Source organism: Mustela putorius, unplaced genomic scaffold, assembly GCF_011764305.1.
Source record: "Mustela putorius furo isolate JIRA1106 unplaced genomic scaffold, ASM1176430v1.1 tig00001162_pilon_pilon_pilon, whole genome shotgun sequence".
Classification (NCBI taxonomy): domain Eukaryota; kingdom Metazoa; phylum Chordata; class Mammalia; order Carnivora; family Mustelidae; genus Mustela; species Mustela putorius.
This window is the reverse complement of record NW_025421603.1, coordinates 28,660-100,538: the sequence shown is the minus strand read 5'-3', so window position 1 is coordinate 100,538 and position 71,879 is coordinate 28,660. Positions and strand designations below refer to the sequence as shown.

The window sequence follows — 71,879 nt, the reverse complement described above, 5'->3', positions numbered from 1 at the left end:
GTCAGTCACTCATTGGCTGTGGGCTGCCCTGGGTGTGCTGGGGTTGTAATATTCCAGGCCAGATGGCTCCTGGTCTGGCTGAACAACACTCTGAAGGGGACAGCTCTGAGCCATTAACCACCAACACTCCCAGCTGCTGGGGGTGATCTACTGGTCTGGTGAAGGCACCTGCATGATATCAATGGTGCTCCCACAGGAAGGATGATGTTGACTACTTTTCTCATCATGTAATATACAGTGCCTATCTATGTATTGGATAGCAGCTTTTATTTGATTAGCTAATTAATTATTCAGTTAGTTAAATGATATGACCAAAGAGCAAAACAGCAGTACTAGTAATAACAATCATCATGAGAGATGAATTAAACTTTCTTTACATCTTTTCCTAGGACCTTGGTCGTTCTTTTAGGAAAAATAATAATAATAAATTTAGGCTGCCAAAGTAAGCTGAGTCTTTCTCAACAATGCACAAGGTAGTGAGGGGAATTTAAAGGAATGAGGTTGAGTACTGTAAATTGTGTTTTGTCTCTGAAGAGTGCATGTCTACCAGGAAACCCATGCTTCCTAAAAAACGAAGCACTGATAAGGTCAGGACAATTACAGCCTTTAGTCATTTGTAACTGAAAGCTTGTAACAGAATAAAGTGGGAGTTGAAACCTCAAAATCCAATTTCTCACTAATGGACAAAAGATTATGTCTCTTGGAACATCCATTGCAGATAAACAAATGAGCAGTGTTGGTAAAAATTGTATTCTTGTATTCTTTCTTCAATTTAAAATGATTCTGTTCATTAGGAGTTGTATGTTTATTAAATGCAAAAACTTTACAAGGCATTAAGATGTCAAAGGATCAACTTTCCTAGAAAGGGAACTGGAAGCCCTGGGGGCCCAGGGTCTGCAGGTATGCTGCAGTCAGGACTGAGGCCTGGGAACCTGAACCCACTGTAGGAAATGGCCCAGTGAAGGTTTTGTGTTGAGGAACAGAAGTGATCACATACCTGGCTCCCCACCACACAGAGAGAACTTCTGCCAATATTACCATGACTTTACTATTTTCATCACATTTATTAGCATAACTTTGCCATGGCAAAGTACTTTCCTGGGCAGGAAAGTAACTTCAAAGTTAATTATATGATCCCCCCAAAAGACCCATAGATGCCCTACAGGAAGCATCAACAGACAGCTTACTTTCTAAAACTCTTTGAACCCCTCACCTCAGAACTTCTACCTTGCTGTTTTCCCCAATTCTAAACCATTATGTCATGATCTTTGTCAAATCCTAATCAAGCATCTCACTGAAAGTTTCGCTTTAAATAAAACTTCTATTCCTCAATAAGATCCAACTTTGCCTTTGCCCCTTGAAGACACAAAGTTCTGTTGCAGTTATGCTCTCACTTATCACAGCGCGCAATCAACTCAGCATTGTCTTATCAATCGGCTGTGTTGATATTTGGGGAGCTTGTATTTGACAGAGTTTAATAGCTGTAGCCTTTCTCAGACATGAAGCTTTGTGCTTGCTTCTCTCCCATCCTCAAACTTTTACTCCAGGGTCACTTGTTGAATCCCTCCTCTTAATATTGTGATATTTTCCATCTTACTCTAAACTCCCTCAAATGAAAAAAATAAGGATAGAAACAAATCTTAAGGGCAGGTAGAAAAATTACATATGTGAACATTTAAGCACCTAACATTAAAGCTTTGAAATCTGTCTGTAAAAAGGGGGGGGGGGGGGGGGGGAGGGGGGGGGGGGGGGGGGGGGGGGGGGGGGGGGGGGGGGGGGGGGGGGGGGGGGGGGGGGGGGGGGGGGGGGGGGGGGGGGGGAGGGGGGGGGGGGGGGGGGGGGGGGGGGGGGGAAAGGGGGGGGGGGGGGGGGGGGGGGGGGGGGGGGGGGGGGGGGGGGGGGGGGGGGGGGGGGGGGGGGGGGGGGGGGGGGGGGGGGGGGGGGGGGGGGGGGGGGGGGGGGGGGGGGGGGGAGGGGGGGGGGGGGGGGGGGGGAAAAATGATAGATATACAAGGACATATCCACAATCTTTATGACAAAATTAAGAATATCAGAAGTTGGGCGCCTGGGGTGGCTCAGTGGGTTAAACCGCTGCCTTCGGCTCAGGTCATGATCTCAGGGTCCTGGGATCGAGTCCCGCATCGGGCTCTCTGCTTGGCAGGGAGCCTGCTTCCCTCTCTCTCTCTCTGCCTGCCTCTCCAACTACTTGTGATTTCTCTCTGTCAAATAAATAAATAAAATCTTAAAAAAAAAAAAAAAAAAAAAAAAAAAAAAAAATATCAGAAGTTGACAGAGTAGATACAAACAAGAATATAGGATATTTGAGTAATAATTAGCAATGTACATTAAATATTATAGCTTCAAGACCAAGAATACATTCCCTCTCCTTGATTCACTTTCTATACCGAGCCTTCATGACCCATTCTTCTCTGTTTTCCTCCCACTTCATTGGTGCTTCTTTCTCAGATTTTTGCTTGTTCCTCTCACTCTCTCAGACTTAATGTGTGTGTCCCACATCTTGGTGCTGGCGCTCTTCTCCTCTCTATTTACACCCACTCCCTTAAAAAACTCATTTGGTCTCTTGGCTATAAATACCAACCTCCTATTAGCAGCTCCTAAATTTGTATCTCCATTCCAACCTCCCTTCTGAGTCCTACATTCACGGATCCAATTATGTACTCAACACACTTCAAATTTAGTATTTTGGAAATCGAATTCCAGATCTTCACCTCCCAATCTGACTTATCAATAGACTTCCCCACCTCGGTAGATGACAACTGTAGAAAGTCACACAAGTCAAAACCTTGGCATGATTCTGGACTCCAATCTTTGATTCCCATCGCTAATCTGCCAGGAAATGCAGTTGGCTCTGCCTTCAAAATATATCCCAAATCCAATTACTTCTCCCCACCTCTAAGACTGGTGATGCAAATCACCAACAGGTCCTATCTGAAAAATGGCAACAAGCTCCCAGCCACCTCCCTGCTCTTGGCTTTCTATAGTCAGTTCTCACAAAGTTATCGGTGTGAGCACTTAAAAAAAGCTAAATGAGATCATGATACTCCTCTGTCCCAACCCACTTTACTAGGAGTCAAGGTTCTACACAGCCCTACAAAGCCCTGCAGGAAGTGCAAATATATGCATGCACACACAGTTACCTACCTCCTCTACCCTCACATTGTCACAGCATCTTTTCAATGAGGTCTATCCTGACCACCCTATTAAACTGCAGTCCCAATCCTGCTTACCCTACTCTATTATTTTAGAAAACATCTGTCACTTTCCATAGTACATATATCATTATTTTATAATTTGCTTATTCACCAAGTATTGCTTATTGTCTGTTTCTTCTCGGCAGGATCTTTGTTGTGTTCACTGATGGATCCTAAGAATCTGAAGAAGTGCCTGGCACATAGTGAGCCCTCAATAAATATTTGTTTAATGAATATGCAGTTTTTCATGCTAAGATGGAACATTAGCAAATTTTGACTACACAATTAAGCCACAAAAGGAATGTTGACAAATTCCAAAGAGCAGAAATTAAGTCACATTTAATGACAAATTAACAACCAAATAATACTTTTAAAAATCTTTACACTTTGATACTTCATTTATTTATTTTTTAGGAGCACTTTGATATTTTAAAACACTTTTCAGCTTCTCTCTTTTCTTCCTCCCTTCTCTTTCCCTAGCCCAGCCTGCCGTGGAGCCCCCCAAGAAGCTTGTGATTTCCCGGTGATACTCTATGCTTTGTGCTACCAACATGCTCAGTTCTGAGCTGCAAGACTGTGGTAAAAGAGGAACCCTGCTGTAGAGCGCCACTACCAGATCAACAAACACGAACACATTCTGTCTGTGAGAGCATCAGCTCAATGGAGGAGAAAATCAGGCAATGGGGTACAGCATTCTATGCAATGACAGTGAGTACTTTGCAACTGATCTGAGATATGGTATGTCCCACTGTGGGCAATCAGGCAAGGAGCCCAGGCCTGGAGACCTGAGTTTTTCACACTGGCTATGAGCACTGGTCCCATCTCTGTGTTAAGTGAGTTTGGAGACACACGTGATCCATGTGTCTCCAAGACCGTTGTGATCATGGGACTTGGATATCTAATGTTCATCACATTCTCTTTCATTTTATTTTACTGAATACACTGTTTAAAGTTGAAGTTACCATGTGTTTAAAAAAAAAACAAACATACAGATCATAAGTGAAGAGCTCTGCTATGGACCGGATTGTTTCCCTCCCATCCCCCAAATTCATATGTTGAAGCCTTAACCCCCAATGTGACTGTGTTTGGAGATACGGCCCATAATAGGATGATAAAGGTGAAATGAGGTCGTAAGCGTGGACCCTAATCTCGTGATCTCATAATCAGGTGTCTTGTAAGAGGAGGAAGAGACACCAGAGTGCTTTCCCCTCAGCCCCTCTGCCATGTGAAGACAGAGGAAGAAAGCAGGCATCTACAAGCCAGGAATAGAGTCCAGAAATTGGCTGGCACCTTGACCTTGGACTTCTTAGCCTCCAGAACTACGAGAAAATAAGTTTCATTTCTGAAGCCGCTAAATCTATGATACTTTGTTATGGCAACCTAAACTGACTAACACAAGCTCAATGCATTTTCACAAAGTGAGCCCACACCCATGTAATCACCAGAGGGGGTCAAGATAGAAAATTATCAGCATTCCAGAAGTCCTCGTCATTTCCCCTTTACCAATCCCTCTCTTCCTCAAAGTTAGCCAATATACTAACTTCTACTAACCATAGATCAGTTTTGCTTATTTTTTTGGACCTAAATAAACAGAAGTATACAGAGTAAAAAAACCATTTTCTAAATAATTCCTAGGCCAAGGGCCAAGGAAAAAAAAAAGTAAAAGAAAGAAAACTAAACACTATTTTTTAAAGATTTATTTATTTATTTGACAGACAGAGATCACAAGTAGGCAGAGAGGCAGACAGAGAGAGAGGGAGGAAGCAGGCTTCCCGCTGAGCAGAGAGCCCGATGTGGGACTTGATCCCAGGACCCTGAGCCAAATATTAAAAATAAAAGCACGGTCTCTAAAAAACCTGTGATACAATCTAGTTATACTTAAAGGAAAACTTTTAGCATTACATGAACTTTTTAAGATAAAAAAAAAAAAAGATTGAAAATATATAAACCCAGTAATCTGTAAAAAGAGCAAGTGAGTGGGGCACCTAGGTGGCTTGGTTGCTTGGGTGTCTGCCTTTGGTTCAGGTCATGATTCCGGGACTGAAGTCTGCTTTTCCCTCTCCCTCTGCCTGCTTGCCCTCTCTGCTTGTGCTCTCTCCCTCTCTCTGCCAAATAAATAAATAAATAATCTTAAAAGAGAGAGCAAGTGACTCAAAGCAAAGAAATTAGAAGAAAGAAGTTAATAAACATAAAGGCAAAAAAAGATGAAATAGGAAACAAAAAAAAAATTAACATGGGGGCACCTGGGTGGCTCAGTTGTTAAGCCTCTGCCTTGGGCTCAGGTCATGATCCCAGAGTCCTGGGATAGAGCCCTAAATTAGGCTCTCTGCTCAGTGGGAGGCCTTCTTCTCTTTCTCCCCTTCCCTCTGCTTGTGTTCCTTCTCTCCATGTCTATCTCTGTCAAATAAATAAATAAAAATCTTAAAGAAAAAAAATTAACTTAGACCATCGAACTAAGTGCTTGGTCTTTGAGAAGACAGTCTTCACTGAATGACTTTCCTTTGTCCTTCAAGAGCCTTCATCTTATCAATCTGATTCTATGTTCTGAGATACTGATCTCTGTGTACTATACCCCAGAGTCCCAATTGGTCTTGGCCACTGGGAAGCACCATCTGGAGTTGGGAGAGAAAAGAGTCAGATTAGAACATTTATTCCTTTATTCCGTTTATCTCCTTGGCTGTGGACTGTGTCTGCCTGTGTCTCATTGTCAAATCGGAGCTTCTCCCAAGGCAACCTCCCCAGGGCTCTCTTCCAGGTTTTGGTCACTGCCTCCTCCCCTCACCCATTCCTGTCTAGGGGTGACAAAGCCACCCTACTGCTAACCCCTGGAATTTGCCTGTATCCTGACCACACCTTTGTAAAGTTTTAAACTTTTACAAAGTTTAACAAAGTTTGTTAAACTCCTCTCAAATTACCCGATTTGAGAGTGCCAACTATTTCCTGACTATAACAGCAGCCCCCAAATTTTTAAATTACAAATTAATTAAAATTTTAAAGTATTTTGGCAAGCTCATCAAGAAAAAAGAAAACACACACACTCTTAGGATCAACAAAGGAGAAATGACTGCAAACAGGGAGGTTTGAAAAGTTTATTTTAGTCAATTATATGAATAAATCAATTATGTGAAATTTTGTATGAATAGACCTGGAAAACTACAGAAAATGGATTATTTTCCAGGGCAGTATAGATGATTAAAATTGGTTTGAGAGGGGCGCCTGGGAGGCTCCATCATTACATGTCTTCCTTCAGTGCAGGTCATGATCCTGGAGTCCCAGGAGCAAGTCCCACATCATCAGGCTCCCTGGGGAGCAGGGAGCTGACCTGCTCCCTCTGACCCTCACCCCACTGACCCTCACCCCACTTGTGCTCTCTCTCTCTCAAAAAAATAATTTAAAAAAAATTGGTTTGAGAAAGAAAACAACCAAAAAAGAGAAGGCAAAGATCTACCTAAACAAGACACTTGGGGTAAATGATTAAAACAAGACAAGAGAATATCCATGTTACATAAATTGTCCTACAGCAGAGAAAAAGGTGAACATCTCCCCAGCTCATTTATGATTGTGGCATTAAATCTGACACTAAAGTTAGTAAATGAGAAGAAAGCAATTGGTCAGAGCACCTGGGTGGCTCCATCAGTTAAGTGTCTGCTTTCAGCTCAGGTCATGATCCCAAGGGTCCTGGGATTGAGGCCCACATCAGGCTCTCTGCTCAGCAAAGAGCCTGCTTCTCCCTCTCCCTCTGCCTGCCACTCTGCCTACTTGTGATCTCTATCTCTCTGTCAAATAAATAAATAAAATCTTTTAAAAAAAAAAAAAGGAAAGAAAGGAAAGCAATTGTCAATTCTACTTAAGAATATAATGAAAAAATATCCCAATAAAACACTAGTAAACTGAGTCCAGCAGTGAATTAAAAGAGTAATATATTATGGGTTTATTCCAGAAATGGAAAGATGATTTGACATTAAGACATGTATTACTATAATTTAGTGTAGTAAGAGATCAAAGGAAAAATATATCATCTTCTCACTAGATGGTGAACCACCATTTGGTGACATGAAGATTATTCCACATTATATTACTCTCAGCCCCACAGCAGAGGTTTTCACGAGATGGTGGGGAGAAAATGAGCAACAATCATCCGTTTCCCCATCCTGGATTATGAGAGAATAAAGAGTCATGTGGAGGGAAGCACTCCCCGTAGCCATGAGGGGGGTTAAAGGCAGGGAGGTGGGGAGAGCATTCCCAGGAGTGGTTGAGGCAGAAGACAACATAGCTTTTCAGGAAGTGGAGAACGGTGGTGACTGAGTCAAGGACAAAGAGAACACAACATGCATTATGTGACAGGTGAGACAGTAGAATCGCCTTCATCAAAACCGGGTCCCTGGGCTCCTAGGTGGTACCAAGGGATTTCTGAGAGCAGACAGGATTCCGGATCCTCACCTTCTTTATGAACTCCTTCCTAACACAAATCTCTCCGAGAAGAAGCTTGCCATCTGCGATTCCTCCTTCTATCGTAGACAAAGATCACTTCACACATCCAAAAGCTTCCCAAGAGAATTGTGCTAGGGCACAAATACCTCCAGGGCATCCAAAAACTGGACATGTCGCTCCTAGGGGAGACTCTACATAGGATCACTACATAGTGATGTAGTTGTAAAGGAGTGAGTATAACATATTTATTTGAATTTTAAATGCAGCAACTTCTGAGAAAAAGTAGACCTGGTCTAGAGGTTGGGTTTGATCCTGGGGACTGGCATTGCCAAGGAGACTGTACCCAGGTATTTTCATAATTTTAATAGGCTGAATCTGTGACTACAGTGTTTGGACAAAAAATATATTAAGATTCATATATTAAATGTGTACACTGGAGATCCTACCCTTCACAGGAGTCTATGCTTCATCTGATCTTAAAATGAAAAGAAGCAGATGTTAACTGAAAAGTGTATGAAGGGTACATAGTGATGATATATTCTTTAAGTCCAAGAGCTTGAAGAAAAGTGCAGTTGAGGTCTGGGGAGGTGGACACTGGCTAAAGAAAACAGATATTTTTCACCATCTCTTGGGGGTGAGGAAGGGCACTGTGGGGAGGGTTCATTTCACGTGCTTGGGTCACGGGGGATCCAGAAACCTTGCGCTTCGCAGCTATGGGAATGGGGGAGGGAGGGTGAGTGGAGGACATGGAGAATCTTCTGATGGAAACACTATTTTTTTGAAATCTCACTCTGCTTTCCACCTTTGCTTTCCTTTCTCGATGTATCTCTCTGCCCTCTGCCCTCTGCCTTTCTGTTTTTGTTGAAAACCTCTTCCTCCCCCACTCCTCCCCATTCCTCCCTTCCTATGTGAGGAAATAGGAAGGAAGGAAGCTTGTTGCATTTGCTTCCTCCCCCTTCCTCCTGTGACTGAATCAACATCAATCCTGAACTAATGAACATGCTCTACTGTTAATTCATGTTTTCGTGGTTTAGGCTTTTAGTTCTTCTGGAAATGGTGTGAGACGTATTTTATTTCTCTCTTTCCAAAAGTGTTATTCAGTTACCATTTCCTTGTAAATGATAGGTGCTTGCATTATTCTCTGTAGTTCAGAAGGTCTTGACAAGCTAGGAAAGAGCTCGTCTGGGCTGTATCACACTACACACTTTCCCTGCTTGATGCTGCTTTCCCTTCTCTTAGAAACTGCAACATGGGGGTCTCTGTGACCGTCCTCCCAAGGGCACAGCAAAGGTCAGGCCTCCCCTCCTTTCTTTCCACAGATTGCCCCTTCTTTTTTCCACTTTGACTGTGAGGGTCATGAGGGTCTTTTTCCTTTATTTCTGGTTGGTCGCACTCCCCGATTTCTACCCTCAGGGTTTCTGTTGTTCCTCCATCACTTCCTGAGGTTTTGATTGCCATGGCCTTCCTGCAGGCCGGCTTACACTGGGGGCCTGGAGTGTCCGGGAGGTTCCCCAACCTGCAGGACAGTTCCCTTCTCCTTGGCAGGGCTCCTCAATGAGTTGTTTCTTCTGTGAAAAGTCAAAGCATCCCTTTAGTCATGTTTGCAGAAACTTACTGTGAAAAGGTGTGCAGAATATCATTGTCTACACCTCTTTCACACCTTTAATAATCTAGTGCATGGGGGCACCTGGGGGCTGTCTGGTGAGGGTTGGATCAGGTCACGATCTCAGGGTCCTGGAATCGAGCCCCGCATCGGGCTCCCTGCTCAGAGGGAGCCTGCTTCTCCCTTTCCTGCTCCCCCTGCTTGTACTCTCTCTCTCTTTCTCTCTCTCTCAAATAAATAAATAAAATCTTAAAAAATAATAATACTGCATGGACCGTAACCAGGCTGGAAGCTGGTTTTCATCTCAGTTCTGCAAATACCAGTGAGATTCTGGGCTGGTTTCTTAATGTCACTGGGCCACGTCTGGAAGGATAATTTCTAAAGAGGACCAAGTTTGTGATTCCATCAAGTCCTTTGGTTAGTTGGCATCACAGCAAAATACAGAGTGTCTTGCTAATGAGCCCCTGTCAGCCTCACTCCTCCTCTCTGTAATTCCTGAACCTAGCCAGGCATTGACACATGGTAGGCCGTGAATGAAATTTGATGTTTGAATGAATACATGACAGATTTCAACAGACACCCCGGAGCCTGCTTGGGCAAGGACGTGGTATATGCCATGAAGATCATGGAGTTATAAGGACTTCTAAGGACTGGGCTGCTCTCCCCTCCTCTGCAATTAAACAAGACAGCCTTGGGGACGGTGTTGCTCCTCCCCACCCTGCCCTCTCAGGCTTGTCCTCCCACTGGATGTTCTGCTTGGGAATGAATCCTCAGGGCCCAGGGGAGAAGTGTTTAGCAAGCACTGGACAAAACACAGTATGCTTAATAACCAGTTAAGCTGCCTCCAAATCGCATCTTGTCTTCAGCAATATCTGTAATTGATGTCTAAGTAAACCAGCAGCTAAACTCACCACTAGCTCCGGGAGAAGGATCTACTGTCAAGATCAAGGACAGAACGTTTGGCTTGAAGTCAGCATCCTTCCATTCTAAAAGCAGCAGCAAATACAAGAAAATTAAAAGCAGGGCTCCTGCCTCTGAGAAAGAAAAGGGAAGTTGTAGTTATTGTAAATCTGTTGATTTTTAATTTAATGGCATGATTATTTTTTCCAGAAAAACTGTTACTAAAGCATCAGTATAGACTACTATGGGTGATGTGAAGGAATGATGACCTTCTATGTATTTGCAGCAAAAGTCACTTTATTGCATTGAGACTAAGTTTATTTTATGGCTGCACATCTCATCAGATTTTTTTTTCTGTCTTAACTCCTTTTATTATTATTTTTTTAAGATTTTATTTATTTGTCAGAGAGGGAGAGAGGGAACAAGCACACGTGGTGGGGCGGAGGCAGGCAGAGTTGGAGAAGTAGGCTCCCGCTGAGCACAGACCCCTCCCCTCCCTCCCCCCGCCCCAATGTGGGAGTCGGTCCCAGGACCCTGGGATCATGACCCAAGTTGAAGTCAGACAACTTTTTTAAAAAATTTATTTTCAGCATAACAGAAATTCTTGTTTTTGTACCACACCCAGTGCTCCATGCAATCCGTGCCCTCCTTAATACCCTCCACCTGGCTCCCCCAACCAACCTCCCATCCCCACTGCCCCTTTAAAACCCTCAGATTGTTTTTCAGAGTCCATAGTCTCTCATGGTTCACCTCCCCTTCCAATTTCCCTCAACTCCCATCCCCTCTCCATCTCCCTATGTCCTCCATGTTATTTGTTATGCTCCACAAGTAAGTGAAACCATGATACTTGACTCTCTCTGCTTGTCTTATTTTTCTCAGCATAATCTCTTCCAGTCCTATCCATGTTGCTGCAAAAGTTGGGTATTCATCCTTTCTGATGGAGGCATAATACTCTATAGTGTATATGAACCACATCTTCCTTATCCATTAGTCCGTTGAAGGGCATCCTGGTTCTTTCCACAGTTTGGCAACCGTGGCCATTGCCGCTATAAACATTGGGGTACAGATGGCCCTTCTTTTCACTCCATCTGTATCTTTGGGGTAAATACCCAGTAGTGCAATTGCAGGATCATAGGAAAGCTCTATTTTTAATTTCTTGAGGAATCTCCACACTGTTCTCCAAAGTGGCTGCACCAACTTGCACTTACACTTACTTTTACACTCCTACCAACAGTGTAATAGGGTTCCCCTTTCTCCACATCCTCTCCAACACGTTGTTTCCTGTCTTGCTAATTTGGGCCATTCTAACTGGTGTAAGGTGGTATCTCAATCTGGTTTTAATTTGAATCTCCCTGAGGGCTAGTGATGATGAACATTTTTTCATGTGTCTGATAGCCATTTGTATGTCTTCATTGGAGAAGTGTCTGTTCATAACTTCTGCCCATTTTTTGATATGATTATCTGTTTTGTGTATGTTGGGTTTGAGAAGTTCTTTATAGATCCTGGTTATCAATCTTTTGTCTGTACTGTCATTTGCAAATATCTTCTCCCATTCCGTGGGTTGCCTCTTTGTTTTGTTGACTGTTTCCTTTTGATCTTGATGAAGTCCCCAAATTTCATTTTCACTTTTGTTTTTTTTTGCCTTTGGAGATATATCTTGAAAGAAGTTGCTCTGGCTGATATCGAAGAGATTACTGCCTATGTTCTCCTCTAGGATTCTGATGGATTCCTGTCTCACATTGAAGTCAGACACTTAACCAACTCAGCCACCCAGGCATCCCATCTTAACTCCTTTTAAATTAATATGTTTTAATAACAACAATATATTGGGTTATGGACATTGGGGAAGTTATGTGCTATGGTGAGTACTGTGAAGTGCTATGGCGATTCACAGACCTGTACCCCTGGGGCTAATAATACATTATATATTAATAAAAAAATTTAAAAAATTTTAAAAATAGCAATATAAGTGAATTATTCTGGAACAACCCTTAAGGACAAACATGTTCATTGCTTATGTGCAGGGGATAAAACAATTTTTAAAAATGCTGATAAAATAATGCAGGCACATATTTTAACAATTAGTATAAAAGTTAGTTCTCTCCCCAACCTCCCCCTCCCCCCAAATCCCCCCTGTTCTTCTTCAGGAGCACCTGCTTTCAAGCCTTTTAGTGTTTCTTCTTGGACTTAGTCCCTTACTTGCAAATAGGATGCTCTTGATTTCCATTTATGGCATTTGTGAATTTAATTCTTACAGAGCATGGCCTCTGCTGCTGCTTCTTCTTATCGTCTCAATATGGTTTTATCACACTTTTTTGGTTGAACAAATGGCCAATGTCAGTATTGTTCACTGGTGAACTAAATAATTCTACGATGTACTTCCTTCTTTCACAGTATTCTGTTTTCCCCTAGTTTTTATTTGCTTAATTTTCTGTGTATTTTTTCAAGTGACCCCCTCCCCCGAATTTTTTTCATCCTCCCCATCCTGCGATTATCACTGCTGGTTATCAACAGCAACACCAAGATGCCTCACTCCTTTACTAAGAGCCTCCTCTGTTCCCACTTACTTTTCACTGAGACTGTGTTACCAAGACAGTCCTGTTTGGAAAAAGGTAAATTTGAGTTCTGTTTCCTCCAGGGATATTTCTGCCTTTTCTGGGGCTGCTGGAACACCCTGAATGTTTTTCCTGAATTCCCCTCCTCTGCCTCACAAAGTAAGCAGGGCTCAAGGTGTAAATTCGCCTGTTCACATCAGAATACAGATGGCTTCACCAGTGAAATCCAAAGAAGGACTTGTTTATGTGCCAGGTATCACAATGGATGCGGAGCGCCAGATATGTTCCCTAATGTCAAAGATACTGCAATCAGGTGTACCTAGTAGCATAGGGGTAAGACAGAACCAACAAGAAGTGCTATAAAAAGCTGACTTTTTTCCCTTCCCACCTCTGACTGATATTTTTGTCACCTCTTAAATGTAGTAATATTTGTAAATTTCTTTCCTTCTGTGTGTTTACCCTCTAGCCCTGTATGTCAGATAAGACATTAATGTCTTTTGCATAATTTTCATAATTTTTTGGAAACTCATTTGGCCTCCAAAGCTTGCTATCTGCATGACTGCTGACAAACTACTTAAACTCGTTGACCTCAATTTCTTTATATCTAAAATGAGAATAATAATGAAGAGTATCTTAAACCTTTGTTGTATTTAATGAGAAGATGAACGTGAAAAGTTTAGTCTAATACCTGACACCTGATAAACAGTCAAATATTAGCTATCATCTTTAGGTTGGAATTATCATTTATTACCATCCTCCTCATTCTACCTCCTTGTAAACGCCCATCGGAGGGTTTCATACACTCCATTAATTCCCGTTCCATAGCCTTCTTTCTTGTTTAATGGCTTCCATACCTCCAAGCCTGTCTGAGAAGCTGAATGGCTGTTCTTTCGTATTTTCTTCTATTATTTGCACTGTCTTCATTTTCTCTGAGTTCTTTTTTTCTGGCTTGTTTTGTTTTCACTGTTGTTTCTTGTTTTCTCCCACTCTATCATGCATGTTGGTGGCTTTTCTCTACTCCGTCTTAGCTATCAGATCAGACTTATCATTTAGCCTGGAGCTGAGTTCTTCAGTCATCACCAGAAATCTAATGAATCATCCAAACCAGACTCTAGAGTCTAGACTATTTGTAGGAGAGCCTCAGAACACCCATCTATAATCTCCTGTGGTGAAGCCATGAAGGGTTTGGTCAGAAGAAACTCAGCAAAACAGCCTGATCGTTTTTTAGACAGAGGGCCTAAAGGAGGCCTAAAGGAGGTCTTCAGACAAGACTCTGCAATACATCCCCAAGCACTCCTTTATAAGCCCCAGTCAAGCTCATGCAAACGTTTGGGAAGAAATGTGATCCCTATTAGCCAGTTTCCCTTGAATTTCTCAGCGCTCTCTGGCAGTTTTCCTCCCTAAATAGACATCACAGTTTACTCCATTTTTTTTTTTTTAATTTAAAAAAATAGTTTCTCTCCAAACCCAAACAAAAGCAGTAAAACAAGCAAGAGCATGCTTTCTGGGAAAAACAAACAAAACAAAACAACACCCAAAACAGAAATAGGGGTGTCGTGGTGGCTCAGTTGGTCAGGCACGGAACTCTTAGTTTCAGGTCAGGTCATGATCTCAGGGTCTTGAGAATGAGAGGGTTTTCAGGCTTCAGGCTCTTGAGCTCAGCAGGGAGTTTGCTTCCCCCCCCCCACACTCTCTCTCTGCCCCTCCCCCAACTCATAGCCACACATAGTCTTTCTAAAATAAATAAATAAAGCTTAAAAAAAAAACCAAAAACAGGGGCACCTGGGTGGCTCAGTGGGTTGAGCCGCTGCCTTCGGCTCAGGTCATGATCCCAGAGTTCTGGGATCGAGTCCCGTATCGGGCTCTCTGCTCAGCAGGGAGCCTGCTTCCTCCTCTCTCTCTCTGCCTGCCTCTCTGCCTACATGTAATCTCTCTCTGTCAAGTGAATAAATAAAATCTTTAAAAAAAAAAAAAAAAAAAAACAAAACAAACAAAATAAAACCAATGACACCAAATCAGAAGTATTTAAGGATCATGGATTAGGGCACAGGGCAGGAAGATGAGAACCAGAACTCAACAAGCTGACATTTAGTAGACAGGGTCCTGACCTGATACTCAGATACCCTAGCTCAAGGGGCCCTGAAAAGAAAAGTGCAAGGCATCAATTTGGTGGGAAATGGCCACCAGAAACCGAATATTGAATAATTCTGGGGAAGAAATTTGCATACTAAGAGATAAAGAAGAAAACTTTAAATATTAACAGTCAAAAAGGAGGTAGATATATTAAATTCCTTCCAAAATTTGAAAATTTTTCAGAAGAAAATTATGGGCAACATTCCCATTCCCATTAAAATATAGCATTCAGTCCATTAAGCATCTGCCTTCAGCTCAGGTTATGATCCCAGGGTCCTGGAATCAAGTCTCACATCCGGCTCCTGTCTCCCTCTGCCTGCGGCTCCCACTGCTTGTGCTCTCTCTATCTCTTCTCTCTGACAAATAAATAAGTAAAATCTTTTTAAAAAAAATACCACAATAAAATAAAATACACCACGTTGTTGGAGAGAGATTTACTTCCATCACACACCCCTTTTTTGCCAGACTTCTGTGTGGCAGAGACCCCACCAGCCAAGCAGGAACTGAAGGTCTGGAAGCTATGGAGGTGCATGACCTGGTAAGTCCCTGTGCCAGAAGGGAGGACTAGCTCAGCTGAGCAGCCTCAGGGCAGAATGAGCAAGAGAGGCCAGCCCTACAAGGCACAGCTTGGGTGTACTATCACAACATAGAACCTCCCCTTTCCTCAGGCCAGCTCAGACCCCATCTGGATGTGGCAACCACTCCCTTTCATTGAACAGAGTGGCAGGTGTGGGAAAGTAGAAATCAAAAGGAGGCGGGCAGTCCCCACAGGGCACTAGTGCATCCTGCAATTCACTCCCTGAGCTTGGCCACTGCTCTTGCAGGTGAAGCAGGTGTGGCAGTTTTCCCATGAATACTGACAGTTCTCTTGGCACAGAGACATGTCCACACCTGCTCTGAGTGCTTACTCTGGTCCACCTGCCAGATCCAGTCTCCAGGTTAAAGGAATGGCATAGAGGCAGGTGTCCCAGATGAAGGGGCATTTTCAGGAGGATCCCATTTTTCTGTGTGGTTCCAGTGAGTCTGTACAGGCAAGACATGTCCTGTGGGCTTCCTGGGACAGCCAGCATTCTTCCAGGGACTGCACTACTCATGCAACTTATCCCTAAGTCTGGCTTTTCTTTGTGGTACTTAAGCATCCCTCTGGACATGAGAAGGTCAGTTCTTGCCTGCAAAGTCCAAGGCTGGGTGCCACCATCACAGCTGCCAAGACCCAAAAGAGTAGCCACCGCGCTGTCATCGATCAGGCCATGTCAATTTGAATCCTGCAACAAACAGCCTAGGATTGTCAAATCCTCCCAAGATTCCAGCAGGTCCAAGCTCTCTGGACACAAACCTTATGTTTAATCCTTTACCTTTTCAGGGGCGCCTGGGTGGCTCAGTGGGTTAAGCTGCTGCCTTCGGCTCAGGTCATGATCTCAGGGTCCTGAGATCAAGTCCCACATCGTGCTCTCTGCTCAGCGGGGAGCCTGCTTCCTCCTCTCTCTCTGCCTGCCTCTCTGTCTACTTGTGATCTCTCTCTGTCAAATAAATAAATAAAATCGTTAAAAAAAAATCCTATACCTTTTCAAAAAAATTCATTTCAAAGATGAACAACCTAATTTAAAAAATAAAGCTTATGTATTCCCAGTTCACCAAAATGAACAAATGAAAAAAGCAAATGGCCAATAAAATATGAAAAGATACTAAAATATTTTGTCAATATTTGAATATGATTACATCATTCTGTCTTTGTAATAAGAATCAAGGGTGGAAACTAAAATTTTCTCCAGATCTCATATATTCATTAGTTTTTCGAAAGCCCATAGCCCATAAATGCCTTTCCCTTGGTTCATTCTGTTTTTTTCTTATATCAGAAGAGCAAGGTAGGCTCACAATTTCAAAATGAAAACTAACTCAAAGAAAGAAGAGCCAAAATATATTCACCTCTTTAGTAATGCCATCTATCTTCTTTGATTCCTATTATCCATGGTCTGATTTATTTAGGTACTGAGTTCATGCTAATATCTGAAGCTGATATAATTACTGACATAATTACTGATGTCATCTTACTGTGACAGTTTTAAAGCTAGAAATTTCTATATTTAAAAACAACATAACACCTCACAGTTAAAACGACACTTTTTTAAAAAGTATAGGCTAGCAGTCTACCTATCACGTTTTCTGACTCTGCTCTGATACAATTTTTAAACTGTGTTAAAGAAAGAGATGCATTCAGCTCTGTCATCTACAAAGAACAATAGGAGGCAGAGGCATTTAAAAACAGAAAAACACAGGGAGCGCCTGGGCGGGTCTGTCGGCTGAGTAACCGACTCTTGATCTTAGCTCAAGTCTTGATCTCAGAGTTGTGAGTTCAAGCCCCGTACTGGGCTCCACACTGGGCATGAAGCCTATTTAGGAAAAAAAAAAAAAAGAAGAAGAAGAATACAAGAGAAGTATTGAGGATGGAGTGTGGATCACGTGCATCTGAGGCTCATCTCCTTCATGTCTTCAGCAGGACTTTGGGGTAGGACCCCAAAGAATCAAAGTTGCATCTCGTCAACACCTAACATAGCCAGAATCTCTGGTTATAGGATATCCGTATGTCTGAGCTGTCTTAAGACCTTTGTAGGTCCCGAGCATTCTTACTTTGAAAGCCCCACCTATATTCTTAACAAATCCTTTAAAAGGCACTCATGTCATAAATACTTATTGAGCTTTGTCCTAGGCATTGTTGCAGAAATTTGGCATATAGTAGTGAACAAAACAAAGATCCCCACCTTTGCAGAGCCTTTATTCTACATAATTCATATACAACTATGGAGGAGTCAGGTTGAACTGAATTAAGTATAGTTGAATGGTTGGCACGTTACATTAGGTAAATGCTTGTACACAGTTTAGGCTAGACTCTGCTGACGTAACAAACAGTCCTGCAAATCTCAGTGGCTTAACAGAACAGAAGTGTTTTTCTGACTCACTACATATCCAGTGGAGGTTGGAGAAGCTCTGCTGACTTGGGAACCCAGGCTTCAGAAGGCATCATCATCCTGTAGCTGCACCAGTGAGAACATATGACCTCTTCAGTCTCATTAACTAGAAAAGAGTAACCTGGAGAGTCATGCACTGGCTCTTAAGTCTTTCATACCAAAAGGGACAAGAGCCACTTGCAGGCATAGACAATAGCAGAACCAGCCACAGAGTGCTGTCTAACTGCAAGGAAACTAGGAAATGCAGGGGAGCACAGGGTTATTCATGAGCAGGAAATGTCCCTGCCATAATGCTTATCTAATATTTATTGATCTTATTTCCTTTTATAGTATAGAGCTAGTCAGTGTTTTTTCAAGCCTCAGATATTTGCACAAAGTGCTCATAGACCTTAACCACTGCTGTTATAATGGTTCATATTTACCAAAACTTTGTTACTGTTCTACTGTATAAATACTGATAAAATAAGATTTATTTTATTTAATAAATCACCCTTTTTGGTGCTTTGTAGGCATGCATAAATGTGCAGCTCCTCTCCTCATCACAACAACCCCGTGACACAGGTAATTAATCCTGTCCCCATTCTATGGTTGAGGGGATGGAGGCACAGAAAGGAGTCGTCACCTGACCCAAAGGCACACAACTAGAAAATGGCAATGCCTGAGTGCCTACCACCTAGCTTCACTGCCTTTAACACAAGGAGAAGATGGCCTTGGGCCATGCAGTCTTTATCTTTTCTGCCTGTACCAACGCTAATAGTAACAATAATGAATGAAGAGAGAAGAGGACGGGGGATAAGCAAGATCCTTCCTGCCCAAATCAAGCCCAGTAGTGAGTAACTCTCATTTTCCTGTGGGTGTGTTTTTACCCAGCACAGTGCTGTAAAGAAATAGGAGAAGTAGGAGGTGGCCCATCCTTTCAAACCTACTACAGTCCACACTCTGGTAAAATGGCATAAAGCACTTACTCAATCAGTGCAGCCCAAATGAAGTTAATTTGGCTTTCAGATAAACATCTAATGTGATCAGAGAATAGAAGTTGTTAAACAGATGAAGTTCACTGAGGCAATGATTTTCATCATTGTGCCTGAAGCAAACATAAATGTAGTCTACTCACCCTAGATGTGGCCTTACCCCAAATGTAGCCATTAGAAATCTATAGCACATCCATGAGTCAGCACACGATTTCACCGTGCATGTTGATTATTTCTGGGTTTGTACTCGATGTGTCACCAAGAAAGGCAAACATGTCTCAGAGTACACAAGCATGTGTTAGCACACACACACCCATTACCTAGAGCGAGAAACGACACTTGAGGTCTGTACTGTGCCATTCCATCCATATACAGTTCCAGAAGTGGCAGAACTTATTTATGGTGACAGACATCAGATTAGTGTAACTCCTGAGAGGTGGCATTCTGAAGCAATGGAAATGTTCTAAATCTTGAAGTAAGTAGTTTACACATTAAAAATTCATCTAAGCACTTAAGATGTGTGCATGCATATATATATATATATATATATATATATATATATATAGTATACTTCAGTGAACTTACCTCACTGGAAATCACTAGTCAGGTTGGATAAAATTCCACCATAACAGGGTCACAAACCACACTTTTAGTTGGGTGATCTCGGCTAAATCACTACTCTCTACATTCCAATTTCCTTTCCTATAAAAAGGGTTAGTCACTGTGCCTACCTTCAGGTGTTCCTACTTATAGTCCTTTAGCCCTAGACACCAAATACTATGTTATCTTCATTAATTCATATGTTTGTCTGTATATAACTAGATCTATGTTTTGGTGCTTTAACCTTCATGGCCCATCTCTATGGGAGACAGAATCATTAGCATCCAACAACCGGTTCATATTTCCTAAAGACAGGAAGAACTTAACCTTCAAACAACCCCAGAGATGAGTTGAGGGGCAGGGAAAGTGACGGGTGGGGGGTGGGACTCAAAGAGGTACATACCTGGAATGCCAACCTTGGGCGTTGACCTCGTACAAGTTATGGATACAAAAAGGCAAGAAGTGGGGAGTAAAGGGAACCCTGCTGCTCTGGAAGCCTGTGCACCTTGCCAGGTCTGGGTCACTGTATTTAGCTTTGTAGGCTACACATTGCACAGTGCCAGGGCTGTAGTCCACGTGAATGGCGTCCCCTGCAGTTGAGTTGGGCAGGATCACTGTGAGAAGCTGTCAGAGGGCAGAGGTCTCACCTGCTGAATGTCACACCTTCTCCAGGAGAACCTCTCAGGTTAGATGGCACCTTGGCTGCTTCAACCTTCACCTGGTGATTTCTCAAGTGAGCAAAACCCATCATTGCAGTGGACTCTGTTCCAACCCTATCAGACTGCCCTGCTCCATTCAACTTCACTCTGTAGTGATCTAGGAACACCTAAACCCAGTGGAGGCCCTGGACAGCCACAGGGTGGAGGTGTGAAACTCTGAACTATACTTGAGGGAATTGGGGAGCCCTGATCTGAGTGGTGTGAGTCACACACATCCTCACTGTGTATAGTGGTAGCAGTACTAAGATGGATAAAACCCATAACTATAGCTATTAGGGTGCTCAGAAAGGTCTATGACATAGGATTGTGGTCTTATCATATCAGAATGCATCAATATCTGCATTTCTTAAATCTGTAAAACCTCAGAAAAACCAAATCCTTTATGCAAACTTTTTGGCAAATTTCCCCATCCTCTGACTACCAGATAAAGTTAAAAAGTGGTGAACCAAAATAAAAAACAAAACAAAACTATTTTCTCCTGGAAATACAATCCTGAATTTTACTGTCCATTCCAATGTTATAGCAGGGAGCAGGGAGGGACACATTTAGGGCTTACAGCCTCCTGGGGGGGACACTTAGATTTTTAGGCAGTACAAGATGGGGACCCAAGGCTTTGTGGAGCTAAGAGGGGGATGCTTTCTTCTTCCATTATAATCTGTTTTCTTCCTTACAGAAACATGTTAATTTTAGAAAATAGAGGAAATCAGGTTTGCCTCACCACAGAAATGAATCCAGTGGGACAGCTCATCCATTGTTCTTACTCTCTTATTTTCCCTTTTTATTCTTTTATAAAACTCTTAGTGGATTTGGTACTGAAGTTGATTATTAAGGCAATTTTTAAAAATTGTTCAAATTTTCATGAATATACACATGGATCCTACATCTACCCTGGGAAAATGAGACTTATAGCTTTTGGGGAATATACAGATTAAGGGAAGTGGGATAGATGTTGAAAATTCTTGCTTGGCAAGTTCTGCTTTTGTATTTCTCAAAGTATGTGTGTTAGAGTAGATGTGTGTATATAGTATATGTTTTATTGTTACTATTGTTGGGGAATAATAGTTCATGAAATAAGGGAGCCCCTTAGCCCTGGTCCACAGTTCAGAGAATAGTGGATATCTTGTTTTTTTATTTGGAACAAGCTGAATCCCTGCCTAAAATGTCCAAGGTCACCCTTTGTGAAAGCCTCAGATAAAATGGTTATTATAACTGGCCTCACCACGAGAGCAGGTGAACCTGTCTATTGGTGACATCAGAGAGGAAAAAGAATGAGTGTGGGCTATAAAAGAATAAAAAGGACTTAAGAGACGTAACAACCAAATACAATATGTGGACGTGGTTTAGATCCTGACTCAAATAAACCAACTATAAAAGACACCTATTAGGAATGCCTGGGTGGCTCAGTCAGTTAAGTGTCAGCCTTCAGCTTGGGTTATGATCCCAGGGTACTCGGACTGAGTCCCGCATCAGGCTCCTTACTCAGCAGAGAGCCTGCTTCTCCCTCTGCCTGCTGCTCCCCCTGCTTGTCTCGCTTTCTGACAAATTAAAAAAAAAAAAAAAAAAAAAAAGACACCCATTATATGATACTTTTACCATTATTCTGTTATGGGGAAGGGAACAGGAGCTTTTAATGTCTCTATCAGTTTACCAGTGAAATGATAATGTCTGATATTTGCTTTAAAATTTTTGCAGAACAAGTGCTGGCTAGGGGCATGTGGAAGCAACAAAGTTGCTTATTGAAACTAGACTGTATTATTGAAACTAGACTGTAGGAGTTTACAGCACTATTTTCTTCATTTTTGTGTATGGTTAAATTTTTGATAATAAGAAATTTTTAAAAAGAAGCAATGGAGGGGTGTCAGGGTAGCTCAGTCAGTTAAGCAACTGACTCTTGATTTCAGTCCACTGACTTATAGAAACAAGTTAATTTTAGAAAACAGCTCAGGTCATGATCTCAGGGTGGTGAGAGACTGAGCCTTGTGTCAGGTTCCACTCTGGGAATGGAGCCTGCTTAAGATTTTGTCTCTCCCTCTCCCTCTGCTCCTCCCCTCATCTCTCTCTCTCTCTCTCAAAAGAAGAAGAAGAAGAAGAAGAAGAAGAAGAAGAAGAAGAAGAAAAGAGAGAAGAAGAAGAAGAAGAAGAAGAAAGGAGAACAAATAAACTGATGAACATAACAATTGAATGAAAAAATAAGTAACTAAATCTCTTATACAGAAGAATATTAAATATTTTATGTAGATGCTTTGCTCTCCAGGAGGTAGAACATAGCTTCCCACCCCTTAAGTATGGGATGTTCATGGTAATGTCCTTCTAAGAAGCACACAATGGAAAAGAAGAAGAGTAACTTCAGATAGAACTAATGAACATGCTCAGACCAGGTGCTCAAGGTCAACATCATCAGTGACAAATCATGTTGACAGCATGTACCCCTAATAGATGTGATGAGAAGGGCACCTCACCTCTGTGAGCTTCCTCCCCTAAACCTATAATTACTGTCCAACCATGAGAACATCAGACAAACCCAAACTGAAGGGCATTCTACAAAACACTTGCATAGGGTATCTCAAACTTGTCAATGTCATCAAAAATAAGGAAAATCTGAAAAGTCTAAGAGGAGCCCAAAGAGAATGACCACAGGTAATGTGGTATCTGGATGGAATCTGGGGACAGAAAAAGGATGTTAGGTTAAAAACTGTAAATCTAAATAACTATGGGCTTGAATTCACAATAATGTATCAATACCAATTCATTAGTTGTGATCAATGCAGCACAGTATTAATAGGGAACACAGGGTATAGGGAATACAGAAACTCTGTGATATTCTGGCAACTTTTCTGTAAAACTAAAACCATTCTAAAACAAAAAACTTATTTTAAAAAAAATGACTACTTCTTAGGAAGTGAAAGATACAAATGTAAAAGTGATGTAATAGCAATACTGACTCCAGGTCACTTAAATCAAGATCAGCGGGGGTAGATGTCAGGCATAGTTTCTATAGTGCCTGAGAAAGAGACAGAGACACAGAAAAAGAGAGATGCATATGTAGATGTTATGGGCTGAATTGTATTCCCCAGAATTTGTATGTTGAGGCTCTTTCCCTAATTGTGACTATATTTGGAGATGGGGCATTAAGGAAGTAATTAAGGTTAAATGAGGTCCTAAGAGTGAGGCCTTAATCCAATGGGACTGATGTCCTTCTGAGAAGAAGAAACCAGATCGAGCTCGCTCTCTCTCTCTCTCCATCCCTCCCTCCCCATATGCACAGAAGAAAGGCCATGTGATGGTACAGTGAAAAGGTGACTGTCTATAAGCCAGGAAGAGAGATTTCACCAGAAACCAACCTTAACATCCCCTTGACCTAGGACTTCTGGCCTCCAGAATTGTGAGAAAATAAGCTCCTGGTGTTTAAGCCACACAGTCAGTGGTGTTTTATCGTGGTTGTCCCAGCTGCCTAATACAATAAACGCATGGCAACAGGAGTGGCAGATGGGAGACAGAAACACAGTGATTGCATTCTATAGACTGTGCATTGTTGGAGACTGAATTAAAGTTACTAATTATCTTCATCAAATGTACAATTTATATCTTCGTACATGTTAAAGAGTAACTTAAAGAAAAAAAATAACACTTATTTTCCTCTACACAACATTTGGTTCTGACACCAAATGTGTGAGAGTTTTCCCCACAATAATCTTCCAACTTTCCAGACACCAGCTGGGTGTCTTAGAATCCAATCATAGCATTAATTACCTGAAGTGAGTACAGACCCTGCAGGTTAAGGGCTTGATCCTACAAGTCTGCCCCCACTTCAGATGCCAGGGACAGGTTTCAGGCCATCTCTCATACTTCTGAAAAATTGACTACAAGTAGGAGGTTCCCTCAATCTCCTCCTCAAGTTCAATAATTTGCTATACTTACTCATGACACTCAGGGAGACACAGTCATTGTGAAGGAGATGATAAAGGATACAGACACAGCAATACAAGGTCCAGAAGTGTTCCATGTGTAGTGAACCTGGGATAAGCCACCCTCCTGGCATATAGCTATGTTCACCCAGAAGCTCTCTAAAGCCCTTGGTTTAGGGATTTTTATAGAGGTTTAATCACATAAGGATGATTGATTATTAACTCAATCTCCAGTCCATCTCTCTTCCTAGAAGGTTGGGGGCTGCACCTAAAACTTCAAGTTTCTAATAATGCTTGGTCTTTCTGGTGACTAGCCCCCATGCAAGGCATTAGAACAAAATATGCTTCTATCACCTAAGAAATTCCAAGGCTTTTGGGAGCTCTGTCACAAACCAGGGGTAGAAAACCAAAATATGTACTTCTTATTATGTCACAGTTAACAATGAAAGAACAATAATAGGATGTATACCATCAGAACTGGTGGATGGAAAAAACCAGGGAATAAAGATAGATTCATCTATCCAATGGAAGGCAGGAAGGAAAGGGGGAGGAAAGCAAAGACAGAGAGAAAAGCACAGTAAATAAAGGTCACTAAATAAAATGGTAGAAAAATGAATGAAAATATATCAGTAATCACAGATTCACGTTAAAAAAGAGAAGGCTCTGGGGGCGCCTGGGTGGCTCAGTGGGTTAAGCCACTGCCTTCGGCTCAGGTCCTGATCTCGGGGTCCTGGAATCCAGTCCCGCATCAGGCTCTCTGCTCAGCAGGGAGCCTGCTTCTCTCTCTCTCTCTCTCTCTCTCTCTCTCTGCCTGCCTGTCTACTTGTGATCTGTCAAATAAATAAATCTTTTAAAAAAGAGAGAGAGAGAGAGAGAGAGAGGCTCTAAGAGGCACATAAAATCTAGTGATGCGGCTGAAGTAAAAGGCTTCGAAAAAATCTACCACATGGATCCATCTGGGTCCCAGTGGAATCCAAGTCAGATGGTTCAAAAGATTTTAGGGACAACCCACAGAGGGAGGAAGAGGTAGATTCAGGGAATAAAAATGGAATGAGAAGCAGAGAGAACCTGTTGATACTCAGGGCGCCTGGGTGGCTCAGTCCATTAAGTCTCTGCCTTCAGCTCAGGTCTCGATCCCAGGGTTCTGGGATGGAGCCCTCAGTTAGGCTCCCTGCGCAGCAGGGATTTTGCTTTCCCTTCTCCCTCTGTCCCTCCCCCCTGACAACTTGTTCTGTCTCTCAAATAAATGAATAAAATTTTTAAAAAGAAGCAGCTATTGATACTCTCAGCCTAGACGGGACAAGGGGAAGACAGTTTTGCCAAACTTCAAAGGATGCCAGAGCCTGGGAAAAGAGATCTCCGCAGCCCTACAGTCATGGCCAAACACGGCACCTGCCAGATTATGCAGTTTAGTGTGAGGCGGGAGAGGCAAGAAATACTTGACCTCTCTTCTCCACTCTTAAGTCTCCTTCCTCCCCTTGGCAGCCTAACCATGGGCAGTCAACTAGGGGAGCCGGTGTGACAGTTTGTGGGCCAGCAAAGGAGAGAAGAGAGAAGGTGGGCAAAGGGCATGGCAGTATTCCATGCCCCGTAAAAAGAACTTGAAGACACAAATCGCTGTTAGGCAGGAAAAGGGGTTTTGCCTAATAATAAAAACAATTTATCTAGAAGATGTAACAAACCTGTAGCTATATGAATGTAACAACAGAGGTTTTTCAGTATATCAAGAAACTACCAGTGGGGGACGCGTGGGGTGGCTCAGTGGGTTGAAGCCTCTGCCTTCAATTCAGGTCATGATCCCAGTGTCCTGGGTCGAGCCCCGCATGGGGGGTGGGGGCGTCTCTGCTCAGCGGGGAGCCTGCTTCCCTTCCTTTCTCTGCCTGCCTCTCTGCCTACTTGTGATCTCTCTCTGTCAAATAAATAAATAAAACTTCAAAAGAAAAAAAGATAGAAAGAAACTACCGGGGGCACCTGGGTGGCTCAGTGGGTTAAGCCTCTTTCTTCAGCTCAGGTCATGATCTCAGGGTCCTTGGATGGAGCCCTACATCAGGCTCTCTGCTCAGCAGGGAGCCTGTTTCTCCCTGCCCCAGCCCCCATGCCTGCCTCTCTGCCCTCTTGATGAAGTTCCAGAACCTAAGTCAGGTTCGGTGGGGGTGAGGTTCGGAGCTGACGACTAAAGAAAGAATTCTTAAGACATCTTTGGTGCAAAATGGTGGTTTATTAAAGCACGGGGACAGGACCCGTGGGCAGGAAGAGCTGCTGCCCCGGGGTTGTGAGGAGTGGCTGGTTATATACACAGGAGTTGGGTAGGTGAGGACAAAGGGTTGTTCAGAAGGGCTATTGGGATAAAGAAGACTGTCAGGATATGGAAGGCCTGGTTACTATCAAGCCAAGGCCACTTTCCCTCTAATGAGGCACTAACATAAAGACAATTGGGAGTCTCCTGGTGGAATGTTACATTCCTGCTATCAAACGTCCTTGTTAGTGAGATTTAGGTCTTAAAAGAAATTTAACTTTATTTACTTTTCCTTCTACCTCCATCTCCTTCGGTTTTTTTTTATGGAGGGGAGGGTGACGTTAGGGCTTGAGGAACTGAGTTATGTATCTTTGGAAATTGGGCTATTGATAAGGCAACTTCTTTGTTGTAAATCTCAAGGACATTTGTAAACCAAGAGAGACTCCTGCCTTGCAGGATTGTGATCTCTGCAAGATAACCATTTGCTCTTCTTTTAGGGCAGTCAGGGGTGCCTGTGAAATGTCACACATATTACCAAGGGGAGTGGGTGGAGAGGGGGTGCAAGGTGCCAGCCCCTGCTCCATTCTCAGCCAGCCTCCTGCTCCCTCATCACTCTTGTGATCTTTCCCTCTGTCAAATAAATAAATAAAATCTTTTTTAAGAAAAGAAAATACCACAGAGGTTATACGGAAACAAGAACAAATATACCATCATAGTGGAAGGGTAACACACTCTCCCCCAGAAAGTGACAGATCCAAGGATCCAATACACAAGAATTTTCTAAGTCCACAGAAAATTTAAACAACACAATAAGCTTCATATAAGGGATGTGAGAGAATTCTACACCCAATACTTTAAAATAGTGTTCCTGAAAACCATACAAATGTCTTTGAGTTGGTGGATGAGTAAACAAACTGTGGTCTCTCCATACAAGACAAGACTATTCAGCGATAAACAGAAATGATTATGGATACCCGGAACAATGTGGACGAATTTCAAACACATTGTGCTGAATAAAAGAAGCCAGACAAAAGGTCAGGTACCTACAGGATTCCATTTATATGACTAGAGGCGGCAAAATTAAAGGTACAGAAAACAGATGAAAGATAGCCAGGAGCTGCGGGTGGGGGAAGGGTTTGACTGCAAAAGAGCAGTGGAGAGTGATAGAACCCATATGGCTCGGTCATGGCAGTTACTGGACTCTAGGCTTCTGCTAAAACTCCCAGAACTGTCCCTCCAAACCAGGAATGTTACTCCACACAAACAAACTTGTAAACTGAATTTTTTAAAAACATCCTCTGAATATTCAAGTTCAACCAGATAGCTACATAATTGACCATGTGCATGGTCACAGAAGGAATCTTTTTTTTTTTTTTTAAGATTTTATTTGACAGAAAGAGATCACAAGTAGGGAGAGAGGCAGGCAGAGAGAGAGGAAGGGTGGAGGGAGGCACCCTGCTGAGCAGAGAGCCCAATGTGGGACTCGATCCCAGGACCCCGAGATCACGACCTGAGCCGAAGGCAGCGGCTCAGTGGTTACTGAGCCACCCGGGCGCCCTCACAGAAGGAATCTTAAAGGCCGTGAAAGATCAGTATTATACACACCAGATCTTCTAACTACAGTGCAATAAAACTCTAAATCAGTTGTGAAAATTAGCTCCCAAACATCATCCCAAACATCAACTAAGAAAATACATTTAAAAAAAAAAATCAATAGGTCAAAGAAGATCGTAATGGAAATCACAAAATAGTTCAAGCTGAATAATGACAGGAGTGTTAAATATGAAAATGTGTGGCATGTAGCCAAAGTGGCCCTTGGAGTAAAGAGCTGACTCAGAGAAGACAGGCATTATTGTTGTTGTTGTTTAATAATAAGGTAACCATTTTGCTCAGGAAGTTAGAAAATGGACAATGACAATTTTAAAAATGGAAAGAAGGAAATAATACACAGGAAAACAAAACTCACCCTAATTGTAAATAGGCACACTGCAGAGAGGACTGGTAATAAAACGACAATAGGATTGTGGCCGCCAGCCAGATAGAGAACTATGAGAAGAATGCAGAATCTGATCAGGCAGAAAAAAAGATCAGTCGAAGCTGGTCACGTGGAAAAGGAAATTAGGTGTATTGGAGCGAGGAGTGCATCAGTTCAGCCCCTGAAGTCAAGTGACAAAAAATAGATTACAGCGACAATTGGCATCCAGGGAAAGCACTTATTAATAAATCTCAGCCCACCTGAATGGCTGTCGGGCCCGCCACACCTGCTGACCCTGGGATAGATAGGGTCATCCTGAGAAAGGGCTTAGTTATGTGCCTGATGAAGTTCTAGAACCTAGGTGCGTTTCGGTGGGCTGAGGTCCGGAGCCAATAACCAAGAAAGAATTCTTGAGCCCCGAGTTGTGAGAGATGGCAGGTTACATACCCTGCGGTTAGGGGAAGGTGAGGGGCAGGGAGGTTTCAATGGAGCTTTCATATGCTAAAGAGGGCCTACAAGGTGCCGATACCGGGAGGCCTACCTGAGGCCTTGCCCTTGAGGCTTGATCAATGTTGTCTTTAGGCCATCCATTAACATCAAAATAGTTGGGAGATTCCTGGTGGGATGTCACAATCCTGCTATCAAGCATCTTTGTTAGTGAGATTTAGGTTCAGAAGAGATTTAACTATATTTACATTCCCCTCTAACTCAGCCTACTTCAGTTTTGTTTATGGTGGGGAGGGAGACATTAGGGCTTGAGGAACTGAGTTATTTGCCTCTGGAAATTGTGCTATTGATAAGGTAACTTCTTCTTTGTTTGTAGATCTCTAGTGAACTTGTAAACCTAGGGAGACTCCAGTCCTGTAGGATGGTGATCTCTGCAAGTTAACTATTTGTTTACCGTTTATGGCAGTCAGGGGTGCCTGAGGAATGTCACACACTTTACCAAGGGGGAGCGGATGGAAAGGGGGGGGGGGGTGCAAGGTGCCAGCTTTTGCTTTGTCTTCAGCCAGCCTCCTGCTCCCTCATCAGCAAAAGAACATAAGATACCATACCATTTATGTAATTTTTTTAAGGTAGGAAAAGAATTAATTGGTAAAAGCAAATCTTTGAAGGCCAGCCTGAATTTAGACTTACTTCAGCAAGCAGTGAGCCCCTATTTTTGAATGAGTGAATCATCAAAAGATTTTGAACAGGAAACCCACACACTTCTGCTGTAATACCAGTCTGGTAGCTTCTTAACCTGGGTTCCACAGAAAGAATGCAGGGGCCTTGTATCCTTGCATGGGAGGAAAAAAAAATCTTTATTTTTAGGAAATGAAACATTTCCTTCAATTAAGTGTAGTCAACAAAGCACAATGCTATTGGCAGGACCTGTAACTTTGTCACAACAGAAATCACAGATATTTCCATATGACAGTATAGTTGTAGTAGATGTCTCTAAATATCCTTTAGTTCTTCATGCTTTGAAATTAAAGTAGGCTTTGGGGAGCCTAGGTGGCTCAGTCAGTTAAGGATCTGACTTTAGCTCAGGTCATGAGCTCAGGGTCCGAGGATTGAGTCCTACATCTGGCTCTCTGCTTCTCCCTCTCCTTCCACCTGCTTGTGTGCTCGCTCGCTCGCGCTCTCTCTCTCTTTCTCTCTGTCAAGTTTTTTCCGGCGAGATAAACACAACACCAGGCAAAGTGGGTGCAAGGCAAGATTTATTAAAAACACTCTCCGGCGAAGTTTCAGGGCTCAAGAGAAGGGGAGCCAGGAAAGTTGTGCCGGGAGGAGGTGGGCACCCTCAGGCGAGGTTCTGCGACTCTGGAAAGCAGAGTGGCGGAAGTCGCGCCCAAGGCAGGGAGGAGGGGGCTTTTAAGGGATCTTGGGGAAAGCTCAGGGGTCTTTTGGCAAGTTTCCCTTATTTGGATATCCCGCTGCTCATCGGGATCCCATTGGTTCACAGGAGCCCGGGCAGGGGTCTCAGATTCCTGCTTGGGCCTTTGTTCTCCTGTCCGAGCTCAGGTCTTGTGGCGGGAACTTTCACCATCTTTAGTAGCCCTTCCTGCCAGCCCAACACTCTCTCTGTCAAATAAATAAATAAATAAAATCTTAAAAAGAAATTAGAGTTGGCTTTAGATCTGCTGCTGAATCTCATTGCTTAATAAGGTAATAAAGAAACACATATATATTACATCTCAAATTTTATTTATTTATTTTTTTTTTATTTTTTAAGAGAGGGCACAAGCAGGTGATGGAGGCAGAGACAGAGGAAGAGAGAGAATCCCAAGCAGAGTCCATGCCCAGTGTGGAGCACAACGTGGGTCTCGATCTCACAACCCTGAGATCATGACCTGAGCCAAAATCAAGAGTCGGTTGCTCAACTGACTGAGCCATCCAGTCATCCTCCTAAATTTGATTTTTAAAACCTTTTGAAAATGCACTTCAATATAAAGGTTTCCTTTGTAATTCTGTGTCTCATTTTGTACATTTTAAAAAACAATTCTGGGACTGTTCATAAGCTTCACCAGAGTGGCAAAGGGGTCCATGGCCCCAGGCAAGTGTGGGAAGTCTGATGGCTAAGGGTGGGAAGCGGAGGGCAGATGTGTGAAGGCAGCTGCAGCAGTCTGATCTGGGGAACGCAGGGCTTGGATGGATGAGGGTGTGAAGGACACAGGGTATGCTCAGTCTGCAGCTCAGACCTACTCATTTCCAGCCCAGCCCCAGCACCTAGCCCAGTGCCGGGAACACAGAGACCCCCAAGTCACGTTTGTTACATGATTGGAAAATGCAGCCCAGTGAGTGGGCTTGTGAGGCTAGAAATGAAGAAGGATCAAGGGGGATAGAAGCTATTGCACCTAACTGAGCTGTGCTGTCGTGGGGTGTGGCACTGGAGCAGGTAGGAAGGATGGAGATGTGCAGTGAGCCCATCAACAGGAAAGGATATCCCAGAAGAGCACAACGGTCTTAGTTTTTAATCTCACTGATCTTGTTCCAGATTTGCCTTTTCTCCTTTTTACATGGGACTCTTCAGCTGTTGCCACAAAGTGCATTTGTCAGTCTTCCTGCATGTCTTTTCAGAAGCAAGTTGGGACAAGGCTTTTCCCAGCCCAGAACTTCTTTTGTAAAGGATGGTGTGCCTATATGACACCGCCCAGACAAGCCCTGAATCTGGGTCCAGCATCAGAACTAAAGAAAAGACAATTGGATTTCATATGGGTTAATTTTATGAGTCAATTAATGTGTCAATTTGACAGTCACGTGCCCAGGTATCTGGTTCAACAGATAGCAGCAGAATAAGGCGAGCTCACATTGCCTGTCTTCGAGATAGGACATCAGTCTTCTCCTGTCTTCAGACTTGGACTCAAACCGGAACTTATACCATCTGCTCTCTTGGTTCTCAGACCTTTGACTCACACTAGAGTCACACCACTTGTCAGCTGCTGATCTGGGGACTTTTCAACCTTCATAACCACAACTGATTGATTGATTGATTGATTGATTCTGTTTCTCTGGTGAACCCAGAGCCAATGGAAATGACCTTTGCCTATAACCCTCCACCAGTGAAAATGTTACAAAACAACTGTTACAAATATTATAAATTCAGAAAAAAAAATGTGCCTTGTGTTTTATTAAATTTGCTAAATCAACAAAGAGCATCAGTAAAAATGAGGTAATGAGCTTCAACAGAACTTAAGTTTGGCTGAAATGGTAGAAGGGACGACTGCCTTGGAGGAGAACAAGAATTAGGGTTGTCTGGAGCATGTGTATACACACACACACACACAAACATGCTCACGCACACGTGCACTCTATGTCCTTCTTGTGCATTCTTCACGACCTCTGGCAATCGGACTTCCACCCTGACACTCTACTCTTAGAGCTTTGCCCTTGATCACCTGTAGTCTCCAAACTCCAGCCATTCCCACTGTGCTAATGATGTACATCCCTAGCCTTGAGCTTTCCAAAATAGTGGAATCATCACAGGCAGTCTGATTTCACCCAGTACCTTCATATCACAGATTATAAAACTGAGCATCTTAGAAACCTAGAGCTGTGTCCAGAGTCATGTATGTGCTGGCAATTAGCAGAGTTGAGACTGGAAGCCAAGTTTGCTAAATACCACTCTCGCACTCACTTGGTTAACCTGGTTTTCTGTCTGGTCTATATCCTAGAGCGTTGTGAACTATTTTCAATTAGATAGCCTCAACTCAGACACTACAAGCCTCAACATACACTTATAAAACTGTTGAGTCTTGAGCAGACAGCTAGGGGAAAGTCTTTGTCACACAAGATGGTCAAGGGATTGATATTGTTAATTTGTAAAAAGAGCGTTCATTCAACACATGTTTTCATTGAGGGCTCACCAGGTCCAGTGTGCAAGACAGTGAGAAAACAATGGTGAATAAGAATAGCATGGTTTCTCCTTGCACAGACTTTACCGTCTAGTGGGCACAAATAAAACAATCTGAAATTACCACTGGGAAAGGCAGTCATGTGCCGCTTCTAGCTTCTGGCATAGGAGGGCAGCATTCCCTTACAAAGGGATAAAGAGCCCTTTTGACCGGTGATGGGTATCGCTCTCTGCTCTGTAATATCTTTTCCTATCCCATATTTGAACAGGTGTCCTTCTTTGTTCAGCGTGGGTCAAAGACCCTTGGGCAGGACCTCAGCTTTCTGCTCTTCAGACCCCATGGGGGAGGACATGGGGTCCTTGGCCAGAAATGCAAATGGAATCCGTGTGCAGACCATCTCCCCGTGTTGTCTGGGTGAGGAGACCTGCCAAGCATAGGAGACAGATACTGGCTATTGAAGGGGATCTTGTTCTGTCTCTTCTCCATGTAAGTAAAATGTTGTTCAACCCAGAGCCTGTGTGAGTCTTGTCTCTCCCAGCAACTCTGATACCTGCAAACTACGCAGGGAATCGACATACTGTTGCACCTGGTTGTAGGCAACAGGTGCCACTCACTGGACAATTATCGTAATAAAACACTAACTGAAGGAAAGGAATGCCTGTGGGGAAGCATGCCGCTGAGGGCCTGACTCATGTTGGTTGTGTGGCCCAGACTGGGGAGTGTTGGGAGCTATCCATGAAGTTCTGAGCTGAGAAGGAAAGTATAAATATGAGCTAATAAGGGAAGGATGGAAGAAGGGGCAGACACCACAGGTCACAGAAGTTCTGTGCAAAGGCCCTGTGACATATTTGAAAAATTGAAAGAAGGCTGATATACCCTCGGGGCATAAAGAGAAGAGCAGAATGTGCTCAAATGAGCTTGGAGAGGGAAGCAGGGACCAGACGGTGCAGGGCCTTCTAGGTCATCTTGAGGATTTGAATCTGTATCCACTGAGGAATGGACAGCACAGAAGTTTGCTAAGGAGAGGATGACATGGTGAGATTTGTGTTTTGAAGAGATGAGGCTGGTGGCAGTGGAAAAAATGGATGTGAAAGGGAGAAAGTTGACACTAAGAGCTAAGTGAGACCATTGCCAATATCTAGGAGAAAGAGAGTGGTAGTTTAGGCCAGTGGTTCTCAACCAGGGAAATTTCACCCCTCTGAAGATCCTGGGCAATCTCTGGAAACACTCTTGAGTGTCACACGGTGTGTGGGAATGTTATGGCATTTAGCAGATTAAGGTCAGGAGTGCCACTAAATAAACATCCTACAAGACACAAAAAGGACCCCCTAGCCTGAGATATATAAATAGTGCCTAGATTGACAAATCCTGGCTCAGGCTGTGGTGGTGGTGGAGATGGGACACATGGGAGAGGTAATTAAGAGGACAAAGCTAGCAATTCTTAGTGACTGATTGATGATGAGAGACGAGGGAGCGATTAGCAAAGAGAATTCTCAGCTTTCTGGCTTGCTCACTTGAATGACTGGGGGTGCCGTCCACTGAGACAAGGAACATTGGAAAAGTTGATAGTTTTCTGGAGGAGGATGAGGAGCTCAGCTGGAGACCTATGAAACTGAGATGCCTCTAAGACATCCAAAAGAAATCAGGCAATTCTCTAGGTCTACAGCTCAAGAGGAAAAGCCTGAGCAGAACACATGCATTTCAGAGGTTTCCTTAAGTAGAACGGAAGCCAGGGGCAGGGATGAGGTTACTGAGAAAGGGGTACAGAGTGAGGAAGAAAGAGGTCCCGGACAGAATCTTGAGAAACTCTTGGGAGAGGAGAACAAGCCAGCAAATAGCATGTAGGGGGCATCTGGAGAGGTGGGAGGAAAACCAGGCATGTCACCTCCCAGAAGCTTCAAGTGGGACTGTTTCCCCCATACCTTCTCCAACACAGAGCACTGCAGATATTTTTAAAGTTTGCTAAACTGATCAGTCAAGAAAAATCTAGTTTAAAGATGTCAAAGTTTTGCCATGTTGGGGTAAGTAATGAGATTAAGCATCTTTGCCATGTTTACTGGCCACTTACACTTCTTGGGTCATTTGTCCATTTTCTTATTCTAGATATTCCTATTTTTCTAGATTGGTTTGGCTTCACTATATATTGTGATTTTTCACCCTTGCTATCGCATTATTAAATATTTCCACACAATTTATCTTTTTTTTTTTAAAGATTTTATTTATTTATTTGACAGAGAGAGATCACGAGTAGGCAGAGAGGCAGGCAGAGAGAAAGAGGAGGAAGCAGGCTCCTGCTGAGCAGAGAGCCTGATGCGGGACTCGATCCCAGGACCCCGAGATCATGACCTGAGCCGAATGGCAGCGGCTTAACCCACTGAGCCACCCAGGCGCCCTATCTTTTTTATTTAAAGATGTCTTTTTCCATGCACTTATTTTACATTTTTTTTTCCGCAAGATTGCTGTTGACTTTATCTTCTTGCTTTGATTTCATGTTGGAATAGGGTGTTTCTTCCCAAGGATCACAAAAATGTTCTCCTATATTTCCTTAGGATATCAAATCCTTTTTTACATTTAAACTTTTCATCTATCTAAAATCTCTTTTTGTGATTGATGAATGATTGGGATTTTTTTTCTCAGTTCAATTGAGAAATGTGTTCTTCCAGTCTCCTCTTTCTGTTAAACTAAATCCTATATCCATTAATCTGGTATTGACCTATCTCTTTTGTTTTTTAGAGCTATTAGTATATTCCTGTGCCCAAACCAGGCTGTTTTAATTCCTGTAGCTTTTTGGTATGGTTTGATATCTGGAAGGTACATTTGTATTATTTTATTTTATTTTAATGATTTTATTTATTTATTTGATTAAGAGAGCGAGCAAGAGAGCACAAGCAGGGGAAGTGGCAGAGGGAGAGGGAAAAACAGGGTCCCTGCTAAGCAGGGAGCCTGATATGGAGCTCAATCTCAGGACCCCAGGATCATAACCCAAGCCAAAGGCAGATGCTTAACTGACTGAGCCATCCAGGTGCCCCACATTTGTATTATTTTATAATCAGGAAAACCCCCAAAGGTTTGCATAGATAGATAGATAGATAGATAATGTATGTTTGCTCCCATGTGTGGATGGTTGATGGGGAAGCATGTGTGTGAAAGCTGGCAACAAGGACTGATTTGGGTTATTTTTAGAATTACCACCAACTGTATTTGAAGGCCCCTTAGGCCCAGGAACCTTCTACCAGCTCCTGGGGAATCACTGAGGATGTTAAGGTCAGCCATTCACTTCTTAGAACCAAAGTGACTGACTCTGGTGTAGGTAGAGTATCAGCAGCTTTTCGTGGGTCTATGGCCACTGGGGAGCAGAAATCCCTCAGCTTTTGGTCAGATGCCTTACCTTTTGTTGCCCAGAGCTTTCAAAGAAAGTAAGTCTTGTAAATTCAGCAAGTATTCACTGACTGCCCCACATCCCCATCGCAGACCCTGTAGAAATCTCCCAGCAACGGTCCATTTCAAACAACTCACGGTGAGTGACTAGTGCTCCTACACACACACACACACACCCTTAACTAGGGGGCATTCTTCTCTGAAGTCACCCCCCCCCCCCAGCAACTGTCAGTGGGTTCGGTCCCATCTGCACAGGAAAGGAAACTAGTGGCATACAGCCTCTAGGTCTCCAGGGGAACAGGCAGACCCAGGACATAGCCCAGACCTTAGCTCTTCCTTCCAGCTATTCAGGACCACCCACGGGGCGGGGTCCTCCAACAGATCTCTACTTAGGCCTCTTGGTAGATCTTTCCAAGAGTCCCAAAGGGCCTGCTGATGCATTAAAAGCAAGACCCCTGGGGCACTTGAGTCGCTGCATTTCCGTCCTCTTCCAGGATTAGCTTGTCTTGAATCTTAGCCTTGAATCTTGTCTTGATACCCATATAAAATGGGGTTGGGGGAGGGTATTGCTGAGTAAACAGTGAGCTGATCCCTGGGCATGGCCAAGGCAGTCAGTCTGAAATACATGACAAGGAACGTCTCTGTATTACTTTGCTCTCCCGGCCCAGGTGATTCAGGGACCAGTGTGCCTGCTAGCCTCACGCCCAACATTACAGGTGGTTACCAGCCTCCACTCCACGGAAAGATGGGGCACAGGGCCCACCTGTGCACATACAAGCAGTGCCGGGTTTCTACACTCTGCCCTGCCTCCTGCCCCAAGTAGTCTTGAGGTGAGGATGGAGGAAACCAAAAGAGAGATCAAAGGGTCCTTGGCCTTGACATCGATGTTTGATGGACACGCAGTGGACACCCTCCCGGCCTTCCCCGGGTAGGTCCAGGCGGCATGGTGGTGCAGAGGACCAGAACGGATAAGATGAAGCAAAGGTGCTGGGCCTTGACCCGGCCGCGGGGGCGGTCCTCGGCCCGACTGCTCCGCCCCCGCCACGCCCCGGGGCCGCCCTGCTTCCCCTGCCTCCGCAGAGCCTCCGGAGCGTTGGCCGCTCGCTGCCACTGCGACAGCCCAGCTTGCCCTGCTGCCACCGTCTGCGCACAGGTGAGCACCGGGGACCCCGCGCCCGAGCCGCTGAGGAAGGATCGGAAAGCTTCGTGGGGCTGGGAGCTAGAAAGGCAGGAAAACAGATCGGATTTCAGAGAGGACTGGAGGGAGGGACCGAAGGGTGCGCGCCCCCCAATCCTGGGAGGCAGGGAGGTAGTCCCTGCCAAGCCCGGAGAGGTGGACGCGTCCCCACCGAACACATCTGCGACTCCGGAGATGGGTTGGCGCTTAGCTCTCCTGGCTGTGTGGAGACACAGTTCCACAGCGGGGCCTCCCAGATCCTGGGGCGCTGGATCCCGGGGGCCCGACATCCCTTTGCAATTGTTTCCAAACAGCAGCTAAAAATATCCCTCCTAGGTTTTTCAGGGGCGACTCTAGGCTCGCGGGTGCCAACACCCACAAAAATCTCCCTTGCTTCTGCGATTTGAAGAAAAGCCCTGCCTCAGTCCTATGAATGTTGCTAATAGGTGGAAGATTCCTTCTGCCCCAGTCGGTGTGTACAGGTGGAAAAAATCTGAAAGAAATGATTGACTTATTTTTTGGGAAAATTTTCTATTTAAAATTCAGCAAACCTGTTCTTCTCGTTGCATCTGGGGAGGTGACACTAGAATTTAAGCTCAGCTTTGGGTTTTTATCCAAAGGGCTCTGTTTCTCTGTCCCCCAAGAGGTTTTGATTTGGAAGAAGTGAAGTGGGTTTGAAAGCAGGTTTTGCTTCGTGACAGGCTTTCCGGCTGGGACAAGAGTTTGCTTAAGGTAGTCATTAGCTTTTTACCTGAAAACTGAGGAACAGGAGGCAGCCACGTGGCTGTGGTCAGGAGACTGCTATGTATCACTCCCCTTCCTCCCTGGACAGATGTTTTTTTAGTCCTGCCCCCAAACTGGGCTTAACACTGCTGGTTTCCAGAACTGAAGTCAGGGGCCAACGACACACCGTCATTCTGTGTTCTCTTGCCTACGGTTGGGAGGAAAGATGTTCACTGTGCTGACCCGCCAACCCAGTGAGCAAGCAGGTTAGTATCTCCAAGCAGGCAGCAGGTGTGGTATTCTCAAGTCACAGCCCATGCTTCAGCCCACAGTTCTTCATGCGTGGCCCCTGCCATTGAGTTTAACGTCTGTGGTTTGAGACTCAGTCACTTACTGAGCTTTCACCACCAGCATGCCTCAGGTAGAAGTAATGCTTTTGATCAAAGCTACGCAAAACAAGGACTAACATGCATGTCTCGCTTAAATGGTTTTTCCGGTTTGCCTAATCCATTAATTTGGCTGTTTGTGGTTTCCCTTACCAAGCTGCGTGTGGGGTTTGGTTGAGAATATTGTTGCTTTTGTAATGCATTGTAAAGTCCTTAGATCTTTCCTCTTCTTCCATCCCAGTGTTGTTGCTGGCACAGTGTCTACAGGTTCTGCACTCTGCACCCCCACCCCAGGTCCAGCGTCCTACCCTTGCTGCTGGAGGCACATGTGCAGAATTCTCACACACATGCACCCACACATACTGCCAAGCTTGCCCTACCTGCCTGCCTCTGGAGCACGTTTTACAGTCGCTCATGTGGAAGCCCAGAAGGGTCTGGCCTCTCCACTCTCAGGTAGACAGCTTGTAATTATAGTGTTTGTTCACTCCTAATGACAGCACAGTTCTGGACTGCATTCCCTAAACAAATGAGACCTGCTCTAGTCCGTTTGGCTTTGCAATAGGCTTTTCTGCTGGGGCCAGGATTTGCTGAAGGTAATCATAGCTATTTACCTGAAAAGTGCTGAAACACAGAGGACTTGGGAGACCAAACACACAACTGTGCTCAGCAGACTGCTTACAAAGCACACCCTCTCCTGCACCTCCTGGACAGATGGTCTTTAGTCATGCCCCCGAACTGGGCATTCTTGTCTTCCAAAGGATATAATTTTAGGGTGGTACGGGCAACTTAGACAAATCTTTTTTTGTAAAAGGAAATTGTACCTAAGGAGCTAGTTTACTTGGATTTTCAGGTTTTCCTTAAAGGACTTTGAAAGGTTTGATGAATTTTGACAAATGCACACACCCATATACCCCATAATTCTAGGAAGATATAGAGCATTTCTGTGACTCCAGAAAGTGCCCCTGTATTCCTTCTCAGTGAGTCCCTATACCCAACCAACACCCAGGATGGTCACTGCTCTGATTTCTATCACCTTCCTGTTTCAGAACTTCACATGAATGAAGTCATTTCAGTATTGAACAATATTTTTTTTTCTGAAAATGTATTTGCTACTTTATTTATAAAAATTCCATTAGCTCACACTGTTTTGTTAAGACCCCAGTAAATATCTGTTCAAAATCATCTAGTTAAGCAATATTAGTTTAACTTTAATACATAGACCTAGTCCATTATAGTAATTGTATACCTTACACAATTCAGATATAATCATCTTTCTTCAGAGGCTTTGTATTTAGTTGAAGATTATTCATAGGTTTCATTATTATTATTTTGCTTTTAAATAGTACAGTTTATATGTTACAATTAAAATACAAATGCCAGAGATGATATGACCCCTTTGAACACATGGCTTAGGGTCTAGCTGTTCTTTGAAGATGTAGGTGAGACCCTATGGCTTCCCTGTAGACATAGGAAAAGTGACTGAGGTTGACTTCTTTCTGGGAAACGTAGTGTTTTTAGAAATTCATATGTGTTACTGTTTGCAAGACGGTATATCACTGTGTACTGAACTTTATAATCATTGGTTATATCTGACGTAAAGCAATAATTTATTTTATCTGATATATATATTTTTTAATAAAATTATTTATTTATTTAACAGAGAGAGAGAGCGAGAAAGAGGGCACAAGTAAGCAGAGCAGCAGCCAGAGGGAAAAGAAGAAGCAGGCTCCCTACTGAGCAGGGAGCCTGATGTGGGACTCAATCCCAGGACTCTTGGGATCATGACCTGAGCCAAAGGCAGTTGCTTAACCGACTGAGCCACCCAGGCAACCCGATATTATTTTTAAATGAAATATTTTATCACCTGCTTAATAGAAAACCCATTTTTTAAAGTCTATATTAGAATAAATATTATTGTAAATCATCTCAGGGACAACTAGTAGTATTCTTAATACATCTGGGGAGATACCAGGAAACAAAACTATGCACACCCTCTCTGCAAATGATGTCTTAGTCTACTCTTTTGGAGAAAAGGTAAATGGCTATTGAAACCCAATCCCTGTTCTACCTTAAAAGTGTAGGTCTCACTAAAGCCACAGGAAGTGACAAATGCACACAGTTATGCACCCAATCTATGGATTCTGCAAAGAAAGCTGATGCCTCATTCCTACTTTCCGCTCACGTGTCTGCTGGGTCTTCCCATTTTAGGCTTCAAGGCTCTCTCCCGAACCCCAGCCATCATTGCCTTGGTGGTCTTGCTTTTGAGTGTTGTGGTGCTTGTGGCCATCACAGTCATCCAGTTTCACCACAAAGAGGTCCTCCTTCCAGGACTGAAGGTAAGTGGGATTGCCACTGAAGGGATGGGCTATGACATCAATTATTCTAAAGTCATGAGTTAGAAGAAAACCCTTTCTCCAACTGCCATGGAGGAAGACCCAAGGGAGAACCCAAGGGTCTTCGGTGCAAGAGCTGAGGGAGGAGCTTTGGACATACTGGTTTTGTGATGTTTGACACTAGAAAATGTTAATGGTGACAACTTCTCTGAGAACTATGTGGCCTTATTTTAACTTCTGACTGTGGAACCAAAGCTAAATTTTGTAGCCAAGAGTTGCAGATGACTACCAAAGATCTACCAACTTGTGCATTCCTCCAAGAACGCACAACCCTGATCATAAGTGGAAACAAGGAGGGGCGCCTGGGTGGCTCAGTGGATTAAGCCGCTGCCTTCAGCTCAGGTCATGATCCCAGGGTCCTGGGATCAAGCCCCACATCGGGCTCTTTGCTCTGCGGGGAGCCCGCTTCTCTCTCTCTGCCTGCCTCTCACCGACTTGTGATCTCTGTCAAATAAATAAATTAAAAAAAAAAAAAGTGGAAACCAGGAGACCCAGACTCCTCTTCTGGCCTAACCTTATAAGCAAAACATCAAAGACTTGAAAAGGTCTCCTTGGGCTGTATTTGTGCTACCTCTCTTGAGTCTAGAAGTGTCCCATGATCCCTCTAATTCTTCGCCTCAAAAAATTACTGAGAATCTTGTGCTCAGTTTCAGAGGCTACTCTTAGCTCTTGATAAGTCAGTCCCCACATGGCCTTTCAGATGATGTCTGACGGTCTGAAAACCATGTGTGTCACCCCACCCTTGGCTGTTAGAGTGAGGGGAGGTAATCCCATGAGGGACTTGTCAAATGAAAGAGAATCCTTTTGGTAGAGTTTGGCACACTTTCTGTAAAGAGCTAAATAGTACATATTTTAGGCTTTGAAGGTCATTTATAGTCTAGATCACATTTCTTCTTCTTCTTCTTTTGGTCTTCTTATGATTTTTTAAAAGTGTAAAAACCCTTCTTAGCTAGAGGGTCATAGGATCCAAGGAATTAAACTCTTATTTGAATCTCATTTATCCTTTGCCCTTGACCTCATGAGTACTTTCTATATCTTCCTGCTCTTAGTGACTGTTCAAAGGCTATATTTGAAATAGAAGTTTTTTAAAGTTTTTAAAGATAAAAAGGAAATGAGTATTGCCTCAGCTTTGTGGGCAAGTTTGACATACCATTCTGAGACTGCTCTTAAGATTAAAGTAAATCTCCCATAGATAATGGCATTTGGCTCTTTTATAGGACATTTTATTTAAGAATGTCAACACCCTCCCCATGAATAACACAAAGAAAAAAGAAACCTTCTACAACTGTCCAGTGATGAGGAAAAACAAATTATCTGGTTGTCCAAAGACATGAGCCAAGGCCTAGAGAAGCCATTGCCCCAAGCTCCAGGCACTGACTTCTTGTATTAACTATGGAAAATCAGGATTGCAACTGAAAGTAACACCATTTCGTTACACTTTGTAAATTGCAGTTTCAGTTTAGGGAACACTTTCCCCTGAATTATCTCATGTAACTCTTGTGATAGCTATAGCAGGGGGACAAAGCAAGCATTGTCACCATCATCTTGCAAATGAGAAATCATAGGTTTGACCAGTGGATGGCAGACCGGAAATGAAAACTTGTCTTCCTGTTCCTGTCTTCTTTTTCTTCACTCCCCTCCCTCTTCTCCCTGATCCTAAGTGCAGAATGGGGGACCCAGAAGAAGGTACTACCTCTGACAGGAGTACTTGTCCTCTTTTGCACAGGTGGGAAGGTGGGGAAGATGGGTGCAGATGCAGAAGTTTTGCTGAACTGAGAGATGGAGGTATCCCCCACATGGGGGCAAGCTAAATAGCCCTCTTAGACCCCAGTAATCACTCTTACAACCCATATTTCAGAGGAACCAGCTCTAGTTGTATTTTAGGGTTATCTTCAGAGCACAAGGGAATGTGCCTACCCAGAGCCATGCTTCCCCTTCTAGAACAACCTGTGGTGCCTGGGACTCCAGAAGCCAGGGTCTTTATGGGTCTCCTCCAGAGGACTGTCCTCACCAGTGGTCTGAGGGGTTGCAAAAGAGCAGCTCTTTGCAGCAAATGTAGACAGAGCAGAGATGTGGAGTCTGAGCTGTCACACTTTCTATAGACAATGTGTAAGTGCATGAGGCTCTTTATTCTGTGGATCTGGAGCCCAATCCCCGGAGCCCAGGGATGAGGACAGGTGGAAGTTGGGAGGGAGAGTAAAAGCCTGCATTTATAAAATTTTCCCTACAAAAGTTAGGGATGGGCTAGTTAGGGCATTTGCCAGCGCTGGCTTCCACTTGTTCCAAGAAGAAAGAGGTAACTCTTCTGTTCATACTGGAGGGACATGGAGGAATTGACAGAACACTAGAAGAGCAAACTAAATAGAGAGAAGTAGACCCCAGCGCAGTAAGGAGGCTACAGCCGAAGGAGGAAAACTCATCTGTTTCATGCTCCTGGGTCAGGTGGGTTCCCTTGGTCAAAGATGTGAGTAAAAGTAGGCCATTTGGAAATGACCCTAGGAAGCCTAGGTAGGGGGTGGGAAGGCAGCTGGTGGAGGGTCTGCCACCCAGTAGGTTACCCCTGCAGGCAGCAAGGGCTCAGTTCTGCAGGGAATCTCTGGGAGCCAGTATAGAATCCATCGCAGGGTTGTCTTCTACCAAAGGGCATCTAGAACCACTGCCTCACAGGTATCCCACTCAAGGACATACTTACACACTAACTTCTGCTAGTCATTGGTTGAGTGGCTACGCCCTGGAAGACATTCACTCCTTAGTGTTTCTGGCTGTTGTATGTTCAGGTGGGCTCAAGTCCCCGGAGAAAGCCTTCAGGCAGGTGGAAAGTGCATGGCCTGAGGGATGTGGTCAGGGAACCCTCAGTGACTATTCCACATAGATAGATTATTTTTATCCTCATTTTGCAGATAAGAAAATAAAGGAACAGAAAGGGCAGACAGCTTCTTACAATTAAATGGACTGGAAATAGCAGACGTGGTGCCCAAGAAACAAAACAGAGCAGAGAATGTTGGCCTTAAGCAAGGGTTTAGAAGGATCAGAGGACACACTTCTCAAATCCTGCTGCCAGGTCCTGGTCATCGTTGTAGGGGAAAGGAAGTTGTAGAGCATTGGAATACTGGCTCAGAAGACCCATTCTGCTTAATTGGGTGGATTTAATGTGAGAAAAGACAGATGTTCTGAGCCAGTGGAACCAAGAGCAGAATGGCCACTTGAAAGAACATTCCACATGTAGCTCATTTCAGAGTGAGGACAAGCCTCTTTTTTTTTTTTTTTGTTTTGCAGTGTGTGCTAAGGGTGGGAAGGGGAGTTGTGGGAGTGAAGCTGAGTGAATACAAGGGCTTTTAAACTGTTCTGTTTATGTTTCCATACCTTGAAGTTTGTTTTGCCTTGGTGTGCCACTGACAGTTGGTTATGAGGGGACAGCTCCACAATTGCCTATCTGAGGGTCCCTAGACTGCTCCTTAAGATCCTAACCATGATAATTGGCTCTTAAATCCAACCTTGGCCTACCTAACCTTGGTTCATTTGAGTTGAACAGCAGAACTATTAAAACTTAGTCAAGGATCGAAGTGTCCCCAGTTCCATTTTCATTGTTACTGGTCTGACCTGACCTACCAGCCTGAAGAATAAACATGATGGCATGATTTTTCTTTTTCACTCAGGCCCCCACTGGCTTTATTATCATTAAGTCTCTTATTGTCCTTTTGAGACCTTGTCCTCCCAAACCCCAACCACAACTGTCTAGAAGTCCTACGGCTTCCCAGTCCAATATGACCGGTATCCCATTGCCATTGCCCCTGATAGCCACATGACATCATTATTGAAGAGGGGCCTACATAGTCCCTCTCAGGTCACATTAGATCCCCATGTTGGGTCACTGTCCCATGCTTGGCCGTTACTCTCCAAAGCACAGCCACAGGACCAAGCTTGCTAAAACCATTCCCTCCTAACCCTTATTGTTTCTCAGTCATCAGCCTGGAGCTCTGGTGACTTGCGGCCTCTCCTTTGGAGAGTGAGAGTTAGATAATTGGTTTCCTCCTTTCCAGAAAGATGCAACTCCTTCATCACCTTGGTCCACCTCCTCTCCAGCCAGATCTGCACACTATTCAACTGCGAGTTTGCTTTTGAGGGACTTTATGTCTGAACAAAAGATCCACGAATGCACACCTTATTATGAAACAGTCAACCCTGGTAGACCTGGTTTCCTTGGAACTCAGTGAAAGCATGGCGGCTCTGTGAACAGGACTGATGTTCAGTTAGACTCGGGCTTGGGACTGTGGGCAATTATTTACCTCTGTGAGCCTGTTTCCCCATCTGTCAGGTGGGAATGATGACAACACCTGCCTTCTGAATGCAGTACTAAAGCACTTTGTGCAGTGCCTGACGTATTATAAGTACTCAGCAATTGTTTACTACTACTATTCCTATTATTATGCTAGTAGTGATGATGATGATGATGGTGATGGTGGTAAATCTAAGAAGCTGATCTTATGATCCTTGCTTTTGTTTTGTTAGAAGCTTACGTGGTCCTTAAGTTTTGGATCGTGCAGTTCATATGGAAGGCTGTTTCCTTTTGGTTAACCCACTGAGTACGTCTTCAGTTCCACATTCTAGCCATATTTTTTTCCTGACACTGCATTAAACAGAGGGTAACTTACTGCTTTCCATCTAGCTGAACTGAATGAAAATTAGTCCCCACCTCGTGCCCTCCACTGAACCACATTGAGTGTCACTGATCTAGGCAAATGTGCTCTGAAAACTGGCTAAAACCAATTTTCCCATTTTTGAAAATGTCAGGGGATGATGGTGGCTACTCAGAAGTAGTGCTGGGCTCAGGGCTTGTCCCTGTCAGTGCATTGGCAGGTGCCCAAGGGGCAGCCATTTCTCCAGGCTCATTGTGAAATGTCTCTGGCTGCTCCCACCATGATAACAACTGGATCCCAGCTGGGATGAGGATTGGAATGAGAGTGGCCCTTCTTCCTCCTTTCTGATCTTGGCCCAGCAGCCCCAAGTTCCCTTCACAGGGAAAACACACGGTTTGTGAAGTGTTTGGTTCCAGAAGATATGGGAAGAGTGGGGAACCTGTGGAGTGGTTGCTCTCGTCATGTACTCCCTCCTCTAGTCAGCACCAGGTGTGGAGGGTTCGGGGGAGGGGCGCTGAGGGGTCAGCAGCAGGTGGGAGGGGAGAAAGTGGACTGGTTGGGTGGCAGAACTCTTGAGTGCCTGGTTTCCTTCGGCTCCACCTGTGCGCTAATCTCCTTGGTGAGTTTCTGCCCAGAGCAGGCTGTGAACAATACCTCCCTTGTTTGCAGGGGGTATCGTGTCAAGATCCCTGTCAGCGTTCATCAGATTGAAGGCTGAGATTAGGAGGCTGTCCAAGTTCAAATACCAATGGACACAGGATGTTCCGTGTCAATATAATGGGGAAGCTGTGATTGAGGAGCTGGAGCAACATGTTTTTATTTGGTCCCATTTCAGATGAAACAAGCGCTTGTTAATAGTGGGAAGTGGAGGGGCGCCTGGGTGGCTCAGTGGGTTAAGTCGCTGCCTTCGGCTCAGGTCATGATCTCAGGGTGCTGGGATCGAGTCCCGCATCGGGATCTCTGCTCAGCAGGAAGCCTGCTTCCTCCTCTCTCTCTCTCTGCCTGCCTCTCTGCCTACTTGTGATCTCTCTCTCTGTCAAATAAATAAATAAATAAAATCTTTAAAAAAAAAAAATAGTGGGAAGTGGAACCCTCCCAGATGTCTAGAATCAGGGAATTGGTGAAAATGATATCAGTATTTTTACTGGCAGGGAGAGATGTGCATGATAAGCTTATTGAGTAAGAAAAGAGCATTGGAAAAGACTATGTACAGTGTAATCCTTTATCGAATTGATTTTAGTATATGTGCTGTCGAAGAGAGCACTCCTGTATGGAATTGAAAACATATGTCTAGCCACATATTCACATGCGTAGCTATAGACACAGAAGACCAGTAGAAAAGATACATAGTAAGATGTTAGAACAATGGTGGGATTTGAATTTGAAGGGTGTTATTTTCTTTTCTTTCCTCTTTTCCTTGCTTTGTAATTTTATTTATTTTGCTTTATTGATCTTTCTATATAGCCTGTATTTATTGAGCAAACATTAAGTATCAGATGTTTGGTCTCCTGTGGACTTCTCAAGGTTGAGTTGTTGGAAGATAAGAAAACCCACAGAGCTTAGGCCTCCTACCCAGGGACGTAAAGCAAGCATCCACCTGAGTCACCCTGCCTCCAGAACCCAAATTCATCTTCCTCACTGAAAGGAGCAGCCTAACCCAACAGTGGTAGAATTGGGGAATTGCTGTGACCCAGAAGTCTCTGCTGTCCTGAGCTGACTCCAGGTCCAAGCACTCACAGACCTCAGTCAGCATTACTCATTCTAGTCCCCATAGGCTGCTAACGCGTGCTCTTTCCTGCTCAGGCTTGGTCCAGGGCCTGGTCTGAAAAGACCCTCAGGGGACACTCCCTGGTGCTTCTCTCTAGCTGGGGAGGTGGTCCAGGGCTCCTAGCCAGCAATCCCCAGCACAGCTAGCCCTGGCAAAACCCTCCTGTCTGTTCATGTACCATGTTACCAAAGTGGGACAGTATGTCAACATTAGTTTGTATTGTGGGGTTTTTCTCCTTAATTATGAACACTTTCCTTCTGAAGGTTAATACAGGTATTAATGTGTCTCTCCCTTGTGAGAACTTCCTGTGTTTATTTGGGCAGCAGGTGACTGACTATTCATTTCCCTCCTGAGACCCAGGTGGCTTCTGTTCCCTACCTCAGAGGTCTGGGTAAGGAAGAAACTGGGGATGGGCAGGATCCTTGGAGTGCTGATTTTAACCTTGGCTTCATACTGGGTCACCACGAGAGCTTTAGACACTGCCGATGCCTTTGTCCACTCCGAGAGTCTGATTTAATGGGCCTGGGATAGATCTCGGAACTGGGGGCTTCAGAAACTTCCCAAGTGATTCTAAGGTGTGGCCAAAGCTGAGAACCAGGCCCCAGAACACCTGACCACCTCATCCCATCCCTTTCCCCCACAGTCCAAGGAGACGAAGTTGGTTTGGAGCAAATAATTTTTTCCCCTTGGTCAGCCCCTACCTAAATGATGTGGTGTGGAGTAAGCTCATGAGAGAATTCGGGGTTCTCAGTGACCCATTGGAAATGAGTCCTCAGAGAAGCCCAGCCCATTTCTGACTCTCCCTTTCCCCTTTTGTTCAGTATGGAGTCGTGCTCGATGCCGGGTCCTCCAGAACCACCGTCTACGTATATCAGTGGCCAGCGGAGAAGGAGAATAATACTGGAGTGGTCAGTCAAACCTTCAAGTGTAGTGTTAAAGGTAAGGCCCAGAGTGTGTGCAGGAGTCCCATAGAGAAGCAAGGGAGAGTCCCAAGGGCCTTCAAAGAAGCCTGGAGGGATCCCAAGAAGCTGCCCAAAGGCAGAGAACGAGCACGGGACTGGGCATCAGGAACATAAACAATCCTGCGCTAGTGCGTCACCCATTCAGTGACCTTGGGCCACTCACTTCCCTTCCTAGGCTTCAGTTTTCTCATGTCTGAAACATGCATGGTGTGAGATTTTACCCTGCCACACTTGCAAGAATGAAGGCTGGTGGAAGACATGTCTCCAGGGTCAGAACCAAGGATGACTTATTGCTCACAATAACAACATTTTCTTGAGCTGGTTCTCTAAGCCTCACTTTGCACAAGATGGTGTAGAGAGGGCCAGACCGTATTTGCTCACACAGTGAGTCGTATTACAGAAGACAAACCCCGAGATTAGGGAACCTGAAACATTTATAATACCTGCCTTTTGATCTGGGGAAGAACACTGTCTCTATCTTCTGAGTCTGCTTATTATGCAAACATCCTTGAGAATATATAATCCAGAACAAAGGCAGTCAAGGTCTCTGCTCATAAGATAAGCAGAAAGATGAGCAAGTTGTGGAAAATTATATTCCAGTAGGGAAATTGTGTTCTCATTGGCTGTGTATATTGGGAGTGGTGTGGTAGAAAGAGATGAACAAGGATGGACAATACATAAACACGGGTTTGGTTCTATTCCAGTACAGCTTGATCTATGGACCCTGAAATTTTGAAGTTCATATAGTTCTCAAAGGTCACAAAATATTGTTTTAATTTTTCCTTGTTATTTAAAAATGTAAAAACTATCTTAGCTCACAGGCTGTATTAAAAAAAAAAAAAAGATAATGAACCAGATTTGGCCTGTGAGATGCCAACCCCTAAAACAACATTCTCGGCATCTCCACAACATAGCCTGAATTTTATATTCACTGTTCTCTTGTTTTTCTTTCTAGTTTTGTCCTTAGGCATTTAGTTTTTCTTGTTCTTTTTTTAAAAATTATTTTTATTAACATATAATGTATCGTTTGCCCCAGGGGTACAGGTCTATGAATCATCAGGCTTATGCATTTCACAGCACTCACCATAGCACATACCTTCCCCATGTCCATAACCCAACCAGTCTCTCCCTAGTTTTTCCTGTTCTTGAAAATGGAATCAAACACGTATTTATATAAATGGAATCAAACATTTATTCTTATGTTATTTGCTTTGTTCACTAACATTGGGTGTTTAAGATTCATCTACATTGACAGGAGTAGCTGAAGCTCATTCATTTTTCCATGTGGTACGTTTGTATATCCATGGTAATGGAAAGGATGGTTATAAATAAGGTTGAGTATATTTATATTTTATTTATTTATAAAATTACAAATTATAAATGTATTTACATGTTTTATATTTGTATTTCGTATACTTATGGCTGTTTCTTTTTTTGTGAAGTGCCCGTTCATGTCTTTTGCTCACTTTTCTTCTAAATGCTTGATTTTTTTTTTCTCATCGACTCATTGGAGTTGTTTATAAATACAGTAAATCTGAGTGCTTTGTTGGTATTTTTATGTTGTCATCCTATCCCCTTACAGCTCATGATTCATCTTTCTAAGTCTCTTCATTGCGTCCTTTGGTGAACAGTTTACTTTTTATGTAGGAATAGTTATCAGTCTTTATGATTTGCTCTTTTGTATTTAAGATATCTTTCTTAGCCTGAGGTCATAAAGATATTCTTCAATCAAAGGTTTATAATTTTGCCTTTTATAATGAAATCTTTAGTACTCATAACAAACCCCAGTTAGTGATTGTGTGTATGTGTGTACTTTTTTTTAAAGCCACCCTCTTACATTATGCTTAGCGAAATAAGTCAATCAGAGAAAGATAACTATCATATGATCTCCCTGATACGAGGAGGTGGAGATGCAACGTGGCGGTTTGGAGGGTAGGAAAAGAATAAATGAAACAAGATGGGATCGGGAGGGAGACAAACCATAAGTAACTCTTAATCTCACAAAACAAACTGAGAGTGGCTGGGGGGGGAGGGAGAGGGGGGTGGGATTATGGACATTGGGGAGGGTATGTGCTATGGTGAGTGCTGTGAAGTGTGTAAACCTGGTGATTCACAGACCTGTACCCCTGGGGCTAATAATACATTATAGGTTTATGAAAGAAAAAAAAAAAGCCACCCTCTTTAGAGCATCATGATCTCTAACTTGGTGTAGAGCTTCCTGACTAGTGCATCCTGAATCTGTTAACAGGCATACCCTTGGCCCATAGGACAAGAGGTTAGAGACTCTGGACTGGTCTCCCCAGCCCCAAACAGCTTCTTTCATTTACCTCAATAAGCTGCCCAAGTGGCATTGAAAAAGCTGGAGTGCAGAATTAGCCTTTCCTGTAGGGAGACTAACAGACTTCTTTGATAACAGAGTGAGTTCTGATATCTGCCCTTCCCTGGAGGGCAGCTAGGAGCTCACCCTACCCTGGTACATAGGTGTCCAGGTTAGGTTGTCAAGAAGCTGGTTTTGAGCTAGAGTTTAGGACGCAAGATAGTTATTAGAGATCCACACCTTTGGAAGAAAGGACGAAGAAGGAGGATTGGTCAGAAAGAGATGTCAAACAGCCACAGGGGCATGACCAAGCTTCAGCTGATCGGTGTTCTCCTGCATGGCCTGAATTAGCTAGACTGTGATACCCCTGTTGCCATCAATTGTTGGATATTGCCATTCTGGGAAGAGTGAGACATTGAGCAAGGCAGCTCTCTGCAGCTGAGGCAAACCATGCAGGAGATGACAGCTGAGACACTAGTCTTTATTGGAAAGGGCATCTGCTTGGTGTCTCTCCGGGCTCCACACCACAGGGGACTTAGATGTCTTCTGAATACTGTTTGCATTGTTATCCACAAGACACAGGTCTTGCCCAAAGCTCAGTGAGAGATTCCATCTCTGTTGTCCTAACTTCTGAGTCATTTCCTTACCTTCAGGCATGAAAGAAGGCAGCAGGATACTCATTTAGAAAGGTGAAACCAGCCACTTCAAGAAAGGATAATAATTAATACCTCACATCACCCCTCCTGTGTGAGCTCTGGGGATGTTTCTAACCTCTCTGTGTCTTGACCACTTCATCTATAAAATAAGCATAATGAATAGTAACACCATCCCATAGGAATCACTTGAAGAATCAGTGACATAATATACATAAAGCAGGTGGCAAATGTGTGGCATACAGTAAGCACTCAATTAGGTGTTAGCTATTATTATTCAAGGGGCAGCATACTTTAGAGCTCCTGGTGGATATTCTTGCCAAGAAGTTAGTCTGTCCCAGATCTTTCTTTAGACCCAGAGAACAGTTCAGCCAAGTCAGTCCTGGTTAGGGTGAGATGTGACCTTCATTGAAGGACACAGGCAGTCTGTCAGGGGAGGGGGCCCTTGGCCACCCTGGATGTGATTTAGGGGAGGGCAGGGTCATGGAGCCCACACCGTCTTCCCTTTGATTGCAGTAGCCTCAGGGATCCATATATATATTCAGATGACCAGAAGACCACAAACTAAAGCTCAAAATACAGAGTTAAAGTTTGGCAAGTGTTGTCCCCTTGAAGACACGTGGCTTCTCCAGGGATAATTTGGGTTTCTGGTTTCCCAGTTGCAAATTTCCCAGGATTCCCCTGCCTTGGCTAGTCTGAGGGGGTGATGAATGCTTGCTTGCCCAGTAGTCTTTCCCAGATACCCAGGCTCTTGGAAATTTCTTTCTTGATGGGGGTGGAGGGGCCTTGGTGTGTATCATCAGTCCTCAGTTATGCTGTTTTCCTGAGTTGCTGAGTGCTGCCTTGGGTGCCAGTCCCCAGGCTGGTGTCCAAAGCTGCATGTTGTAAAGCCATTCCCTGGAGGGCAATGGGCCTCTCCATGCCTCTCATCTCTTAGATGGTGTGTGGTGCTCAAGCTGCTGCTGCTGCCTCCTCCCACAAAACTTTCATGTGTTCCCTTCAAACACTGGTGGTTAAAGATCTTTAACTCCACTAGAGCTTAAATGTAACCATCTCCTCCATTGAAATACCTTGTAGAGTTGCACTGGGGTCCAGACCACTATGGTGTTGAAAGCATCCTTTGCTTGGGTACCTATCTTCTGCTTCTGTCCCACCTCGAGTAAGTTTTAGTCATCTGTCAGCCCTTTCTCCACATTGAAAGAGTGATTTCAACCCTCCCCCTTCTTGGGGATGTGAATCCTAGGATCCTGTGAGCCTATTACCCCCCAATTTTTGTCTCTTCTAAAGAAGCTTATGGGACCTTATGCAAATAGGTTTCAGGTGACATGCTCAGATACCCCAAGTTTTGACATTCCAGCAAGGCCCCCAACCAGTCCCTTTCCAGAGACTGCTCTGGCAGATCAGATCAGACTACATGATCCCCTTAGTATAGACGTGCACGCTGGTTTGAAAATCTCATTGACTGACTGATTCATTTATTCATTTATTCAATAAATATGTATTGAGTATCAACTGTTTGCTGGCAACTGTTCTCGACACTGGGGATTCTAAAGTGAAATATATGAAGTCACTACTATTGCGGAACTCACATTCGAATCAAGGAGATAGATCATAAAAGCATATATAACATGTCAGGGAGAAGTGCTATGAAGAGAAATCAGGTGAGGTAGGTAGACAGAGAATGATCATGCTCTGTTGGGAGGGGATAGTTAAGCAGAGGCAAAAGTGAGAGTGTGAGTCATACACTTTTTTTTTTTTAAGATTTTATTTATTTATTTGACAGAGAGAAATCACAAGTGGATGGATAGGCAGGCAGAGAGAGAGAGAGAGAGGGAAGCAGGCTCCCTGCCGAGCAGAGAGCCCGATGCGGGACTCGATCCCAGGACCCTCAAATCATGACCTGAGCCGAAGGCAGTGGCTTAACCCACTGAGCCACCCAGGCGCCCCAAGTCATACACGTTTTTGAAGGAAGAACGTGCCAAGCAGGGGGCTTGGCGAACAGAAAGGTTGGGGAAGGAAGCTGCTCAGCATTTTCTAGGAAAGCCAAAGGGACCAGTGTGACTGGAGCAGAAAGAGTATGAGGAGGAAAGGTGAGTGGTGAGGCCAGCGCCATGGTCAAGGCCAGCTCAGAGAGGGCCTTGAGAGCAGCGAGAGGTTTGACTTGTACTCAGATGCATTTTCTTCAGAGTATCCTGGGAAGTCATCAGGAGATTCTGGTTAAGGAACTAACATGGATATGACTTACACTTTTAATAGAGCACTCTGGATGTGGAACATGTAGTCACAAGCTGTGATCAGAAGCAGGGAAACCAGGGCTATTAGAACAGTGCACATAATGATGTCATAAACTTATGGCATTATGGTGGTCTGACTGAGACTGTGCTTTTCAGTGTTGGGCAACTTGGCTTCCCAGGGAACATTTAACAATGTCTGGGGACATTTTTGATTGTTACTACTGGGGTTGGTGGTACTGCTGGCATCTAGTGATAGAGACCAAGACTAAACATTGTGCAATGCGCAGGATGGCCCCACAAAAAAGAATTATGTGGCCCCAAATGTCAGTGGTACCAAGATTGAGAAATTCTGATCTAGAACAGTTCTGGGGAAGGAGAGACTAAGTGCTCAGATTTGAGAGCTGTTTTGAAAATAGAGCCAACACGGTTTTATGAAAGATTCAATGTGCGACGTCTAAGTTGGTGATGCCTGAGCACCAGGTCTGATCTGAGCAACTGCATGCATGATGGTACCACTTCCTGAGAGGCGAGCACTGGAGGTGGATCAGTTGGGGGCATAGCAGTGATTAAAGAATTTGGTTTTGCACAGATTAAGCTGGAGATGCCCATAAATCATCTAACTCCAGGAACAGCAAACTTTTTCTGTGAAGAGCTAGATGATAAGTATTTGTTACCTGTTGGCCATATGGTCTCCGTCAGACCATTCAGCTCTGTCACATTAGCGCAAAAGCAGCCACATACAATGTGCAGACAAATGAGCATGTACACATATATGTGTTTCAAGAAAATTTTATTCATGGATGCTGTACATAGGGTCCATAATGCCTAATAGGATATACCCTAAAGACAAAAAGAACTTCAAAAAAATCTTAAGTTTCTTTTCAATAACCATACAGTTGGTGGTAGTGCTGGTATTTTCGTACTAAGATCGTTGTGCGTGGGTTGTGAAAGAAAGCAAGTGAGCTATTCAATTGGAGTTTCTGGGAAGCAGGATTTTGAGCATCAGAGAAAGAAGGTCAAGATCAACGTAAGTAAAAACCTGTAGTTTTAAAGTAGAAGTACCAATAAGAATTCATGGTGCATTTTGTCCTGAAACAAAGTCTTTCCTTGGTCTGTCCTCTGGAAAGTCTTGCAAAGGCTTCCAAATTTCAGACACTAAATACCATACTAAAAAAAAAAAAAAAAAAAAGCCAGGACTCCTTGGAGAAATGGCTAATTCCTGAGCTGGGGCAAGAAGTGTATAAGATCACACAACTAATATCAGAGAGCAGAGACTCAAAGTTTTCTGGGACCATATCTAAAGGACTCAGGGCTCATGTTGAAGAGAACTCCACTGGCCAACAATGGGACCATTAATAAGAATAACAGCAATGAATTGAAACACATCAAATATATCTTCAAATTCGTATGTTCCTAAAGATATACAACAAACAAAATCCTTCATTGGATAAATTAGGAGGATAAGGGACATGCAATCCCTATTTCTTAAGCTGATGAAGGAGAAAGATTCAAGCACTTATCCTGCCTTTCCTGTACAAACTGTACCGTAGGGTTACCAAATAGTTGACCAGAAAGAAGTTTTCCTCTTAGGAAAGTATTTGGGTAATAAGTGAAGCAAGAAAGATGGAAGTAAAACATCACCATTTCATAAACCCTACTGGGCTAACGAGTCCAAGCAATGATCTCTGAAGCCTGCTCACAGCACAAAGAGAAGTAGCCAGATGTGTGTGCCTCAGGCTGGAAGTGCACACTAATCCCTATAAATTACTGCTTCTGAAAAAGTCCAAACCTGAATCTGACTGAGCCTCTGCATTTGATTACCAATTTATAGGAAAAGCCAGAACTCAACAGCATGTTACATGAACTATTGGGATGTAGTCAGCAAATTCTAGCCTGTGGAAAACTCCATAAGACAAATGAAATTGCAAGGAAATTTTTCTTTTAATCTCAAGGGAAAAATAAAAAGGGAGGATGGAACTCCTGGATAAGAGAGAATTAAGAAACATACCAACCAACTGCAATGGATGGAGTTGATTTGGACTCTAATTCAAACAAACTGGTTGGACAGAAAGAGGTGGGGGGGATCTAGGGGGGGTATATGGAGAAAATGTGCACCTTCACTAGAATTTGGTTCTGTTAAAGGATTCTTTTTAATTTTTATGGGCAGTGGTTATAATTCTTTAAAAAAGAAATCTTGCGTAACTCTACTTTCAGTTCTTTCTGCGACCATTCATTTCAGCTTCATGGAGATTTCTGACCTAACTGAGGAACTCCGTCATGGGTTTGTCTGGGTTATATGTCTCTCTAGGTATGTTACTTTGGGGTAGGATGACATCTTGTTAAATTATATATAGGTATACAAAAATGTATCCTGAGGACAAGTCATGACAAGATTCCTTTATTCTAAACACTTCCCATGTTTGAACACATGGGACATAGGTTTGAATTTTTGTTTCCTTTTTCCTATTCCACCTTGACTATGTCTCTAAATCTATTTGGTGCAAGTTCTGTCAAGAAATGAACTTCCCAGAGCTCCTGGCTGGCTCAGTCAGTGGAGTGTGTGACTCTTGATCTCAGGGTTGTGGGTTCAGGCCCCACATTGCGGGTAGAGATTCCTTAAAAATAAAATCTTTCATAAACAAAACGAAATAAAAAACAAGTGAGCTTGCCAGAGGCAAGTAGTGCGAAAGGAGACTAGAGAAGCAAAAGGCCAATAAGATGGATTATTTCTGAACAACAGCAACAAAAAGAAATTTTGTCTGTTAGTGAAACATACTGAAGTGTTTAGAGAATGAAAGGATACCGTATCTGCAGTTTGCTCCGTGGGCAGAGAGAGATGAAACAAGAGTTGATCCTTGTGGAAGCTGGGAGATGGGTGCAGTGGGGTTACTTATACTCTTCTCCTGAGTTTTATTTATACCTTTAGTTTTGTAGTTTTTCCCTTCCATATTTTGGGAGTTGAGTCATCAGTGTGACCACATGGGACTTAACGTATCCACCTGTTGTTCAACCCCCCGTACTCAAAGCCATTAATTTCCAAAGCTGATTTGTTTTCTATTCGGAAGTTGTACAGCTCTTATTAGTTCCTGGGAATGCTAAGAAGTGCTGACTGCTTGCTCTTCAGGCTCTGGGATCTCCAGCTATGGGAAAAACCCCCAAGATGTCCCCAAAGCCTTTGAGGATTGCATGCAAAAAGTCAAGAGACAGATTCCAGCCCACCTCCATAGATCCACCTGCATTTACCTGGGGGCCACGGCTGGGATGCGCTTGCTGAGGTAAGGGCTGGAATGGCCTCAAGGAGCCCATCTGATCAAAATAGCCAAGAATGTGTTGAACCCTGCCAAGAATGTAACTGTATTTCTGGGAACAAATCCAAAAGAAAGAAGCCCATATTCTGCCATAAATGTAGGCTTCAAAAGCTAGGAAATTTTCAGGCTTTATTTTAATACCCAGAAAGAAATCATTCTAAAATGGATTCCCTCCCCCGTTGGTGATTTTCCTGATAACTCTGGAAGAAAGGAAGGTAATATGGACTCTCATGGGGTGTACCTCTAATTCTTTAGAAAAGTGAAAATTGTTTTTCATGCCTGGTCTTTTGATACCTGTGTGCAGCCTGCTGCATTGAGTGCAGCCCATATTTATGTGGCTTCTACCCATGTAAACAATGCCACAGGAATCTGCTGGAAAACAGTGGAATTTCTGCACTTCACCCCAGTCAAAGTCTTTAGAGCTATTAGGAAACAAAGAGCTCATTTCACTCAACTGAGAAGATCCTTCTAAATTTGCAAACTTTCAGCCCAGTTGCACTGTCTTTGAGAGCCCGTTCTCTTTTTTTTTCTTCTATTTTTGTATTTCCTTGACCTTGAAATAAAAGAAAAATAGTTTTTAAAACATCAAACTTAAATCTACCGAAGGTAGAGGCTGCTCCAAACTTTGAAAATAAGGCTTTAGTCCCCAAAGATGACACTCATCCTGCCTCAAAGCCACTTAGTCTACAGTGCCAGTAACATAAAATTATATGTGTGGGCATGAGGAAGATACACAGGAACAAACAAACAGAACCACTTCAACATGATCATTAAAAGAAATCAGGGAGTGGGGCGCCTGGGTGGCTCAGTGGGTTAAGCCTCTGCCTTCAGCTCAGGTCATGGTCTCAGGGTCCTGGGATCGAGCCCCGCATCAGGCTCTCTGCCCAGCAGGGAGCCTGCTTCCTCCTCTCTCTCTGCCTGCCTCTCTGCCTACTTGTGATCTCTGTCTGTCAAATAAATAAATCTTTAAAAAAAAAGAAATCAGGGAGCGCCCTCAGTTGGATTGGGCCTTTTCCTTGTGGTTTTTCTCTCCTTGTTTCTATTCCTATGTCCTGGTTGACCAAGCAGAACGTGGGAGAAAGTTGGATTTCTTTGCTCCCTCTTGGAATCTGCAGGGTGTTTCAAAATGATTGTGTTTACCTGAAATAGAAATGATATAGAAATTCTTTCCTTCTGCCTTTTCTTTCTTATGCAGACAAAGCACCCAACTTTTTCTTAATTGCTTTTTCTCTCAGTCCTCCCAGTGAGGAATAAGTAAAAGACTTTTTGATTTACAGCTCATGACAAAAACCATGGACTAGGAAGTGCACCACTTGGGAACACAGTGAATGTCTCATTTTAATAAATTAAATATTATCTCTTCCTTGTAAACTTTCTGATGGTGATCCATTCCTTCTAAGGAGCTGGCTGACATTTTAATTGCTAGAAAAGTCAAATGTAAAAAAAGAAATAATGAGAATCCTCTGGGATGGAAGCTGATAAAACTAGGAAAACTCTCGAATTATTTTCTGAGCAGTGATAATTTGCTCCAGAATTAGCATGACCCTCTGGTTGTGACATGGTTCGTTCTTCTTGAGCCAAGAGTGAACTGGTACCCCTGGCTTTCTTAACCCACTAATGAAAGGGAAAATAATCTCCCAAGTGAATCTTTTTCTATAAGGTAAAATGGCAGCAAATGAATGTTACAATGTTACATCATTAGGTGACATAGGAATGCTGTGTTGCCACTCTACTGTGGATCAGCACACTGATGGATTTCAATCCAGTTACAACCATGATGGCCATCACACCCATCATGATGAAGCCCTCCCCAGGAGCAAAGCAAGGACTGCTGGAAACTCAATCTTCTTCCTCCCCCCCCTCCTCCTCAGATTTCCCTTCCTTCTGGACTGCTGAGGGCTCCTTTATGTGGTGCCCCCAGGAGATTATTATGCCACCCCTATGGCTTCACCAGTCCCCTTTCCGGTGCTGATCTGAGACAAAGCAATGGTGGTTAAGCAGAAGGCTCTTTTGGTTAACTGGTTGTTAGAGAATGGGGTGGGCACCGGTGAGGGAGGAGAGGACAAGGGGTATTTTTACTTGATGCTGTTTTTCTGATAGTTTGACAGGTAACAAGTGTATCTGCCTTCACCGTTGCCTAGGAGCCTTCAACTTGCAAAAGGGTTGCCATTTTTGCACATGTCTGGAGAATCGTCCCTGCCAGCAGACGGGTGGGGAGGTTTACCTTTTCACCTGAGTGAGGTGACTTTAAGACTCTCTTGTCCAGGCACTCAGCCTTTTGTGTTCTGTGCCTTGCATAGGTTACAAAATGAAACAGCAGCTAATGAAGTCCTTGCAAGCATCCAAAACTACTTCAAGTCCCAGCCCTTTGATTTTAGGGGTGCTCAAATCATTTCTGGGGAAGAGGAAGGGATATATGGATGGATTACAGCCAACTATTTAATGGGAAATTTCCTGGAGGTGTGTGAAAACAAATGCATGGTTTTTAATCTTGCTCTTTATCTTATCCCCTGTGGGTGGTCACTTAAAGCAGAGGTGCATGCTGACAGGGGCATCTGTCCTGTGTCAACGCTATCACATAATGCATTAAGGAAACACCTATGAGACAATAGCTAAGAAAAGACACATTTGGCTGGGGCAGAAACATTGCATCATAAGCAGGACCAAAGCACACAGGAGAGGGAATATCCTCACTTCACTAGTTAATAAGAAATTGGAGGTGGGAAGGATCTAAATCTAAAGCCTATGGGTCTTTTGAAAAGTAACTGGAGAATGACCCTTCCCAAAACTTCACAGCCCTCTGTAATTTCTGGAGACCTCAGACTTCCCAAGTCACCCTGTGTCCCCAGGTCCATTCACTGCAGACTCCACATGCCCTGCCCCTGTTCAAAGGAAAGCCAACTCCAAGAGATAATCACCATGTTACAGAGGGCATAAACCATATCCAGCCCAAGGCCTCGTTTGTTCCCTTCAGATATACTCTTAAATTTTAATTAATTGCCAACAAGTAATAGTTGGAAATTTCATATAAAAACCACATTTTTAGCTTGCCCTGAGCCCCACACACCCCTAAAATTTGGAAGCACTGGTTACAGTGGACTCACATTCCGCATGACAACTGGAACAGAGTGTAGCTCATGTAGTCCCCAATTTGCCACAGTCCCCACCATTTCTCAATTATCTACACCTAATCTTCACTCATTTCTGTTGCCTGCCCAGCCTCTGAAAGCATTTGAGTTCACCACCCTTGAAATAAAGGAGAGATTTGGCCCCCAGATGTTCCCCATGTCATGGTTCTTAGCAATAAGAGAAGGGTCTTGGATGGAGAGCCTTGGGCAGACAAAGATAGTGCCTCTCAACTTTTCTCTTGCTTCCTTTTCCCACTGTGCAGAAGAACCTGTGGCATATGTGGGTGCATCCAAATGGAGTGGAGACCACAGGTGCCCTGGATTTAGGTGGCGCCTCCACCCAAATATCCTTTGCAGCTGGAGAGAATGTAGGGTTGAACACGAGCCACATCATGAAAGTGTCGCTGTACGGCTATGTGTACACGCTCTACACGCATAGCTTCCAGTGCTATGGCCGGAACGAGGCTGAGAAGAGGTTTCTGGCAATACTCCATCAGGTACCTGAGCCGGGGCGCGGAGGTGGGGGGTCTTGAGGGGAGGGGGCCTTGGCTTCTGGGGCCTGTCCTTTCCACTCCAGTTAGAATGTGGATAGAAACGAGAGCATGTTCCAGTTTACTCGTGGGGGTCCAAGCTCTCTCTCTCTCTGTTGTATTGACCACTTCCAGTGAACTTGAATCTTAGATCTAGGGGAATTCCAGGGCACCAGATGTTTTGTAAATGACTCAAGACCTGGGATCCCTTTAAGGACACAGACTGTTTTAAACCAATAGCTAAATAAGCCTGGGAATTTTGCAACTCCCCTGAGTGCGGAGCAAATAATAAAAGTGGTCCCAAGAGAAATACTTGCTGACAGGGGAGAGGACCGAGCCTTCCCGGGGCTCAGCCTCCTTTTAGAAGGGCCTATATTAGGCAGGTTTGATGCCCTTTATACGGTGGGATTTTGAGTAACAGAATTGCATCACATTGGTCAGTAGCTCACATGGTAAGTGCTCCACGTCCCAGATGGCTAGTTCAGCCATCTGCTGGAAGGCTGCCACTAAGTTAAACTCAGTGTTAGTGTGGTGTGTGTCAGCAAGCACAGGCCCCATGGATGAGACTCAAGACCCCAAACTCCAGTGATCAGGTGACCTCCATCTCAGACATGCATGGCTGAGAAAGGAAAATGAAAGATGAAGGAAAGGGACTTTGACCACCTAGAGGGGCAAGAGAACAACCAGAGGCTACAGATCCTGGCGTTCGGTGGGACCCAGGGGCAGGGGACAAGGGCTGGGTCAGCCTGTGAACATAGTGGGCACAGCACCATAGGTTAACCCCCACCCCTCCCACCCACTTTGGCAATTAAGAAAGGAAGTGGTGTTCTCCCAGCCCCTAACCTGCGGGGGGAAATGGTCTGGCTCACCAAAGTGCCATCAGCAAAACTGACATCTTCAGACTACTGCATTTACCAGGTTGTCATGCAGGGCTGTGTGTGAGAATTCACCCTCCAGATCTGGTCTGCTCCCCAGAGCTTCTCCTTGAACCTCCCAGGAAAGGTCGGAGCCTCAGTATACATGCATGTGGTGGGCATTGTTGGGAGAGACTGAGCACTGCCTAGGAATGACAGAGTGGGGGACCCTGAAGGCAGCACTTGGGGCTCAACAGACCCAATGCCCACCCCAGACTTAGACCACCTCCACTTGGCCAAACCAAACCCCACAGGGAACCCCATCAAGCCTCCCTAGCAAGGTCTCCATAACCACCATTCCTCTTGCTTTCTCACTAACATATTTCAGCCAGCATGCTTCTTTCCAGGGCAGAAGTTCTGGAAACACCTCTTTTCTCCATCTCCTTTTATTTCTAGCAATGCTTAATGCCCCTCCCTCCAGCTCTAGTCCTGACAAGGGTGGAGGGCAGGGTCTCCTCTGAACTTGAAACAGGAGAAAGGGAGCACGTGAAATCATCCTTTTCCCAGGGTGAGTGAAGGTCAGAGAAGCTCACTTCCTAAATTTGGCTGGCCCTGAGGAATGTTTGTGTGTGTGGTTTTTATTTTTATAATGATTATTAAAGAGCGATTATCCAAGAATCTATAATACAGAAGTGAATACTACACCTGTCTGAGGTCCCACTTGGGTTTGAGAACGTAGGTGTGAACCCAGGCCTGGGCACAGAGGTGGGAGACCCCAGCCTCTACTGTGGCCAGTCAGCTCACAGGGATGGAGGCAGCTCTCCAACTTGCCTGGTAATCTCTGGATGCCTGAGAGGGTGGTTCCGCCCTCAAAGCCTTCTGACTCAGGTGAGGGGAAGGATCCGGGTGTGCTGAGGATCGCCCACAATTGCATGCCCAGACTTGCCTGACCAATACTTTCATGTGCCAAGTAAGTGTTACCAGGCCCCGACTTAGAAGGTTCACAAAGATGACTACATCATGAACGTTACTGCCTGAGTAAATCCTGCCAGTCTGGGTCTGGTTTCCTTACCTGTCGCAGTGTGGTGAGAATTAATAAAACCCTTGCAAACTGTCTTTATATGAACAATCCTCCAGTTGGCCCAGCACTGGAGCCTCGGACAGCCCGTTGGACGCTAGGGACATGTATTAACTATCCTGCCTCCCCTCTTTAAGGAAGTTCTTTCTTTCTTTCTTTCTTTTTTTAAAGATTTTATTTATTTATTTGACAGAGAGATCACAAGTAGGCAGAGCAGTAGGCGGGGTGGGGGGGGCAGGCTCCCTGCTGAGCAGAAAGCCCAATGTAGGGCTCGATCCTAGGACCCTGAGATCATGACCTGAGCTGAAGGCAAAGGCTTAACCCACTGAGCCACTCAGGCTTTCCTCTTTTGTTTTTAAAGTAAGACATGTCGAATGAAAAAATTTAGAAAAAGCAAACACAAAAAATATAAATAATAAAACAAAAAACCCTAGAATTAACCACCTTAAACATACTATTGCATTTTCTTCCAGCTCCTTTTTCGTGCACGAGTATGTCTATTTACAAATTTGGCTTCATATGGTATATATAGTTTTATATCCAGCTTTTCCTTTTACCTAACCTAGTATTTCTTTTATCTAAATATACCATGAGCAATTTCCTATGTTGTTCAATATCCTTTGAAATTATTATTTTTATAGATACATAATATTCCAAGTACTATTATTTAAAAAGAAAAATTGTATTAGTCCTTTTGTTATAAAGGACTAATCTTTTTGTTATAAAGTCCTTTTGGTATTTTTATTGTAAAAATGTCAAACTATGCAAAAAAGTATTAAAGCAAAAATGAAAGAATCTCATTCCAACCCAATTCACTAAATGTCTTCACTGTTCACAGATTGATAACGTCGTGCTCTTGACTTTCCAGATTGATAGATAACTTATTTTCTTTACCCGTTAGTATTTTACAGTTTGTCAACCATGCCTATCCTGATGGACACCGGGCTATGTCCTGTTTCGCTGCAGCAATAATAGGCCAGTAAAGCCTCTTGTGCATATAACCTTATGAACTGATGATTTTGCTTCCGTGGGATAAAATCGAAGGATAGGTGTATTTTTTATATAATTGGACAAATAGGCAATCTTCCAACAAAATTAAAAAACCACCTTGGGCGTCTTGGTGGGTCATGGTCTCAGGGTCCTGGGATTGAGGCCTACATCAGGCTCTCTGCTCAGCACCTCCCACCCACTGCCTGCCTCTCTGCCTACTTGTGACCTCTCTTTCTGTCAAATAAATAAATAAAATCTTAAAAAAAAAAAAAGACTCCCACCAACAAAGTTGTAATGACTTTTTGCAACCTGATAATTTCAGGGGTTCTGAGACATCCCACTAATAAGTCCTTGGATAAGGAAGATCTGTTTCTAGATTTCCTGTTCAGTTCATCCATTTCTCCATTCTTGAGCCAATTATTCTAGTTGCAGTGGTTTGTTTTTTTAGTCTCAGACATTAATTCTGAACTTCAAAATCATTTTAAGCAGTAACAGGAAGTTTTTGTTCATTGAAATTATGATGGTAGTTGCATTGACTGAAAATGAATATGGTAAAAAGTTAGCTAATCGATGATATTATGAATCCCCAAATAGAATTATAAAATTCCTTCCATTTATTTATCCTTGGTTTGTATCTTCCAATAAAATGTAGTTTTCATTATTGGTCCTGTACCTTCCTTTTAAATTAGTTTCCTGGTGTGTTCTTTTAATAGTTTCCATCACTGTTGAGGATAGTTCCTATCACTATTTTTCCACTTTTGATGGGATGTATTCTAAGACCAAGTTATGCTGCAGTTTACCAGTGGACTTTTTTGCCCTCAGTTCTAATGGTTAACCCTTTAGTACCAGTGCCATGCACACACTAAGTTCACGGGAGATTTGTTGAATGTTGAGGGCCTGAGCAACTTGGACCATTGGCAAATTATATTTAAAGAATGACATCACAATTGTTCAAACTCCAGAAGGAGTACAGAAATGATCTTTAGGGTCACCTGGGTGGCTTAGTCAGTTAGGCATCTGCTTTCGGCTCAGGCCATGACCCCAGGGTCCTGGAATCAGAGCCCCACATCTGGTTCCACACTCAGCAGGGAGTCTGCTTCTCTCTCGGCTCCTCCCCCTCTTCACGCTCGCCTGCATGCACACTCGCTCTCTTTCTTTCAAATAAATAAATAAAATCTTAAAACAAAAAAAAAGAAATGATCTTTACTGAGCTGCTTTTATGTTCCAAGCCAGAAATAATTGATATTATCTTGCTTCTTCTCCAGTCCAAGCCAGAAGCAATTTATTTTATTTTAACTATTTAATAAGTACGTCAGATTTGGAGGGGGAAATTAAATAACCAGTTGACTGATTTCTACCCCCCCTTAAATCAATATTTCAGCCATAGGGTGACCCTGGTGTGTGACCCTGGTGACCCTATTATGTTACAGTAGACATAGCAATTTTTGAAAATCATGGATTTTTTTCATACCACTGAAGCAGAAAGAAGCCTCTTTTCTGCCTCCACAGAGTCAGTCACATTAAGACATCCTAGAGGATAGTCATTAGAGTTACATTGGATGAGTGTTGGACTTCCGTAGGCTTATGTGTGGAGTCCTGTCACTGGCCTTTGTTAAATAATTCATTACTTCATTGTGTATCTCAATTTCCTACATCAATAAATTGAAAGACTTAGAATAAGTATTGTCCAAGTCAAGACTTTACAACAGGAGATGCTTAGTGGCTTTGAAATTGGACAGAGTTCAAATCCAGTTCCCTGGAAAAGGGAGTCCATAAATAGAACCAAACATGCTTTGGGATTTAGCATAAGATAAGATTTTTCATCAGTACATAAAATATTGGATAGTCATTTGAAAGAAATAAAGTCAGATTCCCTTCTACAATCTTTACACCAAATAAATTACAAATCGATCAAAGATTTATATGTAACAAAGATACTTGTTGCAGCCTTGTTTATAATGGCAGAATGATTGGAAACCATCTAAATATTCATATGCACATTTCTTATCTAAGGAATCTCCTCTGTAGTTTATTGGTACAGTGGAATGCTATGCAGCCTCTTAAAAGAAGAGGCCATTTTATATGTACAACGGGAAAGATGAAAAAGGTATATATATTTTTAAAAGATTTTATTTATTCAGTCAGAGTGCGAGCACAAGCAGGCAAAGTGGTAGGCAGAGGCAGAGAGAGAATCAGGCTCCTTGCTGAGCAAGGATCCCGATGTGGAACTCGATCCCAGGAGCCTGGGATCATGACCTGAGCTAAAAGCAGTGGCTTAACCGACTGAGACAGAAAGGTATATTTTAAAGTAAGAAAAACAAGGGGCATAACTGTGGATAGAGTAGTACCATTTATTGTTTTTAGAAAAAGGAAGAGGGAGAAGAAAAGATATTTGCATATGCATACAAGAAGTATCTCTGGCAGGAAATCACAAAATTTGGCAATCATGGTTACTTCTAGGGAAGGGATCTGGTGGCTAGAAGTAGTTGGGAGGGAACCTTAATTTTCATAATACACCTATTGGTAACCTTTTGGATTATTTTCTCAGGTGGATAGGTGATACTCTATTAAAAATGATCAATTAATCTAGGGGACACCTGGGTGGCTCAGTTGATTGAGCAACTGCCTTCAGCTCAGGTCATGATCCTGGAGTTCAGGATCAAGTTCCACATCAGGTTCCCCGCTGAGCGGGGAGTCTGCTTCACCTCTGACCCCCCCCCCCAATTCTCTCCCCCTCAAATAAATAAATAAAATCTTTTAAAAATGATCAGTTAATCTAAGCATGTCTTGTTTTCCCATCCAAATGGATTTCATAAAACCTGCTTCCCAGGACTGTCTTAAGGGGTGGGTCAGATAATGTGAATGAGGACCTGGCATTATGCTCAGTGCAGGTTCACCCACCCCCACTGGAGTTGCCTTCAAGTGCACACTGACATAAAATGGCATGTTTTCCATCCATGTCTCTATTGGCATGGGAGGGTAGCCATTGTAAGGATTTGCAAGAGGGAAACACTTTGGCCCTCCACAGAAGAGTGGTTTCTGACACCTCCCTCTTGTACCCACAGAATTCTCCCACCAAAACCAGTATCATCAACCCCTGTTACCCTCGGAATTATGTCACTACCCTCACTGGGGGCTACATATTTGACAGCCTGTGCACAGCAGACCTGAGACCTGGAAATTACGACCCTGATGACGTCATCACCTTTGAAGGAACCGGGGATCCATCACTGTGTAGGGAAAAGGTGGCTTTCCTGTTTGACTTCCAAGCTTGCCATGACCAAGAAGACTGTTCCTTTGATGGGGTTTATCAGCCAAAAGTTAAAGGGGCATTCGTGGTAAGAGCAAAAACCACCAAAAGTTTCCCTTTCTCCCCCTTTGAAGATTTAGCTTTCCCCTTTCTGATTCTCTTCTGTTGCCCTGTTTGCCCACTTTCTTATTCCCCACCCCTAGAGCTCCATAATGTATCCCGTTCTGAGAACTGACTTCCTTCTCCGCAACCCCCTTCCAGGCTTTTGCAGGATTCTACTACACAGCAAGTGCTTTCAATCTTTCGGGGAGCTTTTCCCTGAACGCCTTCAACTCAAGCACCTGGGATTTCTGCTCAGAGAGTTGGAGTCAGGTCAGTATTTAAAGAGAAAGGGGCAACATCCCCCGTACAACACAGTGAGCGGAGCCAAGTGTATTTCATTTGTGTGTGGGTGTGTGTGTGTTCCAAGTTTGGACTTTATGCTGTTGTGCTTCCCCAACATCCACAAAATGGGGTAATAAGGGAACCTGCCTCCTACCCGCATTGTAGATGAATGTTCTGATCACAGGCACGATGGTTACGACAGCAGGTAGTGTACCCCGTACTGCAGAGGGGTATTTTCGTTATGATGTGATACAATTGGATTGTTTTATGGTGATGGTATTATGAAATTCTACAGGATGAGATTCTTTAAAATGTGTTCTGAAACACGTGTTGTCAAACATGCCTGCCTCATCTGTTTGGAACCTCCTCCTCAGCTCCCGCTGCTGCTCCCCAGGTTTGATGAGGTGTATGCCCGCTCCTACTGCTTCTCAGCCCACTATATCTACCACTTGCTTGTGAATGGATACAGATTCACTGAGGAGACCTGGCCCCAAATACATTTTAAAAAAGAAGTAAGTCAAGGCACAGGTTGTTTTCTCCTCTTCCTCTCTAAAGGTTTGTGTATAGGTGCAGAAGAAATGCAGACATTTGGAGGGTATTGGTGATTTCAGTTTGCTGGGGGGAAGCTGGAGAGACTGGGAATCCCTTGTGAGCTTTCCGGGAGGGATGGTGGAGAATCCAGAGGAGGTGTCCCTGGGGGACCCTTCCACATGGGGGGTTGGGATCAGAGGCCAAGAACTCACAGACCCTGAGCTCCTCGAGCACAGGACCTGTCTCATTACCTTCAGCACAGGAGCGAGAACCTAAAAGGTGTTTACTGAATGTTTGCTGAGTGTATGAACAAATATTTTAAGGATCAGACTTATCATCATGAAAAGAAACTTTAAATAGGGCAGTGATTCTTTAAGAGGCTGGTAACTAACTGCTGTCCATTTTACACAGATGTCAGGGTAGCAGAGAGTATGAGGGATTTACAACTATGAAGTAAGGAATGTGTCCGAGGTCACTGGATTTACGGTCAAGTATCCAGGATGGCCTGAAGCTGGAATCCCCAAGTGTCACCAGGTGGCTCTTTGGCTGGTCACCCGCCAGGCTTTGTTTTCAGGAAAGACTCAGCCTTGCTGATATGAACCCAACCTAAGTTCCCCAGGTTCAGGGAGAATTTTCTCATCTCAGGAATAGCTGATATAAAGCCTGGAGTCCGTCTGTTTGATACTAGCTTTAGCAATAATTAGATTAAACCAATCAATAGCCAGCATTAGGCCTGTGACTGTCTACTTTTACATAAATAAAATTGAGTCATCTACAAAAAGCTAAGGCTGTCTGGAGACATACAAGGACTCTTGGTGGCATGTACTCTCTAAGCTTTGCTTCTTAATGAATCTAATTAGCAGGAAAGTACATTATGCGAACAGAAAGTGATGTTCCCTTGGATACCAGTTTGGATGGATACAGAATTCCAGCTTTCAAATCCTTTTCCTTTATTCATAAAGAAGTTTATATACAGCCAAATTGGTATTTAAACATGAAGGCATAAAAAGACTTAGAAGATTTGCCACACAGGGTTGCCAAAAATACTTTTAGAGGAAAAAAAATCAAATAAGAAGAGGAATAAATCCTGGAAATGTTATAAAAATATAGGCAGGAAGAATAAATGATGTGGTGGCTTAAAATGTGTATTTTTATTTTTTTTTAAGATTTTATTTATTTATTTGAGAGAGAGAGACAGTGAGAGAGAGCATGAGCGAGGAGAAGGTCAGAGGGAGAAGCAGACTCCCCATGCAGCTGGGAGCCCGATGCGGGACTCGATCCCCGGACTCTGGAATCATGACCTGAGCCGAAGGCAGTCGTCCAACCAACTGAGCCACCCAGGTGTCCCAAAATGTGTATTTTTAAAAAGGAAAAAGAAAACTTAGACTAAAGAAAAGTAAAAGATTCTATCCATAACAACCCAAAATTCGAATATATCTGATATCCAGTGTGAAGGGAGCAGGGTCATAAGAGGGGCCTAAAATGCTCCTCTTGTAAAGGCAGACTTTATTTATATAACATTTTTAAGGCAAGAAAGGAAAAAATAAAGAAAAAGTAAAGGAGCACCAATTAAAAGTTTTAAACTAAGATATAAGAAAGAAGTAGTCCAAATATATCCATAATCACAATAATCATAATTGGACTAAACCTACCAGTTAGAAGACAGATATTGTCAGATTGGATTTTTAAAAATCAAGCATATGTTGTTTGTAAGAGAAACCCTTATGTGTTAAGGGTAAGGACATGGAAAGTCTGAAAATTAAAAAAAAAAAAATCAGGAACACCTGGGTGGCTCGGTCAGTTAAGTGTCTGCCTTCGGCTCAGGTCATGATTTCAGGGTCCTGGGACTGAGCCCCACATAGGGCTCCCTGCTCAGCGGGGACCCTGCTTCTCTCTCTCCCACTTCCCTGCTTGTGTTCTCTTGCTGTCTGTCAAATAAATAAATAAAATCTTTTTTCTTTTAAGATTTTTATTTATTTATTTTTTAATTAATTTGACAGACAGATCACAAGTAGGCAGAGAGGCAGGCAGAGAGAGTGGAAGGAAAGCAGGCTCCCTGCGGAGCAGAGAGCCGGATGTGGGGCCTGATCCCCAGGATCCTAGTATCATGACCTGAGCTGAAGGCAGAGGCTTTAACCCACTGAGCCACCCAGGCACCCCATATATATAAAATCTTTTTCAAAACTTCATATACATATATACATACATATATATATATGAAGTTTTGACCAAATAGTCTTTAAAATAAGGATCATGCAAGATACAGAGGAGTACAACGTAATGATAGAGAGTTCCTTCTGAAGATTATAAATTTGAAACTTTTCTGTATCTAATAAAACAGCCTCAAAACAAGGAAGCAAAAACTGATGGAATTTACATAAGAAATTGACAGAGTCTGTTTCTTATTTAGACTGACTCCTGTGCTTAGAAACTGGTCCTGGGTTCAGTAAACTGCTTGTTACCCTCTTTCTTTAGCCACAGACACTTTTGTACTGGACAGTAGAAAAACTCCCACTGTTATTAACAGTGCCATCATCCCACTTGGCTGTTGGGAGGTTCTGAGGTTGATGAGGCTGTGAGGACTCCGACGGTTTTTCCACAGTGCTGAGTGTAGGGCCTCAGTGACCTGGAATCTAGCCCAGTCTCTGCAGGGTCTGAACTTGGACAAGTCTTTGACCTTGGGCCACAGTTCTGGTGGGTGTTCCATGAGGATGACAGTGGTGTATGTTTGTTATTCCTGCCTGGGGCCCTACCCTGAGAACTAAGCCATCTTTCTACCATACAGGTGGGGAATAGCAGCATAGCCTGGTCTCTGGGCTACATGCTCAGCCTGACCAACCAGATCCCAGCCGAAAGCCCCCTGATCCGCCTGCCCATGGACCTGCCTGCCTTTATGGGCATCCTTGCCTTCTTCACAGCAGTGGCCTTACTGTGTCTGGCATTTCTGGTGTACCTGTATGCTTTGTCCAGGAAGCAGAGGCACTCCCAGCATGCCTTCGACCACACAGTGGATTCTGAGTGAGCTTTGTGAAGCAGCTTCCAGAGCCTGAGGGCTGCCCAGAACCAGCCTGGGCAGCACCAGACAATGCAAGCGAAATGTCCACCTTCAGGAAATGCACCTAAAGTCAAATACCTAGGTCCTGTGCCTCTCCAAGTCTGATTTATGCCAAAGCACTTCTTGGGGAGTCCCCCAACTGTTCTGGGTACGTTCCTTCACCAAAGACCTACCACCCACTTGCTGACCTGTTGGGGAACTGAGAAGAGACCTGCCTTCAAGGTCAGACTTTTTATTCCAAGTGCCCTAGAGGAACAGTGAGTTGAGACTATGACAGTTTGATGTTGAAGCATTGACCTCAGGGCTCAGTTTGCATTTTTCCTTCCTCAGAAATGTCATATGCCTCCTGGCAAGTTTGGAAGCTGGCAGGCCACCATTAAACATTTAACACAGTTAGATATGTTGCATTATGGCTTCCTCCCATTGATTCTTAACTCAAGACTTGGCAATCCCATAAGCATTGAGCTCCCTCAGACTAGTAAAATAGAGTGTTGGGGGGAGAAGTTTTCTTTAACCCCATGACAGTGGCCATGGCCAGGCTCTATCTTACAGGCAGAACCTGAAGGACAGAGACACACAGAAAATCTCCCTGGAAACTGCAGTCCATTTCCAGAGTGGAATTCACACTCAGGGCCCTGGTCAGAAGATTGCAGCCTGTGTGTATGTCTTAATTCCCACCTGCCGTTCACATGGCTGGGTCCTCTTATAAAACTCCTAGTGAGGCTACCATGTATTAGATCTTTTTGCCTTTGCTAAGCTTTTGCTTAGGGCTGTTTCTCCACTGACAGCGTGGTGTGTATGTTTTGCCCACTGTTCCCACAAGTGTACTTGATGCCGTCCTGAGATAGCCTTGCTTACCACATTCTACATATGATGAGAAAGAACTCCAGCAAGTCTAATGGCGACAAACTAAAAATCAACATTATTTGAGATTGTTGGTTAGCTGAATATGGAATAAAGGACTCTTGTTTTGTTTTGACTTGAAATGTGTGTGTTTGTTACCTTGCAAACAGTACTTTTTCCTAAGGACCCAAGGTGGTATTTGTGAGAGTAAGTTCTTAAAATGAGGAAAAATTTCTTAGGAAATCTATCCTGGTGAACTAAGAAAATTATGCATTAATCACCTTTATTCCAATCCACCTTTATTCACTTTGATAAAACTGTGGCTCCTTGAGATAATTGATTCAAACATTTCTGTATTTTATCTGACATCCAAAACTTCTGTGAGGCTACAACCTGCCACTCAGATCTTGATTCCCAGCCAGAATGGCTGCTTCCTTCCCAAAATGCACTTTTGCTCACACAGTTCTCCCTACCCTGCCTGTGGGACATCCTCCCAAACATTCAAGTAATACATATTTCTCAAGGCCGAATTTAGCTCTGCTTCTTCCACAAAGACTTCCTTACACACACACACACACACACACACAATGATCTACTGGACCACATTTTAAAAACTAGTGAGGAAAAGGGGTGCCTGGGTGTCTCAGTCATTAAGCACCTGCCTTTAGCTCAGGTCATGATTCCAGGGTCCTGGGATTGAACCCTGCATCAGGCTCCCTGCTCCATAGAAAGGCTGCTTCTCCCTCTCCCACTCCCC

General features: G+C 43.6%; 1 protein-coding gene across 2 annotated transcripts; it reads left to right on the top strand.

The window, feature by feature from the left end:
- Positions 1 to 36,985: 36,985 nt before the first annotated feature.
- On the top strand, positions 36,986 to 71,265 carry LOC101681262 (ectonucleoside triphosphate diphosphohydrolase 3). Of its 2 annotated transcripts, none has more exons than XM_004780247.3 (11): positions 36,986 to 37,074; positions 37,982 to 38,087; positions 40,416 to 40,543; positions 47,827 to 47,944; positions 56,296 to 56,446; positions 58,780 to 58,939; positions 59,871 to 60,104; positions 66,125 to 66,397; positions 66,571 to 66,681; positions 67,068 to 67,205; positions 70,010 to 71,265. In XM_004780247.3, exons 2-11 carry the CDS (start codon positions 38,048 to 38,050, stop codon positions 70,244 to 70,246), a joined length of 1,590 nt encoding a protein of 529 aa, XP_004780304.1. In that variant the 5' UTR covers positions 36,986 to 37,074; positions 37,982 to 38,047; the 3' UTR covers positions 70,247 to 71,265. The 2 variants fall into 2 exon arrangements, with proteins under 2 accessions (XP_004780304.1, XP_004780303.1); XM_004780246.3 differs by having other exon boundaries at positions 37,931 to 38,087.
- Positions 71,266 to 71,879: the final 614 nt, after the last annotated feature.

Excerpts from the sequence above, each read along its gene's own strand:
- LOC101681262 (XM_004780247.3), top strand. The coding sequence starts at position 38,048 with ATGTTCACTGTGCTGACCCGCCAACCCAGTGAGCAAGCAG. Across the intron at positions 58,940-59,870 it reads TAATGGGAAATTTCCTGGAG|AAGAACCTGTGGCATATGTG; the intron begins GTGTGTGAAAAC and ends CCCACTGTGCAG. Across the intron at positions 66,398-66,570 it reads AAGTTAAAGGGGCATTCGTG|GCTTTTGCAGGATTCTACTA; the intron begins GTAAGAGCAAAA and ends ACCCCCTTCCAG.